The sequence below is a fragment of the Amborella trichopoda genome, chromosome 5 (genome assembly GCF_054954075.1).
Source record: "Amborella trichopoda isolate Santa Cruz 75 chromosome 5, AtrichopodaSantaCruz75HAP2 v2.0, whole genome shotgun sequence".
In the NCBI taxonomy this organism is placed as follows: domain Eukaryota; kingdom Viridiplantae; phylum Streptophyta; class Magnoliopsida; order Amborellales; family Amborellaceae; genus Amborella; species Amborella trichopoda.
Window position 1 is genome coordinate 8,017,625 of NC_142340.1, and position 72,089 is coordinate 8,089,713.

Sequence of the window (72,089 nt, forward strand, 5' to 3'; positions counted from 1 at the left end):
GATGACTATTATTCGTACTCTTCTTGTACTAACATCTATTCGTGAGTGATTCATATGGCAGATGGATGTAAGAAATGCTTTCGTTAACGGATAACTTCAAGAGGAAATTTACATGTGCAAGCCACCTGAGTTTGCTTTTCAAATTAAGTCATTGGCTTATCAACTTCGTAAGGCAATTTATTGTATCAAAGAAGCTCCCCATGCATAGTTTGAGCGTTTTTGGGCTGTCATTCTAGCAAATGGCTTCATTCAAAGTAAGTATAATCACTCTATGTTTATTTGTGGCACAAAGCATGCATTTACATTGTTTTAATATATGTTGATGATATTTTCATCTTTGGATATAATCTCACTTCTTCACATACGATTGCAAGAAAAATTTCAAATAAATGACCTCGGGAAGTATCTTATAACATTGGCCTTGAGATCACTTACTCTAAGTATGGTATTTAATGCACCAACAAAAATATGCACTTGATCTCATTTCCAGTGCTCGATTGAATGATGTGACGGTTATTGATATACCCATGGAGCTCAATGTTAAACTTTTTGCACATGTTGTAGATATTATTTCTGAGCCCACAATATATCACAAACTTGTAGGTTCCCTCATATATCTCACTATGACACACCCAAATATTACATATGTTGCCCGTGTTGTGAGCTAGTTTGTTTTATATCCTCGACGACCACATCTTTCATCAGTTCATCATAGTTTTGCGTTGTATTTGAGTTATTTCCAATTGTAGATTATTTTTTGACTCCACCTCCTCTTTAGACCCCATTGCATATGCAGATGCAAATTGGGCAGGTGATCCAGATACTTATCACTCTACTACAGGGTATTGTGTCTTTCTTGGATCGTCACAAATATCATGAAAGAGCAAGAGACAAGATATTATCTCTAAGTCAAGCACTGAAGCTAAATATCGAGCTATGTCCTCTATTGCTAGTGAGATTATTTGGGTTTGTGCTCTTCTCAATGAGTTTGATATCTCTATTTCAAATCCCACACCTTTACATGCAATAATCAAAGTGAGATTAACATTGCATCTAATACAATCTTTCATGAGCAAATAAAACATATTAATGGGGATTATCATTATGTTCGTGACCATTATCTTGATGGCACATTATCTCTCTCTTATGGTTCTTCGATTATACAAAAGGCTGATATTTTCACCAAATCAGTTACACAGAAACACAATGATGAATGCTTTATACATGTCCGCATCAGCTGGAGGGGGGCTAATAATGTATGTATAATAATTAAATGTATAATGTCATTTGTCATTTACTATCATTGCATATTTATATAAGGATAGTTTGGTCTAAACCAAATATGTATGTACTATTTATAAACCCATTTAGGGTTTCATTCATTCTAATGAGAATTGATAAAGATTGTTTCTCTCTTTAAACTGCTATTGGGCTTCTCACCTTCTCTAATCTAACACCCAACTGATTTTTCAAGCATATCACATCTTTGTTCAATTGGGATCAATAATCAAAAGTTCAACAAGACAAGGGTGAAATTTTCCAATTGGAACAAAGTGGAGAAGATAATAAAATAAAATTTTCGAATTCCATAAGCTTGAGGTCGAGCTTCTCCAACCCCGAGAGAATGATATAGATAGAGATTAAGAAAATTTTAGTGTTATTAGTTTTTTGTCTATTTTTCTTAAAAATGGGAGGATTTTGTGCCCGAGTTGTTTAAAGATTAGGGTGGTGTATGATTTGCTTTGATCAATAAGGTAGAGTTTTGTGTGTGAATTGGGAGTTGCATGATTTGTTTTGGTCAATTAAGTTGATTAGTTTTTTAAAAGAGATAAATATAAATATGATAAGGTTTATCAGGAGGGGATTTTTTTCTCAATTGTAAGCAACATTTTGCTTTTTAGGGGAAGCTTTTGATTAGGTAAAACGTGGGGCTATCATTTAGAAAGAACTCTCATTGGTTATAAGAACTAGTCTTTTAGTTAAAGATGGATATTTTCTAGAGGGAGATTTTAACATGAGTTAGCTTTTTGGAAGCCAAATCTTTGAGGACGTGAGGATGTAGAGTAGTTATAAAAGGAAGTTGTACAACTTAATAGAAAAGAAGAAAATTGGTGATTCAATAAATAATTAATATTGTGATAGATGTTTTAGGGTAGACTCCCTTACAAACCTAGAGATAGCGGATAATATTCTCACACCCTTTATTATTACTTTTATTTTAATTATTTATCCCTACATTAAATGATTAAAATATCATTACAACCAAAACGTGTCTCACACATGATACATTTTATGCTGCTTGTAGTATATGTTGTGTTGCACATAACACGTTATATTATATAGTACAACTTTATAGACAAGGCCTATGAGGCTTATTTGGAGATCCATAGGACAAGATTTCATTCATCGTAATCATCATCAACATAACTTTTTTTTCAATTAATTAGAGTCAGCTATACAAATCATGGTCTGTCATTATGCTCTATTAAAGGTCATGCCCTCAGTAAGGCCATAAGTCCCCATACTCCCAACCATGTCCTTTTGAGCTTACCCTTTTGTCATTTTTTAACCTTCCACTTGAACTAACTTGCACCTCCAAATAATTGTTGTTCTGGGTCTGCGCTACACATAGAAATCCATCAAGATAAATTCAAGCTTGATTCACTGTAGTTGATTCTTAAGAAGTCTATTACATGGAAATCCATCAAGATAAAGGGGATGAGACAACTCTACCCCAAAAGTTCCCTACCTTGCTCAAATTTTGGGCCAAGATTTTATTACAATATAAAATAATGAAATTCTAATATAATCCAAGTGAAATTTAGAAAATTAACAAATCATCTCCACTTGATTTTTCCCTTTGCATTTCATGGCAATCGAATCTTTTGCCTATTCAAAGATTGTTATGTGCAACCCCTTGGTCTTTTGAAATTTCCAGCAAAGTGCCTCTACTAGAGAATTTCTTCTAAAAAGGTACTTGGCACGTCATTGTTACATTCAGTCACCAGTTATTATTACATTCAGTCAATAGTGAAAATTACAACATCCCCCTATCATAGTTTATTTTTTTGCGTAATTCAAGGGGGAAAAAAGGCCCCTACTTATTTCTTCAAGTAGATTAGGAGTTAGCTTTTTTAAGGTATTAGTGGGGTAGTATTAGTAGTGGGAATGGAAACCATGTCGTGCTGACTAAGGTGTGGGGTGCTACTACCATGACCCAAGCCCTTTTCCCAATTGCCCATAGTTCTTACTTTGGTTATTCATAACCTCTAGGGTAACTATTTAATAACGTTACATGGACACAGACACAAGTGTCTTGTCTTGAGTATTTAGTATTTTGACATTAAAACCTAGTACAAACCTAATACATCCTCGATACATTCCTGTAAGTATATATATTATAAAATAATTCTAAATAGAATAGATGAAAATTAAAATACAGAAATATCAAACTTGAAAATATAAATGAATGTTTTTATTTTATGCGAGAAAAGATAACAAATATGCCTCTTCTATATTACATTTTAAAAAATGTTTAGTCCAAAGATTAAGGCATTTTTCATTAAGTAAGGCAATTTTTCTAATAAATAACTATAATTTAGTAGATAATTAACTATTTACTCACAATAACTATTTTCATGTTATATAATTAATTATTCACCAATAGTGTACATATGTTTGCATTGCTTAACCTTACCATCCACCTTCAATATGTTATAAGTTCCAAAGCACTAGAGTGGAGGTACTTGAGAGTTGTGTGAGCTTGGTGGACCTTTAGTTGGAGCTTAGTTCCGCATATTTAGTTGGAGTTGGATCATTTTTCTATAACTCTCGTTTTTTTAAGTACGAAAGTCAAAAATATGTCATATGGAACGAGTCAACTTGTTTTAATTTTGAGTTTCAACTTGTCTCAGGTCTGAGTTTGAACCCTTTGGGTTGGGATCCAGGTCAATTTGACCTAGACCTGTAGCTACTCGAATCTAGGTTTGAGACTAAATTGGAACAAGTCAAGTCTAAGTTTTGTTCAACTCGATCAAATAGGGTGGGGTTTGTACACAGTGTCAACGCTAAACAATCAAAGTAAAAAGTACATTTAAATAATGGTAAAAAGTGTAGTTATGGTGCTGGAAATCCTTACGATGAACTAAAAATATATTACACATAATTATAAAATTTAAAGTTTCAAAAAAATGGTGTAAATTGAGCAAGGCTATAAAAACTTAACATTTTGAAAATGGATAATCTTCATAATTTGTTACAATATATTGAAAATGCAATATTTTTAGAACTTGAAAACCTATTTTTTTTAATATCCATAATCTCAAGGTTGAGATGATCAATTGTAGTATTTTTTTACCTTCGAACAACAAATATGGCGGGGTTTATATAAGGTCACAACCTTACTTGTTGAAGTAAGGTTATGAAGTTTGTAGTACTGTTGAGTTTTATTAGATAATGTAAATTTGACATGTTTTACAAGATAGTATAAAAAAGTGGTATGTTTTTTAATATAGTGTGAAATCTATGCTGTCTAAATAAAATAACCCGTATATAGTATGCGGCCTCATTTTTCCAAGTAAAGTTGTAACCCTGTATTATAAAAGAAAGAAAGTATTGAATAAGACCATTTATCTTTTATACAAGGTGGTCACAATAATCTTGACCATTAGATGTAATTTTGGGTGCCTGTAATTATTCCTTTGATCAAGCTCAAACTTCAAAAGAAATTTTCTCGAACTTTGTGACACATCCAAGCTATCAAATTTCACATCAAATGGTTGTAAGGAATTGTGACCACCTTGTATAAACGGTAAATGGCCTCATTGTATAAAATCCCTTATAAAAAAGGGAAAATTATAAAAAAAAACCCCAGTATACACTATCTATGCAACTTACCCCCATCCAAACATTTGGTTTCACTTTTTTCCCCACAACAACCATTCTTCGCAAAAACCCCCATCGTAAAATGTTGTTATTTTTTGGACGGAAATGCCTTGCCCGTACAAAAAAATCAATTGGCGCTAACTATCGATCCTAAGTAGCGTATTGCCGGAGCGCGTTCATATACTGCCGGAGCATTGAATACACTGTCGGAGCGCACTATTACACTGTCAGAGCGCTGTGGCTCCAAAGCCTCTATGGCCGGAGTGCCTTTATAGACTGTTGGAGCAAAATATCTCCAGAAGGTGGACTGCCGGAATGCGTTCATATACTGCTGGAGCACTGAACACACTGCTGGAGAGCGTTCATATACTGTCGGAGCACTGAACACACTGCCGGAGTGCCCTATTACACTGCCAGAGTGTTGTGGCTCGAGAGCATATATTGTCAGAGCGTCCTTTGGGACTACCGGAGCGCGTCGTCTCTAGAAACTGTACTGCTGGAGCACATCTTTGTATTGCTGAAGCTCATTGGGTAAATTAAAAAATGGGAAACATGAGAGAGAAAGGCATGTAAAAAAAATGGCACTTTAGTCTCTTTTTTTAGGGAAAATATTTCCTTTTCCCCTATTTTTAATTTTCATATCTGATGAGACCCAATAATTGAAAATATTATTTGTAAGTAAAATGTTTCAATATTTTATATCTTACAACCCCCTGGACCTCTGTGACCATAAATTTTTGACCCAAACAAACACTAAAATGACACCCTATTCAAACTCCATCTCTCTGTCTCTAAAACTCCATCTCTCTCTCTTCGCTTCTCGGTGAGTTTATCAGCCAAGGGGTTTAGCTTGAGCTCGAACATGAGCACACCTTCTTATGTGTGAGAGAGATATGGAGTTTTAAAGAGAAAGATGGAGTTTGGGTTGTAGAGAGAGATGGAGTTTTAGAGAGAAAGATAAAGTTTGGGTTTTAGAGAGAGATGGAGTTTGAGTTTTAGGGAGAGAGATAGAGTTTTGAGAGAGAGAGACGATGATGTGAGAAAAAGAGATGGAGTTTGGGTTTTAGAGAGAGATGGAGTTTTGAGAGAGAGACGATGATGTGAGAGAGAGATGGAGTTTTAGAGAGCGGGAGAGAGTTATTTCATAAGTTGTTGAGGTCAATAATACATGGTCGAAAGGGTTTAGGGGGTTGGAAGATAGAAAAGATGGAGTCATTTTTCTTTTAAGTAATATTTTAAATTTTTGGGTCTGATGAGATATAGAAGTTAAAAATATGAGATAGTAGGATATTTCCCTTTTTTTTTATTTCTTTTGGGTTGGGGGGTTTTTTGTGAAACGAGATTATTGTGGGGAAAAAAGTGAGAAAAAAAAGTTGGATGGGATAAGTTGCATAGATAGCATATATTGGAGGATTTTTTATAATTTTCCCTATAAAAAATATACAACAAAAATTGTATCTTTTGTCAATGGGATGGGTGCATGACATAGTTGGATTAGAGCCCGAAATAGTTGGATCAGGGCCCGAAACAGACCACATCTAAGCTTTTTCACTTTGAAGGAAAAGTGTCATGCGCATCAAGGGCGCAATCCCACTTAAGCATCCCTTATACATCAAATATACATATTAAAGATGGATGCAGAAAAATGGTGGTTCTACTAAAATCAATGGCATCAAAGATACATCATAAATTTTTTTATTTTTTATATTCAAGTTCACCATGGTATTCTCAATCCCCAAAACTGTTGGATCTTAGTTAGGGGGCAAGAGTGAGAATTGGGCACCGGTCGACCCGAATGGGTTCAGATTTGGAGCCAGACAATAGATCATCTACTTGACCTTGACCCGACTAGAACCGGATCTGGGTCCAGCTTAAATCCTATCATTTGGGATCAAGTCTGATTCTGGGGCAACCCGACCCAAATATATAAGTATAGATTGGTTCAGATTTGGACCCAGACAATAGATCATCTACTTGACCTTGACCCGACTAGAACTGGATCTGGGTCCAACTTAAATCCTATCATCTGAGATCAGGTCTGATTCTGGGGCAACCCGACCCGACCCGATCCAAATTTATATGTATAGATTATATGATTATATATATATATATATATATATATATATATATATATATATAGGAAAAGTCTTTCCAACTTTTATAGGTGAAAATGAATAGTGATTTCGCTTACCTTCATCACTGTCCAAATTTCATCATGCGGTCACGATTGTCCGGTAGTATTTTATTTTTCATTTTTTTTCTATTAATCGGAATGACTTAAAATTTGGATGGCATATACATCTTACTGAGGCGCATCTAATAAAAATATAAAAAAAATTATCCGTGAAAATAAATTGATCAAAATACCCCCGAAACATTTTGAAGGTATTTTGATCAATTTTTTTCATGTAAAATATTTTTTTTATAATTTTTGAAGATTTCCCTATTTTTGATGAATATACAATCCAAATTTCAGGTCATTCCGATTTGTAAAAAGAAAAATGAAAAATGAAAAATGAAACACTACCGGATAATCGTGACCGCGAGATGAACTTTAAATGGTGATGGGGGTAGGCGAAATCACAGTTTATTTTTGCCTATAGGCGTTGTATAGTATTTTCCATATATATATATATATATATATATATATATATATATTTATTTATTTAAATACTCGGTCCCAACCAGAGCCAATTTGAGTCTAATTGACTTAGACCCGAACTGGGTCTGGGTCGGGTCCGAGTCTAACTTTAAACATAAAACCATTTCGATATAACACTCAAGAAATTCCAATATTGTCAAAAAAAACAAAAAAACAAAAAATATAACACTCCAGAAAAAAAATATAAAGAAAAAATTGTTATCCGATCCATTAACGGGGTGCAGTTTGTATAGAGCCTAGGCTCTAAACAATCAAATTAGAGCCTACCTTTAAATAATATTGAGAAAATAGTTTCAACACTGAAAATCTTTGTGATAGCCTTAAAATATATTTTTATCTTTATTTATAAAGTTTAAAGCTTAAAAAATGGTGTAGATTGACATAGCTCTGAAAATTTGAAAATATTGAAAATTGACGGTAAAAAGGTGTATTACAAAATATGTTATTTCAGATATTTAAAACTAAATTTTTTTTTATGTCTATGCATCTTGATGTCGAGATGATAAATTTGAAGATTTTTAAGTAGGAAAAGGATATCGTCTAGTGAAATTTTTGAGGTAGGTTCGAATGCGATTGTTTAGAACCTCGGCTCTATATAAACTTCTTCCTTTACTGAAATATCGAAAAAAATATGGACCAAAAATCGGTGTCACTTTAAAATGTATGAAAGGCGAACGTTCCCATTAATCACAAACCCAAAACAAGGGCGGTAGAGCAAAAGGCACAGGTCAAGCCTTTCCCTCTATTCTTCGTCACACTGGTTAAAGCGCTATTTAGGGTTTTCTCCGCATTGCATTAGAACCGGGGTTTCTAAGAACTTCTCGGGCTAGGTTTTCTGAAGCATATTTCTCCTGGCTTTAGGTTAGTGGGCTACGGCTTTTGAGCTAGGGTTTGGGAGCCATGGCGGAGGAGCTCCAGTTCTCTTCTCGAAGTGAGAACAAGCGAAAGTTTGAAGACCCTACAACTGCTGGTCCTCGAAGACCGACTGGTTTTTCTTCTCCTCCTCCTGATTCAGGAGAGAAGCCTGCCTATGATTTGAGTAATAGCAATGGAGGTGGAGTTGTGCCAGAGGAGATCGAGATAGCGAAGCAGAAAGCGCAGGAGATAGTGGCCAGGCTTGTGGGGAATGCAGATGCTAAGCGTGTTCGAGTTGATGATGGAACTGAGAAGGGTGCCGATGGATATCGGCCTTCGGTTGGTAAGTTCGCTTCACCATCTCTCGCTCTGTGTAACCCATTGCGCTATCTCTCCCTCTCTCTCTCTCTTCTCTGTCGGTGGCATTTCTCTTTCTCTATGCAGCATTGCGTCATTAGTTATTTGTTAACCTCTCTCTCTCTCTTCTGTGTGTTGCTTTTTCCTGAAGCACTCGGTCTTCATATATCATTAGTTCGGCCTTCATATATCATTAGTTCATTACTTGGCCCCCTTATCTCTCTCTCTCTGTAACGCCTCTCTCTCTCCGGTGTCAGTTCTCTTTTTGATCTCCATCTTACCCTTCGCTCTCTTTCCCCTCGTTTTGTTCTCTCTCTCTCTCTCTCTCCCCCTCTTTTCTGCATTTCTCTTTGCCTACATACCTAACCTGCAATCCTACACCTATTTGCTGAACTTAACCCCTGTCACTCTTTTCTCAATCTCTTATTCTCTGCATCTCATTCTTAGTATTCTCTCGCTCCCTTTCTCTCTCTGTTTCTATATCCTATCAATAGGATAAAGAGATACGACACAATGTAATGAAACTTCACTCTTTCATTTCAATACAAACTTCATGTAGGTCTTCAACACCTTCGGGTACATTTTGCTCCACTCCTTTTGTTCTTTGGCTACTAATACATAAATGGGGAGTACTCTTATGAACTACTCTACATTCCTCCATTCGTTTACACACACAACACAATCCTATTCAGGCTTGCATATAGGTATTATATGAGTGAGCGTCTTATATTTATTTTCCACAATAAGTTTCTCAGTGAAAGGCAGAACATTACTGTTTGTATATTGATATTTTGTTGTATTTGTATGCTTCTAGTTGTGGTTATGTGCTGGATTTTCTAAGAGTTTATCATTTATTTGTAACCAATTTATTGTCATTTATAGTTTTGAAGTTTAATTTTTTTTCTTATTTTTTATTTCTTTAGACCTTGGTCAAAAGCTTCCTGGTTCGCATATGATCAATTCACAGGGTAACGCGCTTCCACCTTCAACATACCCAGGTGCATATGGCTTTCAAGGAACAAGTAAAAAGATTGAAATACCAAATGGCAGGGTATTCACCTAGTACCTGTTTGTGCTGTGCAATTTGTGTTTCACATGTTGATGGAGTTATTGCTTCTACGATATGACTGTTGTTGTACAGGTTGGTGTTATCATTGGGAAGAGTGGCGATACAATCAAATATCTTCAACTCCAGTCTGGTGCCAAAATTCAAGTAACAAGAGACATGGATGCTGACCCAACATCTCAAACAAGGCCTGTAGAACTCTTGGGTACTCCTGAGCAAATCAGCAAGGCTGAACAGTTGATCAATGATGTCCTTGCTGAGGTATGTTTCTCCGCGTCCTATACTTGTTGGCACTTGCTTCCTAAAGTTCATTTCTTGTATGTGTTGACTTATTTGGTTACTTGGTATTTCACATACTTTTCTTTAAGTTCTGCATTTGACTTGTTATAATGTCATTATCGGGTGTATCACATAATTTAATTTAGGGGTTTTTTATTTGAACAACCATTGGCAGTTGCTTTTTTTAATAATATGCACTTATGACTTGTGTGTGGGTAGAGTTGTTTGTTTCTATGATGCACACTGATGACTTATCAGTATTGGACATTTAAGGAGCACTTTTCCATATTTTTCTCAAAATTGGCAAAGAGGGATGCTTTCTGAGATTGCCTCTCCGCTAGAAGATATGGACCTATTTAGTAATCCTTGTGTACAAGATGTCGATATTTGTAAAAACAATTTGATGTAACTACAAAAAATGAGAATTATCAATATATTTTTAAAATCAAACAACTCAAATGATGGTGTTGGTAACATCAATAGCTCATGAGTTCTTATAGCTTTGATTGTGCACTATAAAATATAAGTTCTTTAAATAGCCAATAGTTTCGAATGGTATGTGCTTTTTTATCTTTTTTTTTTAAGAGAACTTTTTGGGTGGATGGGTGAAATTAGAAAGTGCCCTTCCTACCATTTATGACATGTGCACAAAAATTAGAAGAGTGCAGTATTAAATCACCATTTGCAAGGGTTCTCTGATAAATAGCTTCCTATTTGTGATTACACAATTTTTATTTTTTCCCTCTCAAAACATGCTATTTTATTTCAGGCTGAAGCAGGGGGATCTGGCATACTTGCTCGAAGGTTTGGTACTGCTCATTCTGGAAGTGAGCAATTTGTACTGAAAGTTCCAAATAACAAGGCATGTATCATCATTTGTCAATTAAGCAATTCCTGGTTTGGTATGAATGAAGAGGTTCTGAATTATATGTTCTCATCTTCAGGTGGGTTTGATCATAGGCAAAGGTGGTGAGACAATTAAGAATATGCAAAGTCAGTCTGGAGCTCGTATTCAGGTTAACAGCCTTCTCCCATAATGTGTATTTTGGTGAATTTTTTAACCCTCTGCCTAATATGTTGACATTGTTTGAAAAAGCGTTAGGCCGGTATTGGGCAGCTTGGGGGGTCCAGGCCGCCCAGCGCCTAGGCAGGCACTCAGAACCTGGGCGGCCTAGTTGAATCCAAATAAGAATTCTGGCATTCTGCAATTCTGCATTAATTACATTTTGACGTAATTCAAATTATCTCACATATTATGTAGCATTTAGCACACTCCATAACCATAATCCATAAGTCGGTTCATGCTCCATATCCAATTAAAACTTAAAATTTTCCAACCAACCAAATTATCAAAGCAAGTTATCAAATAGTATCACACCAGCACTGCAATACACCACTTGACCACCATGAGGAAAAAAACAAAATTGAATTATGAAAATGAAACTATCAAACTATGAAAGTAATATTTTAAGACTCAAAGAATCTTCAATAGTTCAATAATCAATACACAATACTTCAATCAAAGTTCAAACTTCAAAGTTTAATAATTAGTCAACAATCAACATTCATCAATCATCATTCATTCACCATAAGAAAATCTTGGGTCAGCTGCATTGGCATCATATTCATCGGAGTTGACAACGTCGTCACTCTCCTCGACATATTGGTCGTCCCTGTCCTCCTCCGTCCCTTTTGAATCAGCCTCTTCTTCCTCCTCTTCCTCCATCCTTGTTCTCTGTGCAGAAGATCTAGTGGCCCTAGGAGGGTCAGCTGATGTCCCTTAAGAATCTATGACCATGTCCCATGTCAATCCTTCATGCCCTTCGACCTCATCATCATCAACTTACCACTCCATAGCATGGTCCATATTTTTTGATCTGATAGGGTCTATCTTATCTCGCTTAGCAAACCTGTCCTTCAAGAATCGATTGTACTTGACATAGGCTAGGTCATTGAGCCTCTTTGATTCAAGCTTGTTCCTTTTCTTTGTATGAAGCTAACAAAATCAAATGAAATTAATTAAAATCCAATATCTATGGTTCATGTATTATTTATAAAATTATACAAATTACCCTTACGGCCTTACCCCGTCAAAAGTATAATATCTCTTACCTTCTTCCCAACCTGATCCTTAGACCATTTGCATGCTCTCCACTCATCTGAGATAAACATTTGCCCAACTGTACTCTCTTCGAATGTATGCTATCAAGGCATAAGTACCTGGTCGCAAATCTCGTGACCCCAGGCCTCACAATCTCTTTCTTATTTGTAAAGGTACGCATCATGCTGAGGGTGAGATGGTGGCTATGAATGAAATTTGTGACATACTTGGCCTTCTTCACTGCACCTGATATCTCGGTTAAACTGCTAAGAGCCTCAAGCATGAGGTCTGTATAATGTGTTGCACATGGTGTCCAAAAGGTTCTAGGATATGCTATGCGCAACAAATTAGATGCAACAACATTAGGAGCAGCATTGTCTATGACAACTTGTACAACAAGCTGCTCCCTAACCTCCTTGATTCCCTTCTCTATCACTTGAGACATGTAATGGGCATCATGGATATGATCAGAGGCATCAATAGACCCAAAAAAAAACAGTTCCTGCAGGACAATTCACAAGCAAATTCATCTGACTTTTTCTCTTTCTATCACTTCAAGCATCAGTCATAATAGAAACCCCATATGGAGCCCATGCATCCTTCTTAAGTTTTACAGCTTCCTTCGTGGCATTCACTGCCTTTTTTTAAAAAGGCTCTGAAAGCTCATATGGGGTTGGCGGTTTTATCCCAGGGCCAAATTGGCCAACTGCCTCTATCGCAGCATAGAAGCCACTCAAGCTAGTGGTATTGAAAGGAATGCCCGCCTCATAAAACCATATAGCCAAATAATACACAACTCTATCTCTCTCTTCGTTCTTGATTCTATTTTCAATGGTGGTTTGTTTTTTTGTTTCTCTCTTGCAACCTTGGGGTCAGGCCGAGGTAAAAAATTATCCATAGGACCTCTAACCCGAGGCTTCTTAGCCCCATAACCAAAAGCAACTACAACTCCCTTCCCCTTTTCTCTAATAATGAATTGCTCAACCTCTTGACATCCCTTCCCAATCCTTTTTTCATCACTATCATCATCATCATAATTGACTCGAACGTCGGACCTAATATCTGCTATAGCGGCAATTCTCTCATCTATTTTCATTTTCACCATGTCCAAAAATTTCTTTATTTCCTCTTTAACAGCATCAGTAGTCTTTTTACATGGGGCAACATTGATATTGGCAAGATGTTTCTTGAACTGGTTTACGCCCCCTTTTGTATCCTTTTCACAAAACTTGCATCTTATGTAATTTTTATCGTTAGGATCTGGGTTATAGCCGTATTTCCAACCAGGATCACCACTCTTATGAGATCCCGAAAAAGACATCTCAAAAATAATGCAAATTACTAAAGCAATAAAAAAAAATCACTTACTTTGAGTTTGATTGCTCAATCTTCAAACTGCCACCTCAAAGTTGCTTCTAAATACTCAAAATTTTCTAAAACACCCACTAATAACTTTGCAAAACATCAAAAAGTAAATATAATACTGATGGGTGATGTTTTTATGAATTTTGCTTAACTTTGAATGATCCTTCGGTCTTAAAAAATTCACCACAATCTAGTTTTTTTGGTTTTTTTGATGGTTTTCTCTCTCTAAATTTGGCTCAAACAAGGTTTAGGTTTCAAATGTACCTAAAACCCTACTTTTTGGGGCTTAAAAACAAAAAAAAGGGACTCAAAATACCCTCACGGTTTTTTTTTCTGCCTCTGGGCTGGGCGCAGGCCTTGGGCCAGGGTTGGACGCTGGGCACTTGCCTCGGCGGCCACCCAGGGACAGACCGCTCAGTTTGGCCGCCTAGGCCTGGGCGATGCGCCCAAGCCTTCTGGACAGCCTAGGAGCTGGGAGGTCCGCTTTTTGAATCTATGTATGTTGACCATATTGTCTTCCCAAAATCTGAGGTGCCTTTCAACGTTGCTTAGCTAGTCTCCTGTCTACTTTTCTCTGATAAATCAGCTGTTTTCCAAGTTATATGAGAGTTTTCAGCCATTATCCTGGGTGTTTTTTATGGTGTTCCGCTAATATTTCAAGGATTACTAGGAAATTCAGAAACCATCTTGATATTAACCTTGTTGTCAGATGTAGCTCTGTGTTAATGTCCTAATTTTTCAAAAGAAATTGCTTGAACCTTGTTTCATAATCCTTTATTTTCTGCATCCACTTTCTATTTTTTTATTTCCTTTACTGTCATTGTCATTTTTGTTTGGTATTCGAAGCTTCATTATTCAGTGATAGTCACTGTGAACTTTGAGGATTGTTTGAACTGGAGCTGGTGCTCGTAGATTAAGTTGTATTGCATTACTATTTCCACTTAAACCTTTGGCTTTCCCCATGATATTTTGGTAGGTAGAAAGTAGTTCCTTGGTTGCCACATATGGCTTCCTCTTGGCATCCTGAAGGTGGATGGGTGAAGGACTTTTATACATTGGATATGTTTAAATTGCCTCTTGCCCTTCGTATGAAGTGTCACTGATGGTTGAGTTTTTCATAGACTTATTTTATTAAACTGTCTTGAAAATTTTCATGTGGTTGTTTTAACTTTCTATCTGATCTAACAGTCAAGCATAATTACTCAAAGTCGATTAGCAATTCCTAAAAGTTCACTGTTTTGATATTTCTTTTTTTTTTTCCAGCTTATACCTCTACATCTCCCTCCTGGCGATGCATCAACAGATAGGACAGTTCAGATTGATGGAACCAAGGAACAAATTGAAATGGCAAAGCAATTAGTGAATGACATAGTCAGTGAGGTGTGTGGAAAATAGTTTTTTCAAGTTTCTATTGCATTTATATCCATATTTCCTGCATATAGCTCTAGCATACTATAACTAGGATGTATGGGGCATTTTGGGTTCCTTCATGCAGTAGAACACTGCTTAGTTTCATGATGGATGTTAACTATACAACTCGGTGTGTATAATTGATGCAAAATGTGTGGTTGTGTATTTGTGTTGTTCATGTACATTTTCTCTGTTTTTTCTTTCTATTTATTAAAGGGTGATCAATATATTTAAAGGGTGCTACATGCGTGGATTTTTTTTTTTTGTGGAAGCTTGTCCACCTTCTGACCTTTATAGTGAGTGGATTGTCATAATCTGCCAATGCATGTGGCATGATCCTGCTGTTGTGCTGTATTTGCATCTTGATTATTTTATGTAGAATTGACAGAATAGATATGCTTTTCTGCCAAACTTTTTGGTACTCAAGGTCATAGGCATTGCCATAATCATGGAGGTCTTACGAAATCCTAAAGTGTATGTATAATAGTGCATTATAAGGATGTGGAATTATGGGCTCTTAAAACCTTGGTCATGGGATTTTTTTTTTTTATTTGGTTATGGAATTGCATTGTCCCTTTGATGTTGCGTGACTGGTTTGTTACTTAAAAGCTTCTGTCCCTTAGGGAACCCAAGGCACCCACCAAAATGATTCGGTTTCCTAGTTTTGTGCTTGAGAAGTAGCAAAAAGCAGCGTATAACAACTAGTTTGTGCTATCACTCGCAGCAAACCAAGTGCTCTGCTAGCGGATATAGCATGTAGGAGTTGATTTCCACTTTGTTAGAGTCAAGATGATTTGATTCATACTCATATAAAGATAAAAGCATCTGAAGACATGGTTCTAGTGGCCTTGGGCAATGAAAATTTACAAAGCATGGGCATGGGTTATTTCTGATAAGTGTGCATCAACATGAGGGGGAACGTTAGAAATTTTGTTTTTAGAATGTTCATCTTCTTTTTCTTATTATGCCCTTCTTTATGTTACAGTTTCTGGGCTTGAGATTTTAGTGTCCTTGCTTGAAAGTGTTTAGTTTGTATTTTTCATGATTTTTTTTAATTTCATTTTCACTGTATTTTAGTTTCTTTCTTCTTATATTTTGAGTTTGCGATTTCTTTCTTTTGTTTTCCTCATTGGATTTTTGTGCAAAGTACTTCCTGTGAAGAATTGATTATATTTGCTTGAAGTGATCTGTAACTGTATTATCTCAATTGACATGTTTAAAAATTGGGATGAGGAAGTTTTCCATTTTGTGTCACATGATTTGAGTACTTTCTATGCATTGTTTGATTGTATGTTACTTGTGATCAGTAATACATTACGGTCTCTTATCATCTTTTGATGATGTATCTTTGTGATTTTAAGTTACTAAGGCTTGTTGATTAGGTTTTTGTTTATGGTTTAGATTTCTTATGTTTGCGTTGTGGTATTGTTTGGTTTACTTGAAAGTTCTGAAATTTCAAACTAACTTTCAAAAATTGGCTCCAAATATATATATACATATATATTAATTTCTTTTAAGAAAAGACTGCCAAAAATACTTTTAGAATGGAGGACTGGTTCATGGAACCCCCATCCTCTTAAGAAGTTTAAGGTACTGATTTATTGGACTGTTTCTTCTTACTAACAACTTAGTGATGCATGCTGGACTCAAGAGAGGATGTTTTGTGGGATTAACAAGAATCTGTTTGGGCAAACATTTATAGAACACCTATCTGTGGTTTTTTTTTCCTCAATAGCATCGGGAAGGTTGTTATTCTTATTACTGGTTCTTCACTGGTCCTGCTTTGTACCATGGGGAAAATCAATGTCATGTCTAGTTTTTAGTTATTGTAGTTAAAGCTGTTGATTGCTATAGTCTTTTGTGGAGGCCTTATTTTGGGGTAACAGGTAGGCCATTGTTCAAACTAATGATATTTCCCTTCTTTGTCAATTTTTATATTGCTCTGTGAAAGAAGGAGCACTAACTTGTTTGTGCCACATAACTCCTAGAATAAGTTGCCTGTGTGAATTTTATGAGACCTTTGATTTTTTGACCCGTGTAACCATCTGCCAGAATCAATGCCTTACTACTATCTACCTGTTGTGTCATGGATGCGTTATTGCACAACATGTCTCCGTTGTAATATCTGGGTGAATGAGCCTGTAATCTTCTTAAACTGCTTATGTCAGTGGCTGTCATTGTTTATTCATGGTTTATGCTGTAATCTCTCTGGACTTGCACAAATGATGGATTAAGTGGTAGATATAGAGGTTGGTTCGGCATTATATATTGCTATATCTATTCCAAATAATGGAACCGAGTTACACTTTGTATTGATGTATATCATCCCATAACCCATTCTCTGATTCTTTGGCCTTGCTATAGTTGCATCTGAGCTTCTTGTAAGCAGGTTCTATTCTATTTGTGAAAATATTGAGGCTCTTGATGCACAAGATGATATTTTGATGTGAAGGACGTTTGTATTCCTGATCTCCTGTATTTGGATGAACTTTAGCTGCACCCTTAATTCGAGTGACTGAAGGATAAAACTTGTTGATAACTTGAGAGCTTTGAGAATTTGTATTTTTTTTTTTTTTTTTCGAGCATGGTGTTGCTCAAATATATCAACAGGTTGTAAGATCTTCGATACACACGGTTTAAACAAATTGGGCGGATCATGTTATTCTGAACCTTAAGAATTCCACATGGCATGACGCTGGTACGCTGCTCAACCTTGACTATTGGTTGCCTTGTAAGTCTTTTGAAGGAATATATGTGGGAATTAAGATGTGTATACTGGCAGGTTGAGTAGCTGGCTGACTTTTTTAGTTGGGAAAGGTTTCTGATGTTCCCTGTATTTTCAGAAATTGTCTGAAATTGCCTTTTGAACCGTTAATTGTATTGATGACTGGAGAATTTTTCTTAATGGAATTCTTGCTAGGCCTTTTATGGTCCACAGCTTGCTCTTGTTTCAAGATCAACAATATCAATTTACCTTGGGCATACTGTGCTGACATAGTTGTTGGGATCAACCTTCTGGTTTTCTTTTCATCGTTTTCTATTATGCTTTCATGAGAATGTAATTTGAATAATCTTTCTTTTCTGGCATCTAGAATTGAGCCATATGTTTGGAATCTAAATGGTATATTGTGGATTTCATTGATGTTTGCTATATAAGGAGTATGTAGAGAGATCATGTATGGTTTCTTGGAGGTGTATATTGAAACTTCCATCAATTCTGGCTTATCTTGTTGATTGAGACCTATAGGAATATAGTTATGAGTTATGCCCTGTACTGGGGTTTTTGATGGTCATGATGATACCTGGATGTTGAGGGAGGTCAGTCCTTTGAGAATGATATTATTTGTTTGTATTAACACAAATGGCCTTTTTATGACACATTAAAATTGAACTTTTTGTTCTTTTAGTTCTCTATCCATGTGATGCATGGGTCTGTGTATGTGTGTGTGGGGTTGTGTGTGTGTGTGTGAGAGAGAGAGAGAGGGAGAGAGACTTTAAGTAGTAAAGTCAAATCTCCAATAGATGTCCTGAATTTATTTTCTAATAGAAATCCTAATTTTATAACTATTGACATTTTTTAATATTTATAGGGACGTTTTGAGTTTTCTTGTACTTTCATAGAAAACCTTTTGCTTCTTAAGAGTTAGTACTCTACAAAGTTCAGTTAAGGTGTGATGAGCGTGACAGAACCATAGTCGTCAGGAGTGGGGGTAGGGACATATACCCTGCCTAATGTTTCCTACCTTGGGAGAACATTGGATCGCTTGTTGGGAGCGCTGTTGAAGCACCCTTAGAACATCGGTATTGTGTGTTATGTATGTTATATATGTACCTTGGAATCCATCTCCAAGGAGCATCCCTATTTAGTGTGTGTGTGTTGGGAGCGCTGTCGGAGCACCCTTAGAACATCGGTATTATGTACTATGTATATACCTACCTATCCATCTCAGTGGGAGCGCCCCTAGTTAGTGACCGAGTGCGTGCGGGTGCGTGCTTATGTTAGAATGTGTTCATGTTAAGGTGCGTTGTGATGGATGTATTTACCTAAAAGTCATTGCTCTTGGTAAAACGTTACGCTTTATAGGTAACTAAATGACATTTTCCCAAAAGTACAATGACATTTTATAAGTAAGTATTCCGATTCATTATTAGTACAAATACCCTTCTTTTTTAAAATGGTCAATTGTACCCTTATGAAGATGATAAAGTATACCTTATATTTTAATGATAATTCAATTGTGCCCATACTTAGTGACCAAGCTGCCTATAGAAAACGATTTTCTTGGTATGCAACAACATATTTAGTGAATCCACCTTTTACAACCCATAAAAATCTAATCTTAACCTTTGTATTTTGAAGGGTGGTTAAGTTTAGATTAGTACACACATGATACAAACATATAAAACAAGGGAAATTGTAAAAAATAAAAAATAAGTGAGTTATCTTTCAATATTATAGAAGCAAATAACACAGAAATTCCATATTGCGCATCCCATACCAAAAATAATTGAGATTGTAGGTCCATGACGAGAAAGTTATCTAAAATTACCCTTAAGCCAATGTAGTATTTCGATGATGTTCATGAAACCTTGAGATATATCTCTGATCTCCTATAAGAATAAGGCATATAATCAACATATATATTACAAATACAGAGGCACACATAACTATGTTATGGTGAGTTAGTTACTGTAGGCATCTTTATAATTAACATTTTATTTAATCATATATCAATTATACATAAGAAAAGAAGGATCTACTCATATATGTAATGACAAAGGATCATGATCGCATGCTAAATGGGATCAAGATCCCATATTATCAGAAGCGAGTTCCCAAGGAGGATCAGATCTAGGCAGTTTTACCTTGACACTTTATCTTCTTTGGTGTCGTCTGCTCGACACTTGTCCGTACGTGTTGGGTGGCATCACTTGCTTGTAGTGCCATGTTGACACTTCTTTCACGAGTGTCTTATACAATAACTTGTAATTTTCAATTATTAGTGCTTTAGGGGCTAGGATTTGAGCCTTAGATCACTTGAATATGGATGGCCACCACTACCACTCCACCTAAGTAGCTTTATGTTACCATGGGATACTATCTTATATTTACAGATACCATTATTTTCTTCAAAAGAAAATACTACTATAAGGCTTGAACTCAAAATTCCTTAGCTCCTAAAATGTGATGCCTACCTCTTAATGCTCCACCACTATAGGAAATTATAGTATATATTATCTTATTCTGTGGTATTTGTATGGACTTGTCGGGAAGTACTCGATTTTTGGTCCCACGTACTAGACACCTAGATATGTACTAAATTCTGACACCCCATGTAATACTGGCTTCAGAAGTGTGGGTTTCTATGTCTGGAGCTGGACCATCCCTTGTGGAAGGCACTTCCCATAACTAAGGGTAGAGAATGTAAATGTAGTATAGATAAAAGATATTATTGTTCAAATAGCGCGAGAATCAAGATTCAATGCGATTCCTTCCCTTTTTCTCTTCAGCTGAGCGCCATTTTTGCGAGGAACTGTCTTCATGCAAAGCTGAGCTGGGAAATTTGCTGAGTTTGTTGCTAAAAAAGATTCAGAAACAATTTGGTTGATTTGGTTCTTTTCTAACCAGACAATTTCATATTTGGTTACTTTGGTTCCTTTTTAAAGTGGATAATTTTAAGGTCGGTCTGGTAGTATAGGAATTGATTTGGAAATAGATTTGGTAATAAACAAATAAGAGATAATCATCCAGTGTTTTTGATACAGGGTTTGTTTATCTCTACCATTCCATCCCTAGATTGTAGGCTATGATTCATGGACCCCTCTGTGTGTCCAAGATACCAATGTAGTTACGGTTTAGTATTGTTGCTACTACACAATACTTTGGGGATGCAATTCCGCCGTATCCTGCTTGTTACTTTCTGAAGTTCATGAAGATTTGGGTCCCCACTTTGGTGTGAAACAAAATTATAATAGTTATTTTCTACAAAATGACCTAGCTAATATTAAGGATGAACGTGTACAATAATATTATGGTATACGTTTTTCATGATGAGGAAAACCTACTTCTTCATTCTTTTTCCTTATTAGCTGGGCCATATTTTTTGTAGAATTATCATGATGTGATTTATCCAATTTGTAGCTTTAAAATTTTTATATGAAATTTGGAATATTGACAATCCCACCCATCCCTTTGAGTGACACAATGTCTTAACCTTTGAATGTATTGGTATCATTTTCAAAGGAAAACATTGATGCTTTTCTAAGTTAGATTCTGATATGTTTTCGTTTCCTTTGGTTTTGTATCCCTATGGTTTCAACATGCCAGACAGGATACCCATGCCCTTATCCATGTCCTGGGTTTAGGAAAGCCAAGTTGTATCTGTGCTTCCCATGTCCATGTCTCTATTCTTATCTGTGCATCATAGGTTGCCAGGAGCTTTAGGATTAGAATCTCAAAATTTTTTACTTTCCTCTTCATCATGTTATCCCAATAAACTTTTAAGAGCCTTTGCTTTATACTCTTTAGACTGATTTTTACTTATGTTCAAAGTAAAAACATGTCTTGTCCTCTATCTCATTAACATTTGAACCTTTTAAATTGGTTTTTATTTTTGTAGACTTTGATTTCAAATTGAGTTTAGATGATTTTAGGCTCTCAGTGTCTAGAACGATGATTTGGTTCATGACAACTCACATTATAGTATCTAAATAGGTTCATGGTTTCAAGCCCTCGTCGCTCATGCCCAAAAATATTTGTCAATTTTAAAACTTTAAATAGAAATTCATTTACTAAAGTTAAAGAGTTTTTGTTTTATTTTATTATGCTTTCATCATTATCATCCGAGCCTTGTTCCAAATATTTGGGGTCAGCTTTTAAGATGCTTTGTTATTGTAAAAAGGGATAAAATTAATCAAAGATGCAATAAATTGGAGTGGAATAATGAGGTATCAGTTTCGAGTGGCTGAGGGGTACTCATGGAATGACGATGGTGTAGTCATTGACTTCCTGAGTATTGACCGTGGTAATGCCGATTACTCTCTGAGTAGTCAAGGGAGCAAGCTCCTCAGGAAGAGCCAAGGAAGTGGATGACTACTATGATGTAGATATAATAGACGATACTTTATTTTGATAAGATTTTGGTGTGATTTACCTCTATCTTAGAGTTTTTTTAAAAATTCGTAATGCATTAAATTCAAATTATGAGAGAGTAAAAATAGGGAAGATATCATAGAATGTATTCGTTTTAGCATGGCATAGCATGGTGTGTCTCGCATATATATGAACCATGCGTAGAATAATAGCATAGATTGTATATGAAGCAGTGTTTTTGGACTGAATTCCAATAATGGAAAAGAATTCCTTGCTTGAGTCTTCTGTAATTTTTCAAAAATTTTATCTGTTATTTTTAATTGGTTTTATAGAAAATGGAGATTTTTTTTCTTTATTCGATAACTTATTTAAATCATATTTGTGAGATGATCATTTTGTCTATTTTTTTGGGTAATCTGTATTATATGCTTCAGTTAAGCCTTTGAGTTCTTTGTCATTTTAAGTACATGCGTTCACTTTTAAAAAAAGAGAAGAAGTGCTACTTCTTTTGAGGACTTGTTTTGGTCTTTCTTGAAAATTAATGGATTTTTGTATGCATCTACCCATTCACATCTTGTCTAGTTTCCAACAGGCTAATACTTTACAGAAGCTGATGAGTGAATACCGCCTTCATCTTGTTTCTCATTTTGATGGTTTGCTTTCGCTTCTCACCATCATCTGTTTGATGATTGTTTTCTTGGTGATTAATCTGTAAGGAAAACAAATTTGTAAAGCAAGTGATAGCCTTCTCATAATACATTTTCCTTGCTTGGTATCAAGGCTCAAGTAATAGGCACTCCTTTGCTTCTATATAGTACCTAGTATGTCGTTTTGAATTACTGAATCCTAAACATCCGTAGGATGCTTCCATGCATGTTCAACTAATAGATGCTCATTTGCTTCTCTATTTTACCTAGGCTGTTTAAGTCATTGAATTCTGTACATCTGTAGAATGCTACTATGTATGAGTTGAATGGAAACTGATACACGTTATATTACCTCTATCACGACACTTTCTGCTTCATGACTTTGTAACATGATTTTCTTTAGTAATAGCCATCACGTATGTGTGAAATATAGATCTAGTTGGGTTTGGAGTGAAAACATGCTATTTCCTGTTTGTTGGTTTGTCTTTTCCAAATCAATGCTTCCAAAACCCCAGTTGGAGGATGGGGGACCTGCTGGCTCACATGTATGACATACAATTCAAACCTTCCACGTTATGGTAAGTTGGTCTCCTATTATTGGGTGATAAACTGACCAGCATTGGTGTATACTCTATTGTTACCATGGTGAACATAACCTTTATGAATTTGATTGTCTACTGTCTAGCTCCTTAGCTTGTCTGATAATTCATATGTGATTTACATCAAATAATTCATGTTGGTATTTCTTCCGTTGTATCTTTTTTTAGTTATTGAAGCTTGTATTTTGGCTGAATATTGTTTATTGGGTTTCTAACGAGACTTTTTGTTCACAGAACCGCCTCAGAAACCCACCAATGAGCGGAGGGTATATTCAACAAGGGTACCGTCCCCCACGCCCTCCAGCAAACTGGGGCCCACCTGGCCCACCTCCAACACAACAACCTGGATATGGCTATCCACAAACAGGGGCTTATCCTACACCGCCACCTGCACCACAGTTTAATAGCACCCTTCCTCAACCCCCTTACTCAGGTTATCCTCAACAAGCGTCTTCTGGTTGGGATCAACCTCCCCCTGCTCCTTCTCAGCCAACACCACAGGGCACCAGTTATGATTACTATGGCCAACAGCAACAGGCACCTCCACCTCAAGGAACCCAACAAAGCTCGATGGATAATACAAACAGTACTAGCACTACCACTTATGGTTATAATCAGCAACCTCCTCCTGCTAACTATACACAGCAAGGATCATATGGAGAACCCAGTTACCCCAACCAACCTGTTGCTCAAGGTTATGGCCAGCAAAGCTATGGTGGTAGCTATCAAGCGCCGAGTACCACTACTCAACCGAGCTATGGTCAGCAACCAACTAATCCTCAACAAGGGTACACACAAAGCTATAGTGCTCCTCCACCCTATGAAGCTGGCCCCACACCTCCTTCCTCGTATGGGCCTCAGAACCCTTCCTCTCAGCAAGCTTCAGGACCAGTGGGTTATAACCAAGCAGGTCCTACTGGCTATGGTGCACCGCCTTCTTCTCAGCCTTATGTGAACCCTCCTCCCCAAGCTGGCTATGGGCAAGCCGGCCCTACATCAGTTCCTCCTACAAACTATGGGCAGAAGCCCCCTGTGCAGCCTCTTTATACTGGCCAGCCTGCCTCTACCACCCAAACAGGCTCTATTCAGCCTGGTTATAATCCTCAAGTAGGCTCTACTCAGCCCGGTTATGGTGGCCCACCGCCATCAGCTCCTAGCTATGGGCAGCAATCCTATGGCGCTCCTGTGGCTTCTCAGCCTGCACCTTATGGTGCCCCGCCAACCTATAATGATCAGTATGGTGCCTATTCGCAGCCTCCAGTGTATGGTTCTGATGCCGCTCCTGCAGCGCAGGCCCCCCCGGTGCAAGCTGGAGTTGTCCCCAAGGCGTCACCTCAGAGCTGATCAAAGGTATGTAATCACGTTTTATTTTTTTATTTTTCATTTTTTAGTGAGAGAAAGAGTTGTACTTTTTCATTTCCTTCAGTAAAATTTTGGTGTGGGTTGTTGTTAGCTGATCTGATGATAAAATACATATTGGAATTCGCTGTTAACGGTTATTGTCATTGTATGGATTTTGAGACAAGTGGTTGGTTGATGGTCTTTCCACAGTTGTTTTGGGGTAGCAGGGCTGTGCAGCACAGCCTGTGCTATTGAAGTTGGATAATTGATTATGGTATGAATGGTTATGGGATTTACATGAGTTGCTTTCTGAGGCTTTGAAATGCTTTTGGGCCTTTGTGGATGCCTTAGAGGTTTTGTTAAACACCTTGCAAGTGACAGTCTTTCCTTTTTTCTTTAAAAAATTTATGTGCAACTGGAAAACATTTATGGATTACTGTGTTGTCCATGTTTTTTCCAATTTAATGCTGGGGTATTATTTTTTGGTTTCTCTTTATTCGAGCTTCATCCCTGGTTCAGTGTTAGTAACATCAAACATTTTTGTTTTTTTCATTTTTTTGAATTTTGGTAATGTCCAGGGTGGTTTTATATTAGGAAATCAAACTGCTCCATACTTGGAAATTCTTTATGTATGGAGCGGTCTAATATTAACAACTTTGAACCGCTTTGTACTAACAAAAAAAAAGTTAAGTGTAGAGCGGTTTGATGTTGCTAATTTTGAATTGTTCCATACTTAAACATTTAGAAGTTTGGAGCTGTTCGACATTGGCATCACTAAACTGCTGCTCACTTTTGTCCTTTTTCTTTTTAATTTTTAAATTGCTGGATTGAAACCAAACATGTTGTTTTCTTTTTTTTGGAGAAAGGTTAACTTACCGGTCATGGTGTTTTCACAGTAGATTGAGAAAGACAATTAAAAAATTTGTTTTTTGCTATAATTGCATTTAAACCAAAAAAAGAAAGAAGTAATAAGTGGTTGATTTTGCTAATATCGAACTGCTCCATACTTGGAAAATTACAATAATGAAGGGGTTTGATATATTATTTAACTAGTCCATGCTAAGTTTTTATTTTTTATTTTCTTTTGAAGTACGTAGGTTTGAAGTTGCTAATACAACCACTCCATACATCAAAAAAAGAAATTCTAAATATGTAGCATTTTGATAAAAGTAAAACAATCTTGGAGATAACCCAAAAAAAAAAAGCGGTTCAATGGTATTAACATAAAATTCGGGGCAAAACTAGAATGAAAAATAAAAAAGTAGGCCCCAGCATAAAGTTGGAGAAAATATGGACTATGCGGTAATACCTCAAAAGTTTTCGGATTCAAAGTTTCCTTTTCTTTACTATAATCAATTGCAATTAAATACATAAAGAGATCATTTTTCCACTTCTGCATGATATCATGGTAATTGCGAATGTCCCCTATATTTACTACCATGTGTTTTACGTAGTGTGAAATCTTATATAGGAAATGTTTGAGCCTGTTGTTTTCTATTATTCTATGTTTACTTCATTTGTTGACATTGGATTTGCATGTTCCATAGCAATTACTGGCACTTACTTTTTGGTCTTGTGTAATGTATGATCATTCATTTTTGCTATTAGTAGGTCATAATCATTGTTATCATGGGGTGTGAAATCCAGCAGCTGATCATTCATTTTTGCTACTAGTAGGTCATGATCATTGTTATCATGGGGTGTGAAATCCAGCGGCTGATCATTCATTTTTGGTACTAGTAGGTCATAATCATTGTTATCATGGGGTGTGAAATCCAGCAGCTTTAAATATGTCACGTAGTTGAAAGAATTTTATTTTGGATTTTGTGCTTAGTCAATGATATTGCAGCCAACTGATTTCACATCTAATGGTTGATAATGACGGTGACTTATGTAAATGGCTGTATTGTATGCATTTCTTTTTTTATTCCAAAAAGTGGGCCTCTTTGAGGGTCCATGATGGAAGACTAGCTTTTTAGGATTGTCACCACAAAAGGCGAGATCATGGCTTTGATATGGCTGTTAAGTGTTTCCAAACACTCCCACAATTCCCTTTTTTGTTTGTTCGCCTATAGGCTTTAGATTGGGGTGGTAACAGTCTTGCTACCCCCGACACTAATCCCTACAGGGCAGCCCTAGCCTAGCTCCGCCATGATGAGGCCAAAGGCCAGATCTGGGACTTTCCTTGGGCCATAGTGGCCTGGCCTTGGGGCCACATTTTGCGGCCTTGGCCTTTGTTTTTTAGGAGAGCCAGGCAGCCCATTACCAACACGAGCTTTAGAGGAAGACTTATCCTTAGACCTTTGAATTGTTTTGCAGTATTGTCTTCGAGAGAGAGAGAGAGAGAGAGAGAGAGAGAGAGAGAGAGAGATGTGCTTTGATGTTCGATGCTTGTCTGTAACTACCAGTGTTACCTTATTGATACGAGTATTTGTGAAGCATGGAATACTACTTGTCAACCTTTTGTGGCCAATAATTGAGGGTCCTTCAGCTGCTCTGTGTTTTGCTTTGATACGAGTGTGAATCCTGTCTCGTCTTATCGTTAAGCAGGTTTGGGTATTCTAACATGTTTTTGGGAGCTAGGAGTCTTTTTTTACCAAGATTCAAGATAAGATAAATTTTTTAATCAAGTCATTAGCGTGATGGGGTAAATGAATCTCTTTTTGCTGCCCCACGAGTATAGTAGGCATGCCCAAATAATTGAAAGATTTTAGGCTTGGGTGTGGTAAAATGTTCACAGGAGGAACGTGAACTACTCAACCTAGAATCGAACTCAAAAAGAAAAGTACAATTGTTTCAGGAGGGCTGGACTGTATTTCTACAATATGCGGTCGAGAGGTATAACGCATCCATATAAAAAAAAACAAGGAAAAAGTTTATATAGGGATGCTACTTTATAATGTAGAACTACGGATACCTCTCAAAAATCCTTTGGAAAAGGTAGTTTTAATGTTGAAAAACTCTTTGATTGATCATCTAGACATCAAGATGTATGATTATGAAAAATATAAAGATTTTAGGTCTCAGAAATAGTGCATTTTACAACATATTATATACACCATTCGTTTTCAAGATTTTCATATGTTTAAAGATCTATTTGATTTTAACCATTTTTTAAATTTAAAATTTTATAGTAAGATATAAAAATAGATTTTGAGATAATCCTAACAACATTTTACATCAAATTTATATACCATGATGAAATTTGAAGGTATATACCTTACCTCTGCACCCAAAAAACAATTATAATTAATGGTCAAAATATAGTTTTAATATAATTATATTTTTAGTTTTCAATTTTTTTTTTTTTTTTCATATTCATGATCTCCATGTTAAAGATTATATATTCTCTGGATGAAAATATATTTATTGTCAAGCGCGCATTTCTACAATATGCAGCTGGCTGCTTGGTAACCGCGTCCAAAAAGAAAATGCGAATAACATCTTGAATGTGCTTGGAAAAAAATGGATAAGATTTTGCGCACAAAGTGTTGAATTCCTGGACTGCTAGACCTAGGTGCTTCTTTTTTGTTTCGTTTTTTTTTTTCTTTCAAGTACTCAATTGGTGATTATGCTGTCATGGAGAATAGTTCGTATCTGCATAATTAATTGATGAGTGGAGTGAGTGCATGATACGATCCAAATGTGAGGTCCACTATAGTGATGTCGATCATAACAATGCTTTCCCTCCCTTGATGCAAAAGTTATTTATCTGTACAAGGTGGTAGTGAATAGCCAAATTATAACTGCCGATGGCAAGATCCACACACCACGACGGCATGATTGAGTGGTTTCTATTCGATGTTGTTTCATTAATTTTTAAAAAAAGAAAATTTTTCAAACTTTATTATAGATCTCAAGCCATCTAAATTGACATTTTATGAGTGATTGTGACTATTTTGTAATAATGGTAAATCGTTCCATATGTAATTCAAATTATCCAGGGGTAATGGGGACTAAAATTAGGATATATGAAACATTTGGTGGTTCTAGGTCCTTTCCATGTCGCGAATAGGGACAAAAATGAAAATTATTCCATTCTTTTGTTTTTCATTTGTAAATGATGAGGCCATGTGGTTGAATGAAATTATGAATTCGTGGTTGAATAATTTGATGGACTATTTGATATTATTGCGATGCCGTATATTATCAAAGTCGTTGACGTTACATTTTTCTTGAAACAATGCAGAAAAACGAATCAGCTTTGTACGAGGGTGATTCTAGGACTCCCAATGACTTGATTGCCCACTCGTAACTTCTGACTTGGATCAACCAATTCTGATCCAAATCAATATTTTTAAAAGAAAAAATGTTTCGATAAGCTCGCAAACCTATCAAAATAAGTAAGGCCTTGTCTCAAAATTCATTGAAGATTGTAGTTCTAGCATTGGAAGACCTTCAAATCGATAATCTCAACCTTGACCATTATTGTTGTAAAAAAACAAAAGAAAGGATTTCAAACCCGTAAAATGATATATATTGTAACAGATTATGTAGATAGTTTATTTCATATAAAAAATAAGTGTTTAGAAATTCACAAGATTTGTACCATGTTTTTAGCTTCAAATTTCATAGTTGGTGTTGACAATTGATTTTAGAGCCATCATAGAGATTTAAGTTGCCCAAAATGCTTTCATGACAGGGATTCAATGTGAGACTTTACTTTGTTTTCGTAAAGCTTGACCTTTAAAGAAACTGCACCCCTTTTTTAAAGGGAAAAGATTTTTATACCTCCCCTACTGCATAGAAGTAATATACTTTCCTTCCATCATATACTTTCCTCCCATCTAGCCGTCTAATTTAAATCAAGTGAGCCACGAACCATTGTGATCTTGATCCGATGACTCAGAGTATTTTTTTTTCAAATCAAATGAATGTGACATTTGGTATGTGTCATCATCTCAATGGAGCGCACGTAAAGCAATTATTAAATAAATATTTCTGATAAAACAAAATAACCAAAATACCTCTAAAATTCTTACACATGTTTTTGGTCATTTCATTTTATCAATAACAATTTTTTTATATATTATGTAGGTGCGAGTTTAAGAGATGAGTGGGTACATCTCAAAATGGTGTATAAAAAAAATGTAATTTGGTGTCAAACCATTTTTGTAGAAAATAATTAGAAATAAAATAATGTAGACACGTGATGATTGGGTATATTTCAACCGTCAATTTAGATCTCGATAGGGAGAAATATATGACTTCTATAGTGGAATTAGTTGGATAGGGAGAAATGTACTTCTGTAGTGGAATTATAGAAAGTTTTTCCTTTTTAAAACCATGGTACGTACGCTGTATATATATTTTCTAAGGGATTTAGTATATGCACCATCATCAACTATTGGATAACTTCAAATGTTTCCCATTTACCCCATTAAAAAATAAAACTTATAATGTTTCCGTACTGTCGATTAGGCATATGTATCCCATCTCCACCATGCAATTAAAAGACTAGAGTTTGCCATAGCGGTTGATGCTTTGCTTGTGTATTTGGTACATGACGGTGTATGTTAAACTTTACCCTTAAATTAAGACATTATATACCATTTGGTTGCAATCATCATTTACTATTAGATTTAAAATCGAGTAGTTGAAGTTGTGGCATTATTTGGACACAAAGTCCAAAATAAAATATCTCAAATATTATGACATAATTTCAGCCTTTGGATTTTATATTTAAAGGTTAAAATGATTGTGACCTCCCTGTACCAAAAATAAAAAGTCTAATAATATACAATCCCTTAAATTAAAAGGTCAATACCTAGATTTGGAATTTAATTTTTGTTTTGAACAACAATGTTATAATACGGGGGCCCGCTCATTGTAACAATCCGTAATTGGGAGCATATAATGATGTTTGAATGGTAGCAATTGAAGTTTTGGGTTGGGAGCTAAGAACCATGATCCTACTAAGGATCTTCGTTGTCCATCCGGTTTGAAAGAGTTGACCACTTAAGCAAATAAGCTATCATGACCAAAACGAGTGCAATGTGAAATGGTTCATTTTTTGTATAAAGAAGTGACAAATTATTATCGACAATTTTTTAAATCAGGTAGCTGGGGGCGTGTCATTGATTGGCACAAAGTTCAAAATATAGGTTTTTGAATTATTTTACGCAAACTGTAGGATTTTATATCCAATAGCTAAAAGTGATTGTTATTTTTTTATGCCAAAACAAACTCCTTCTATTAAATAAAATTTAAAATTTAATCTTATATTTAAAATGTATCGGAGTTAAGATATTCTACATGTCTTGCGTTTTGCATATATACAAACCACATTCATGCATGTGTTTGCGTGTGTGGCTTTTTAAAGTTTTTATTCTAATTGACACGTGTCTCTTAATCAAGCACAAATTATGCAAATTGATGTAATGAATTTGAAGTATGCACTATCACCAATAAGCCTAATAACCGATACATCGTGCACCTAATAAATTTATTAGGATTTCCTCGTGACAAGGGTATTAGAATACAATCAATGAATTATTGCCCTTCAATCTTCTTTGAATAAAGGAGAAGCATCCATTAAGTATATTTATGGGAATGAAGTTAGATATTCAAAATATTTTGAATTTCTTAAGTTCACTTAAAAAGTAATATTGTGTGACATGTATATGTTTGTATTTGGGGTGTGGTTTGTATAAAGCTGAAGATCTAAGCAATCAAAGTAAAATGCATCTTTAAATAGTGTCAAGAAATGTGGTTTCAATATTGAAAATATTTGTGATAGCCTTAAAATATATTTTTATATCTAATTATGAACTTTAAAGCTTAAAAAATAGTGTAGATATAGCATATCGATGAAAACTTGAAAATCTTGAAAATTGATGGTAAAAACTGCATAACAAGATGCACTATTTCTAAAGCTTGAATCCATTTTTTTCTCATGCTCATGTATCTTGATGAATTTTGGGCATCAAAACAACATCTCTCTAATGAAAATTTTGAGGTGCGCTCTAATTTGATTGTTTAGAGCCTCGTACTTATATAAACTTTTTCCATTGTTTAAAAGAAAATGGTTTGATAGGGTTGAAACCCTATCAAAATAAGTAAATCCACACCTCATAAATTATAAAAAATTGTAATTCAAGCATTGAAAAACCTTTACATAGTTCATCTCGACTTGAACACTATAGTTGTGAAAAAAAAAAAAGGATTTGAAGCTCTAAAAATAGCATATAGTGTAATAAATCTTCTAGATCATTCAATTTGCCCTAAAAATAAGTGTTTATAAATTTGCAGGATCTATGCAGTTTTTGAGTTTCAAGTATTGTTGTCGGTGTTGGAAATTGATTTTAGAGCTACCATGGATATTTTTGTTGCAGAAAGTGCTTTCCAGACGAGGATTTGAGATGATGATTTATTTTGTTTTCGTAATTCTTAGGTTTTATAGAAACTTCAAACAATACCCTCAATATTTTATATCTTACACTCATGTCCCGCTATTTAAGTACTCATTTAGTATTTCGATATTTTTTCATGCATCACATCAAGCTCAAAATTTTGTCTCCATGTAAAAAAAAGACAAAATAAATAAAAATAAATTAACCACAAAATATTTATAAATTTCAAAGGTATTCTAGCCATTTTATTTATTTAAAATTATTAATTTTGGATTTTTAATAGGTGCATAATATTGAGAAGTATAAACCACCAAAATTTAAGCTTAATCTAATATATGCAAAATATAAAAAATTAAAATACAAATATTCTCAAAAATTTGGGACATAAGGGCCGAGTCCGGGCCCACTCTGGTGGCCCATGCCGGGCTCCAACTCGTGGATCAGACCGGGCCCCTGTTCGGGCCCAAGCCCGGGTTAGTAAGAGCCGGGCCGCGAAGGCAGGCGCAGACCGCCCTTTACCACCCATGAATCACGTTAGGGGTTGGGGCGATTTCGTCATTGTTGAGAGTATAAAGTCGAAGCACCATTTTGCCAAACCCTTCTGGTCGCGTTTTAGAGCTTTTTCTTCCTCACCGAACAAGGTAAGCCCTAATTTTTTGACCTGAAAATGATACCGATTCTCCTGATTGTGATCTGGGATTATTTGAATTCTGTGGATCTTCCGATCCCTCCATTAAAATTTGGGTTTAAATGAGGTTGAATCTAGGGTTTAAGCGAGTTTCCTGAGTTGAATATTGGGGTTTTATACATTTTCTTGGAATCAGACGACATTATTTCTAAGATCAAATGATACATTCTTCTGATTCAGAATTTGCTTTCGTATGTTCTAGTTTTGGGAATTGTAAGCCTGGGCCTCCTTTTTTTCGTCTTTTTTGTTGGGAAAACATTAACCTGGAATTATTTGAGTTTCTCTTTGAGATCTGGACTAGTAAAGAAGATGAATTTTGGTGAAATCTGAAGGAGTAGGTGTTATTTGTGGTTTGAATGGTTTTGTATTTCACAATACCAGAACAAATGATGAACAATTTACTTGCTTCCAATCAATTGTGAATGATTTTGTATTCCTTTGAGATTTCTTGTGCTTGAATATTTTCATAATTGGATATTTGCATTGTGCATTTTTGGAATTTTGGAACCTAATTTAGGGAGCCCATGGCATCAAAACTTCATCAACTACAATCAAAGGCTGTTGCGGCCTCACAGTTTGTTGCAAAGCACGGGTGTGTTTATTATAAGCAGTTGTTGGAGCAGAACAAGCAGTACATTCAGAATCCCCCCACTGTGGAGAAATGTAGCGAATTATCCAAGCAGTTATTCTACACTCGCCTTGCAAGGTGGGTATATTGATCTTCAGCTTGATGCTTCGGTTTTTTGGTTCTATGCATGCTATATTGTATTCCCCCTGCATTATTCTTATTTTGTATGTTCTATTTGTTCCATTTTTCCACCTTTTTTTTTTTCATTTGTTAATCTTGTTTTTGTTTGATCTTTGTGTAATTCAAAGGTTATTTTCTTTGATAACTTATCAGAATGGAAATAACAATATGTGCGAGTGTTCTTTTATTGTTATTATAAAATTGGAAATCTAAATTGTAGAATTAGTGAAAAATATTATAATCTTTTTATCATTTGAATTATAAGTTCCAGTTGGGGATCTCTAGCTATCTCTAGAATTAGGGTGAAATTTTTTGTTTGGATGTGCCATTTGATGGCAGTGCTGTCTCATCTGGATCGAAATCACCTCATTGGTCATTTCTTACTGTATGAGAAATCAAGTCTTGAGGGTGCTACCTTTTCTACTCATGGGACTCATTTTCTACTCATGGTTGGATTCTACATTGGTTTGATTGAGATGGATGACGCAAAACTCAAATAAAATGAGGTTGAATAAGTTGCTATCATATCTGCAGATGGGTGGACTTTTATTTTGATTTTAAGTTATGGCTTTTATTTTGTGGTTGACTTGACAACACTGTGATGCACAAGTTACAAAGAATAGTGTGACTCATTCTGGGAAGGTACTATTCTAACTATGGGTTAAGGATGACATTAGATTTGTCTAATGACATTTCATGGAGGGGTATGGGAATGTTGAAAAGTGGAGATGTATTAAGTGGAGCTAATTACTTTGCTCTAATTAAAATTTAGGAGTCTAGCGTCAGATGTTAGCGACCCCAATTAATTGGGAAAAGGCTATGATGATGATGATGTCTAGCATTATATGTCTCTTTCATTTGTTGTTTGTTGAGTGCTTTCTTGAGGGATTCCCAATCAGTGCTTTCTTGAGATGTTTCTAATTAGTAAGGTGAACAACACTAAGGTGGACGTTTATAGTGTTACTGGGTTTACTTTTGGCTGCAAAATAAATACATCACAGTTTTAAACTTTGTCTGTGAGTGTGCAAGTCCATGCGAAATAGGTCCATCACAGGACATCTTTTCTAGGTCTTTGGAGACTAATTCTTTCATAGGTATATTTAGAGACTGACTTATTGCCATTTAACTGAGTCTGACTTCAATTGCTAGGTTCTTTGTGAGCTAGTTATATTTGTACAGCTCCCAAAAACAAAGCTTATTCCTTTGAGGGGGTGCGCATAAGAGAGTCTTGACGTGGAAACTCTAGTGGTACACATTCATGGGAACATACCCAGGAATATGACCCCGCCGCCCCCCAAAAAAAAAAAAAAATGAAAGAAAATGACAATTTAATTGGTCATTTGTGGTGTAAATGAATATTCTTGGGCTGTTCATAAAATACCAATTCTTGTTACTTGTAGCTGTTATTCGCCTGTTGTAATTAGGGACAGTTGTTACTGATATGATCATATTTATTAATTTTTGAAATATTATTTACCAGTGAAGCGTAAATATGAAGTGTACGTCATGTTATACAGTAGTAGTACATGGAAGGTGGGTGAAAAGAATTTTTAGATCATAAGGATCCTCCCTTACTAAAATACCCTCTTCTTCCTTGGCGAGCCATTGTCTTGATTATTGGAGAGATCACTCTGGATACATGGATGTGCATGTTTTCTCTAAGCATTGCGTATGGTGATGTACAAGAAAATATTTTTTATGAGTTCTATTCATGATGTGCATCGGTATGCTAATGAAGTAATGAAACTGTTGGATTGAGATGGAAATAGCTTTGCAGTCTGATTTGTTTCTTTCGTTGTAATTTTACATCTGCTCTAACCATTGTACGAGTATTACTCAGCAAAAAAATTAAATAATACATATGAAATAAAATTTAAGTTTTCTTAGCCAGTACCGAAACCTTGGGGTGAAAAATGCCTTCTTGATTCTCATTACACCTTTATTTAAATGCACATGGGTGACGCGTGTCGATGGGTAGGGCATACACACTTGTGGCACAATTTGAAATGCTTTGATTATTGTGAATTTATGAGCCTTTAGCGAAGGTATTTTTGTCGTTTATGAGTTGCATTTGCTCCCCTTTACTCTTGTCGGTGGCCATCTCATTTTGTATGTTAGTAATCTATTTTCATTTCTCCTCTTCCTTATAATACTTGAAAAGAAATAGAAAATCTTGCTTTTTTATGTACTGTGTTCCATCTTCTACAAGGGAAATAGCTCGAAAGATTTGAAAAGAAAATTAAAGCTAGGATTCTATCAAATAGCTAACATCTTTTTCCAATTATCTTACTTCTTTGGAAGAATGAGATTGCATTCTTTTTTATGTTGTTGGTCGACTTTATTCTGCTAGAGACTTTTCTTGTCAGTCACTTGGTCTTTAAGAAATATATTTATGGAAATGCTCAAATGCCACATTGTTTAAACTGGTCTAAGAATATTTGTTACATCATGGCTATGTATATGCAAAATCTTTTCCACAGGATATTTCCATAGCAGTTGACTTTAAGCTGCAATGTCCTCTCTTTGACGAATATGTTTATTAAATGCCTCATTGTTTGAACTGGTCTAAGAATAGTGATTTGTTGTATCATGGCTACTCTGTGTGTAAAATATGTTCTCCTTGAGCACCTTCATGAATGATGAGAGTCAATTCACATGATATCTATATTGTCACGTAGAATGGCCTCTCTGTGCTCTAGCCACAGTGGTTTGATTGGCATCGTTGGAATGGTCAACTTATTATCAGTACTTGCCAAGACAATTTTGTTACAGTTTTTCCTAGTTGCATGCATTATTGTGGGAAAATGGCAGGAGTATGCTAACCTTGTTCCCCTCTACCGATGGGTGTCTGTTACAATCTTATGGTGAGAGTCTAAGATTCAAAATTTGTCGTCTTTGTAAAATAGATAAAATTTCAGCAAGTTTTGTTCGCCTTCTGTTATAATTCATGCAAATCAAGCGACTATAGGACCTTGAAATCTACATTTATGAAAAACAAGTACTGCTGGCTGAGCAAATAATCAAATACCAAAGGACATGCAGGTATCAATTCCACAAGTGTATATGGAGAACCCATAAGGGCTTGGTGATGTAAGTTCAATTCATTGACCATATGATAACCGGTATACTGCCTTCCATGAAGCCATGTGAACTACTAAGATGCAGGTCCATTTAAGTTCCTAGGTGAGTGCGTGATTTAGGAGCTAAAGAAGTTGATGAGTTTATGTTTCGTAGGCTCAATGAGAACTGAGGTAGTTAGATAATCATGGGAGCCAACTATTCTGTTGTGTCTGTGGAAGGCCATTGTCGTTTCTTGTTTTCAGGGAGCTTCTGGGACTTAGGATATGATGATCATAAGGGACACGTGGCATATTCAAGATTTTGAAGATGCAAAGGTAAGTCAAACTTTACTTTGTGAGAAGTAAAGTGAGTTACTCATTAGCGAGGTTGTGTGGAGTTAAAAAGCAGCAGGAAAGGACAGACATTGTGAAGATTTCTTAGACATGTGAATGAGATGCAAGCAACAAATAAATCAAAGAAAGCTTTTTCTTAGACAATTACCATGCAAAGAGCTTGAGTTTAGGAGCACATAAGTGGCTACCCTGTTCAAGAGAAAATAGAATTACTGCTGTTAAATAATACCTAGAGCGAGTAATTCCTGTATATGTGTGGAATGTTGAAAGTGCGATTAAAGCGTGTGGTGTTTTGTGGAAATAAATTGCTAATAACCGATAAGGCTTGAAATGGTCATAGTGGAAGTGTGGAACTTTAAGTTTTGATCTTTTGAACTCAAACCAACATAAGCTTTCAGATTATTGGAAGCTGTTTGTAGCATACATTCCTTGAGGCTGTTGGTTTAAATATTTAGGTTTGGCTATACCAGTTATGAAGCAAAAATAATTTTTGGTGTTTGTTTGTTTGTTTGTTTGTTTTTTTTGAGGTAATTCAATGGGGAAGACAGGCCCCTACCCGTTTTTCAAATAGTTTAGGAGTTAGTTGTTTTGAACGTATCAGTGGGGTGGTGTCAGTAGGAATGAAAACCCCCATGTGATGAGCAGGGTGTGAGGATGCTACCACCACGACCCCAGCCCCTTGCCCAGATGCAAAAATAATTAGATTTGGCTACATGCTACCTTTCTAGTTTAGTAGAGATGAGATATTCTAATATTCATAGGCACTAACAAAATATCTTCGGACTTTGGATGACTTGGTTTCTTGTGCAAAACTTTCTTTTATTGGAAGAGTTCTCTATTTTCCTAGCTCTTCTTTTGCTTGGGATGTGATATGTTGGAAATGAATCTACATTTCTTATGTTGATTGTTGGGAGTGAGTTTGTGTTACATCCTCCAGGGATGTCTACTACTTTATGGTTCAAGGACATTTCTGCATAGTTAATGTGCCAGTGTCATATTGTGTTGACCCTGATACTGATACTAGCTATTACTAAGGTACTTAAAAATTTATAACATGACATGACCATAAAAAATATAATATAAATAAAATACAATGTTATGCATTATGTTTCCTACCTATATATATCAATGTGTTGTATGCATATATTTTTGTTTTTATAAAGATGTAATATGTACACAAGATGTGTTAGATGGGATATTCGTATTCTCACCTTGGATTTTGAGAAATGCAGATGTATTCCCTCACTCCATATCCGTGTTTGTATATGTATCGATATTATCATGACATCTTAAGCAATGCCACTTACCAGAAAAAGGGTATGCCTTCCTATTCCTAACTGTGATGGTTCTCTGATGATTCTTGGTAATCTATGTTGGAAACGTTTCCACTTTGTGTTGTGTCAGAGTACTTAATACTTACCCTGTTATACGGGTTCGTAATGGAGACAATGCTGGATTGGCTTGGCTGGTAGCAAAAAGATGCATGATTATCAAATGGAAAAAGTGTTAAACCAGGAAATGAGATAGATTTTTTCTTGAGTGCTGCTTCAACTAGTTATTTACTGCTATACAAGTTCTTTTCTGGATGCTAATGAATTGTAGAAGACAGGGAAACCTTGCAGTTATCCCAAAATATTACAAATGCATATACTACATTGATTTGTTTAAATGACCTAAATCTCATTGTTTGAGCGTATTTCTGATGCACTAACCCCCTGGGTTGAATAATAGACGAGGCAATTATGACCTAGGCCCATAGGTACCAGTCACACCTAGGGACTACGGAAGCCAGCATCAATAGGCCTAACTTTTGAGCAATTTTGAAAAGGTGTCCCCTTAGCCTTGAAAAGCATGAAAAGGGTGGCATTTGGTGTTTTAACAGTGCCCGTCAAGTTTCGTTCCAATCTGATAAAGATAAAGCAGATCAGCACGAGATTTATATTTTGCAGCACCACGCTCTATTATGCTGAAAGTTACCTCATAACTAGAGCTATATTGCCAAGGTCTCAAATGAGTACCAGACCACTGCCCACTGGATTCGGAAGGCCCAAAAATATCCGAATACCAATTTTCAGCTCATTTGGGCGCTTTTATACCATTCAAGGGCCAATTTACCCAAAATGGGTAGGTTTCACACTATTCCTATGCTGCCTCAATGAACCAGTTTCCATTTTTGGAAATTGTCATTTTATTTCAGAATTTCCTTCTTATGGTTGTAACTCTCATCTTCAGGCCAAACAAGCCCAAATTTTGGTATGTGATAGGTCTCATCAAGCCACACGTTTTGATATGAAGCAGACTCGAGACGATACCCGGAATGAGAAATCATAGAGAGAAGATGGACTCAAAAACTCTTGCATTGTAGAATTTTTAAAGAATATCCATCCATTCCAATGGCCATATCTCGAAGCCCCGACATAGAATAACTTCAAATACGGGTCCATTTAAAACGGGCTTCGATTTGAGGTAAGATTTGCACGGGATTGAGGTCAAGGAGACACCTTATTTTGGCTCGCAAGAAGGCACTTTTTTTGGTCGCCGGATTCCCATCTTTCGACAACCTCCAAAATTACAAAAGTGATTCAATGAGCACCAAATTGAGCGCTTTTCGTTGCAAAACGATCACAACGACCTCCCCTTCAATTTGTGATGAAGAAAGTGATCGAAAACAACGTGAAACAACCTAGATCGAAGAAGAAAAATTCAAGAACATGAGTTTGGCCGGATTTGAGATCAATCTCAAAAGTTTGATTCAAGCTCATTAATGGAGTCTTGATGCAACTATCATTTTCAAGGTATTGGATCGTACGAAAGCTCGTTGAAAAGTGCCAAAAAGAGCCTCGAACCATAAGGGAAGCCTTGAACCATAAGGGAAGCAAGAGGCCCCCCTTTTGAGGGATGGTCTTGTCATCTACATGAAAGTTGGGAGGTGCAAAATGGTCATTTTGCTCCAAAACCGAAATTCAGTTTTTAATTTAGAAAAATGTATTTTTTAACAATTTAGCATTGTTGTGATCATCCACCCATGTTTGGGGGAGAGTTCTTGTTACCATTTGTAACCCTAAGTTGAAGATAATTTGAACCCATGTTTGGGGGAGAGTTTTTTTTACCACTTGTAACCCTAAGTTGAAGATAATTTGAAAGCAAAGGTGTAATAGCTTGAGTTTTCTTGTGTTGTGCTTTCATTCTTCACTTCAAGAGATAGGCGAGAATATTTTTGCATTGAGAGCAATACTCCTTGGATCCCTACTCCCATACTCCCCACACGACCTCATACTATACACCCTAGACTACCTACCCTAATCCACTCAACCCTACACCACACCATACCCTACTCCCACCACCACACCCCATCCTACACCTTGTGGCCTGCCCATACTTAACGTATCAATCATACTCCACAATCTACATGAAAACACCTAAGCTAGCCTTCACCCTAGCTATAAACCACATGACCTAACCCATCTCAAGAGAACTAAAAGGATCGAAGGAGCGCACTTAGCCGGCAGGTTCGAGCCTTTACCTCACCCACCTAGGTACTTGATCTACCTCTTTCCTCTCTCTTCTTCTTCTTCTTCTTCTTCTTCTTCTTCTTCTTTCTTCTTCTCTCTTTTTTCTTCTTCTTTCTTCTTCTTTCCACTTTTTTCTTCTTCTTTCTCTCTTCTTCACTTTCCTCTCTTTCTCTCTCTTTCTCAAAGGGGGACGGCCAAGCCGCCCCATTCTCTCTCTCTTTCTCTCAGAGGGGGACGGCCAAGCCGCCCCCATTCTCTCTCTCTCTCTCAAAGGGGGACGGCCAAGCCGCCCCCATTTTATCTCTCCCTTTCTCTGTCTCTCTCTCTCTCCACCCCTCAAAGGGGGCAGCTGGGCTGCTCTCCTTTTCTCCCTTTCTCTCTCTCTCTCTCTCGCTCTCTTTCTCTCCCCTTCTCCTCCTCAAGGGAGGCGGCTAAGCCGCTCCCACTCGTCCTCTCTTTTCTCCCTTTCTCTCTCGTCTCCCCCTTTTCATCCTCTCTCTCCTCTCCTCAAGGGAGGCGGCTTAGCCGCCCCCACGCTTCCTTTCTCTCTCTTTTCTCCCTTTCTCCCTTTCTCTCTCCCCTCCTCAAGGGAGGCGGTAAAGCCGCCCCCACTCTTCTTCTCTCTCTCTTCTCCCTTTCTCTCCGTCTCCTTCTCTCTCCCCCCCTTTCCCTCAAAAGGGATGGCTGGATCGTCCCCTCGCTTTTCCCTCTCTCTCTTCTCTTCCCCATCTCTCTCTCTCTCTCTCTACTTGACAAAGGGGACAAAGGCTAGGGCCTCACGGCTAGGGCCTCACGGCTAGGGCACCCTCGAGGCCCTCGTGTCTTAAGCGGTGCGCATGGCCCTCGTGTCTAACGCGGTGCGCATGGGCCTCCTGGCTTGTGGAACATGCATGGCCCTCCTGGCTTGCATCGCGCACACAAGCCTCTATGGCCCTCTTGGCCACCTTCATGGGTCTCATATCCTCTTGGCCTTCATAAATTCTCATGCGCCTCATGCCACCATGACTCTCACATACCCTTCACTGCATTTACGCAGAAAGCCTCATAAACCTCATGTGCTCCCATGGTCTTCATGACCCTTAGTTGCACTCCTTCACACTCATAACCATAGACTGCATGTTCTCATGAGCTCTCTTTAGCTCCCATGCGTTCTCCATCTCTCACACCTTACCATTTCACACCCCTTTCAAACACCCATATGAATAGACCTGCACACTCCATACCTTGTGACCAGTCGAGCCAACCCTCGGCGTGCATGCATACCACTATTGAGCCACCCCTAGTCACTCACCTCAAGGTCATAAATGGTCATCTCAAGTTGACGATCCCAGTCCCTAGTTGAGTCCACCCTACTCCTCACCTACCATTTCAACCCCTATCATCTTGATGACTCACCCTTGCGAGGCTCTCTAACCAAGAGAGCTTCATTACGCTCTCGCTCCCCAAGTGAGTTGTGACTCTCTCCTCAATCCCCAGGGAAACACTTGACTCCCCAGTTGAGTCCTGACCCCATTCTCATAACCATGAACTTCACTATCTCAGTAGTTCCACTCCTCATTCATCTCATAAAGCAAACCCCCACACACACCCCAGTTGAATCACACTTCCATTCACCTCAAATGTCATTCAAATCCCTTGGTAGTCATCCTCACTCGACCACCTCACCTCAATTGGTTCGACACAGTTTTGTCTTCTACTGAGTATCATTCAACACCACGAACTTCCCCTTAAAACCAATCCCATCACCAGTAGGCCCCCATCATGTGCACCATCTAAACCCTTGAATGGTCACCTAGTTGGAGTACCCTACTATGGATCAATCCATCACCCCCACCTCCAGGGAGCATCATTTAAGATCGTGAATGAGCACTCCCACCTCAAAACACTTTTTTAAAATGCGGGATGTGGCCAAAAGCGTTGGGGGGCTGATGCGGTGATGTGGCTCAATGCGGTTCGGATGCGGGTGCATCGTGGCGATGCGGTTAATAAATATTAAAAATTCTAAAAAATCTAAAAAAATTGGTTAATGCATGGAAAAAAATATGGATGTGATATATATGATAGTAGGTATTTAGATTATTATTAACTCCGAAAGTATTTAGCTGTCGGAAATTCTGTATCCACTATCCCCTGATATAAACTAGAAACTTGAAACTAGCTTCATAAAACATTCAACAATCACCAACCATAAGCACAAATCTTCAACCAAAAACTTGAAAGTTATAATTTTTATAAACTCTTTAATCTTGAACAGAGTCCATGAAATTCTTCGACTTGATTTGTATACTTTTTATAAACTTTATAAATTTATAAAATGTTCTAACTTCACGATATAGAGCATTTATGAAGATCAATAAATTTTATAAACTCATTAATTTGTAACCTTAATGTGTTTGTCCTTGAAAGTCTTTAAAGTTAGAAATTTTATTTGAAAAGTATTGGGAAAAGTTTCTTCGATTTTTAACTTTTAATCTTCATGGACTTTTAGTTTGTAGTATCTTGTACTACAAATCGAAGAACTTCAACAAATAAAATTTCCGGCCAAATTTTTTTTTTGATTCAATCGATCCAATGAAAGCCACGGATGTGGATGAAAAATGTTATTTGGGTGGTTTAATACCCCCCCAAACTATTCCCCCCATTTTCAAAGGTCAAAATGACCTTATTGCCCCTGCTCGAGGGGTACAATCTTGAAAAAAGTGGCGGACAGATTATGCAGCCTGATGCGGTTGATGTGGGATGCAGCTCTGATGCGGAGGGTTGCGGCTCTGATGTGAGCACATCTTTCCAAACTGCATATGCGGGAAAGTGCGATGCGCTGGGTGGCGCATAGCTCCTGATGCGGCCGCATTTTAAAACATTGCCTCAAAAACATTTCCACTCCCATGGAGTCTCACCAAGTAGCCTCCCATAGCTTCAAATGAGCCTCACCCACTTACCTCTATACCCAATTAGCGGCACACAAAATACCTACCATCCGCGATGAGTCTCATCCATCTACAAACTCCCCATCAATTTACTCTTCCATCCCTACCACCAATAAGGGGACCTTCCCATTTCCCATCATATATCTCATCATTGATACAAAAAAATATAGGCAGACATGGCCATGAAGCCATAGGTAAAATAGCCAAAATAATGAAAATCGAGCATGGTGAAAACCTGAAAGGGTGCCATGAGTAAAAATGGAAATAAAAGCAGATGTGACCTTGAAGTCATGGGTAAAAGAGCATAATAAAAGGAAGTTGGAGAAAACCGTTTTGCGGTGCCACTTCCACCCAGTCCAGGTGAAAACCCGAAAGGGCTTTTGGACCAATAAGCAGGTTGATGTAGCACTTGCCCCCCAAGGTGGCTTCAACCAACCCCCTATGCAAAGTTTGGTAGTTTTGAAGACTATACCACCTCAAAAAGGTAGCTTACTGCCTAAACCAAAAACATCGCAAGCAAAAATTCAGTGGTATGGGAGTCAATGCCCCTCAAATGGTACCCTGCTACGGAAACCAAAAAGAGCTTAAGAAAATCTTCAACAACACAGGTCAACCCCTTGAAAGGCTCCCATCTATCAAAAAAATCTTGAAGATGGCAAGTTGGATCGGCCACTTGCCCAAAGGATTTCATCTTCAAGAAGTCAACACAAGCACAATCACTCGGACTGATCTAGATCAGTGGTCCCAAACGGCCATTGACTGCTTAGCTTGGATCAATGACTTGATAGTATGGGTTATTGTCTTATTAAGGTTCCCGGCTGTTGAAGGGTTTAGACTTTTGGGGTTGTAGCTAACTAGAAGGCTGGCTGAATAAAAGGTCCCTCGACTAAGCATGGTAGATTGGGACTTGAAACCCCAAAGAGAACCTGCCAATTGGCTCGATCCCGGTGTAGTAGCTCACATGCCCCTTTAAGGGCCCTCGACTGTCTCAAACCATATCTGCTGAAAGTGGGACTAAAGCCCCAAAGAAGGCCCCCACCAGTAGGTCAAAATTTGAAGACTTGGTGTAATTGGGAAGAAAGCCCTTAAACAAGTCCCCAAGCCACCAACTCCCTTGAAATCTTGACGGATTGGGAATGAAGCCCTTAAGCAAGGGCCTCGACTGCCAGACACATCTAAATTCTGATAGACTAGGAATCAAGCCCCACAGAAGGCCCCCAATTGTTGGAATAAAAAAATACCACAAGCTACCCTTCCGTGAAAGGCTAGTTGTGACCCTCCCTCTTCCAAGGGGCACGAGTATGTTGGTAGCTATGCGGATTAAAACAATTTTGAGAGAAAAAGAATGACTCGGTAATGATTTGAAAGATGAACTCGGGCGATTTTGTCGACATTCGGCGGGGGCAAGCTGTTTGAGCGTATTTTTGACACACTAACTTCTCGAGTCGAATAATAGAGGAGGTGGTTACGACCCAGGCCCATAGGTACCTGACACACTTGTGGACATCAATAAGCCTAACTTTTAAGAGTGCCCGCCAAGTTTCGTCCCAATTTGATAAGGATAAAGCAGATCATGACGAGATTTATATTTCACAGCACCACGCTCTATCATGCTGAAAGCTACCTCATAATTAGAGCTATATTGCCAAGGTCTCAAATGAGTACCTGACCACCGCCATTGGATTCGTAAGGCCCCAAAACCCCGAATACCAATTTTCAGCTCATTTGAACGCTTCTGGATCATTCTAGGGCCAGCTTACCCAGAATGGTTGAGTTTCATACTATTCCTATGTTGCCTCAAGGAACCAGTTTCCATTTGGAAATTGTCATTTGATTTCGGGATTTCCTTGTGAAGGTCATAATTCTTTCATCTCAAGGCCAATCAAGCCCAAATTTCGATATGTGGTAGGTCTCATTAAGCTGCATGTTTTGATGTAAAGCACAGCCCAAGACGATACTCGGAATGAGAGAAATCGTAGAGAGAAGATGGACCCAAAAACTCATGCATTGCAGAATTTTTAAAGAAGAACATCCTTCCATTCTAATGGCCATATCTCGAAGTCCCCGCATAGAATTACTCCAAATACGGGTCCGTTGTGACCGTGATTCAAAAAGGGCTTCGATTTGATTTAAGATTTGGCTCACAAGAAGGCACGTTTTTTGGCCGTCAGAAACTCATCTTTCGGCGACCTCGAAAATTACAAAAGTGATCAAGTGAGCACCAAATCGAGGGGTTTTCGTTGCAAAACAATCACAACGACCTCCCTTTCAATTTGTGACGAAAAAAGTGATCGAAAAACAACGTGAAACAAGCTAAATCGAAGAAGAAAAGTTTAAGAAAATGAGTTTGGCTGGATTTTGAGATCAATGTCAAAATTTTGATTCAAGCTCAATAATGGATATAAAATCGATCGTCTTGACACAACGATCATTTTCACGGTATTGGATTGTCCGAAAGCTCATTGAAAAGTGCCAAAAAGAGCCCCGAACCATAAGGGAACCAAGAGGCCCCTTTTGAGGGATGGTCTTGCCATTTCCATAAAAGTTGGGAGGGGAGGAATGGTCATTTTGCTCCAAAAACGAAATTCACTTTTTAATTTAGAAAATGTATTTTTTTTATCATTAGCATTGTTTTGATCATCCACCCATGTTTGGGGGAGAGTTCTTTTTACCATTTGTAACACTAAGTTGAAGATAATTTGAAAGCTAAGGTGTAATTGCTTTCGTTTTCTTGTGTTGTGCTCTCATTCTGCACTTCAAGAGAGAGGAGAGAAAATATTTTAACATTGAGAGCAATACCCCTTGGATCCCTACTCCCATACTCCCCGACCTCATACCATACACCGTAGACTACCCACCCTAGTCCACTCAACCACCATACCCTACTCCTTGCACCACACCCCATCTTACGTCTTGGCCTACCCTTACTTAACCCCTCAACGATACTCCACAATCTACTTGAACCCACATAATCTAGCCTTCACCTTAGCCATAAGCCAAAAGACCTAACCCCTCTCAAGAGCACTCAAAGAACTTAAGGAAGGAAATCACCTAGCCGGTGGGTTTGTTCGAGCCTTTATCTCACCCACCTAAGTACCCGGTGTACCTCTTTCCTCTCTCTTTTTCTTCTTCTTTCTTCCTCTCTTTCTCTCCTTCTTTCTTCTTCTCTCTCTCCTTTCTTCTTCTTCCCTCTTGTCTTGTTGTTCTCGTTTCTTCTTCCCCCCTTTCTTCCTCGTCTTTCTTCTTCATTCTCTCCTCTTCTTATCTTTCCTCTTTCTCAAAGGGGGACAACTAAGCCGCCCCCATTCTCTCTCTCTCTCTCTCTCTTGGCCCCCTAAAGGGGGTGTCTGGGCCGCTCCCCTTTTCTCTTTTTCTTTCTCTCTTCTCCTCCTCAAGGGAGACGGCGAATCCGCTCCCACCTTCCTCTCCCTCTCTCTCTCTTTTCTTTCTTTCTCTCTCTTCTCCCCTTCTCTCCCTCTCTCTCCCCTCAAGGGAGGTGGTTAAGCTGCCTTCATTCTTCCTCTCTCTCTTTTCTCCCTTTCTTTCTCTGCTCCCTCTCTCTCTCTCTCTCTCTCTCTCTCTCTCTCTCTCCCCTCCTCAAGGGAGGCGATTAAGCTGCCCCCACCCTTCCTCTCTTTTCTCCCCTTCTCTCCCTCTCCCTCTCTCCTCTCCTTTGAAGGGGATGGCTTGGGCACCCCTTTCTCTCTTCACTCTCCCTCTCTCTCTCTCTTTCTTTCTTCTCTTCCCCATTTCTCTCTCTCTCTCTCCCCACCTCACAAAGGGGACAGCTAGGTCGGTCTCATTTTCTCCCTCTCTTTTCCCCCACTTCTCCCTTGTCCCTTTTCTCCTGTCCTCTCCTCTCCCCGCTCTTCTCTCTTTCTTCTCTATTCTCCCTTCCCCTATCTCTTCTTCCCTATTCTCTCTTCTCCTTTTCCTCTTCTCTCCCATCCCCCCCGTCTTTTCTCTTCTTCTCTTTCCCCCTTCACTTCTTTTTCTCATCTCTCTCTTTATCTTCTTGACCTTCTATCTGATTACTCATCACCGAGTCTCTTCGAGAGTGAGGTCTTCTGATGGGACTTGACATAGTCTTACCCACGCCCTCATTCTTTTGATTCCTCGAAGTTGCAGAGGCCTTCTAGGCTAGGACCTTTTGGATAGGCTCGAGTGAGACGTCCTACGAGAAGTCGATCATAGATGCTATCTAATTGGTTGTTGATCCCTTTTGCTCATCTTCTTCCACTTCAGACTTCTTTCTTATTCATTCTCTTTATATTCATTCATCTTGACCTCTCATTAGGGAGCTCTTTTGCAATGACTCATTGTCGGGCTTGACACACAGACGTCACTTTCTTGAATCCTTCAGGGTATTTAGGCCTCGTGCCTAATACCTTTTCGTGCACCTAGTAATACCTCTTAGGGGAGGTCACTTTGAAAGGCTGCTCGATTCTAGGGAGGTCACCCTTCCTTCTTCTTCCTTATCTTCTCATTTCACCCCTTCATTAGCCCAACACTCTAACCATCCGTTCTAAACCTCTATTAAATCACTTTCCTTCTCTAACCCATAACCTCGACCACCCTTGGACGATCCAAGGGCAATTCGATCCTAGACACCATCAAAGAAAGAGTGCGAACATCCGAGAGCAGTAGTGAACTAGAAAGGGAACAAGCTCCAAACCATGTCGAGAAGGTTGGGGAGCTTTCGTGCGACTGATCTAAGAGGGCCCACATGGGTCCGGCGTTTCCACGAACCCAACCTGCAATGAGGTAGGCCCATGATCCGCCCTTTGCTGCGTAAAATCCTCCCACTCACTGGTACACCTATCCGCACCCACATGGGCGTGCACGCGCTGCACACGCGTCGTGCTTTTCGATAGGGCGATCTTGAGTCGGGTCCCAAACCGGGTCTCTGGTCGTGACGAGGTCGAGGCCCAACCACTCATGCTATGCCGACTTGTAATATAATGGCGGTAAGATTCTCAAATCAGTTTTTGATGAGATTTATATGTGAGACATCTTTCAACCATGTAGTTTCCCTTCCCATGCATTTGTCCATTGTGATTTTGAATGATTTATGATGAAGTGAGGTCATCAGTAATCAATGAACGAAAATTCGGCCAACTTGAGGTCTAGGCGGAGGCGTTATCTTCCGAGGGGGTGCATCTAGGCACCTTCCTAGGTGCATCGACCAATTGAGACTGAGGGCGGAAAATACCCCTCGTCCATGTGGTAAAGTTGTCATTTCCCCCCCAAAAAGGGGTAAAAAGGTTTCGGGGGCCATTCTTTCCCCTAAAAAACTAGAGTGAGAAAAACCTTGAAAAAAGTAAGATTTGAAGGTTTATAGCGAGATCGAAATTTTTGTTCAACCTCCTCGAATGCTCACAAAATTAAATGATATTCATCCCCAATCTTTTTGAGCCTTGTAGTGGTTATAAAAGACGAGATTTGGGAAACAAAACTTTATGTTTTGGGACGATTTCTATTCCATTTCAAGAAGGTTGATATATTTCAATATTTTTTATTAGGTTATATATATATTTTTTCACAATGTCTTAGGATGTTATGCTTTGCTTTTTGTATTTTATTTTTGATACTTTATGATATATATTTGATATGCTATCGACAATTTTGATCATGATGCACCCCAAAAAAACTATTTGGATAATTTTCCAATTTTGATATTTAGTTTGGGTCTTTGGGAAAACAATTCAATGGACATTTTCCATTGTCCCCAAAGTGAATGAATATATATATTTTTTAATTTTATGCATGAGTTTACATGTATGATTCATAAACCATAACTTCTATCCCCATAGTTTTTTTATGAGTTAGTTTAACAATTGCTTATTGAATAATAATTTTATGTTTTATATCATTGCAATTTTGATGTGTAGGTTTTACCTTTATTTTTCTTTGCTTTGATCATGCTTGCTTTACTTCATCTCGGATTGTTAAGAACTCAAGATATTAAAGGGTAAGAATTCTTTCTATTTCATTTCCTATTTTTTAGATGGCCATTTTCCTTGGCACCGGAGACCATAACCCCCACATGCCCAGACCCAATCGGCCCAACATGGTCAGATGTACTTGGGCGGGCACCCAGCACTCAGTTCCGTGCGGGCGCCAAGGGCCATGGACGCTTTTTCATTTTTTTAGGTCTCCCAAAAGGGCAAAGGGGATCATTTTGACCCCCAAGATAGTACTAATATATTATGGGGTTTATTTTTGACCCCGAAAATTAAAAAAAACACCCTCAATCTCTATGCTAAACATATTTATGTGAGTCTAAAGTAATTTTTGAGAATCGAAAGTATTTTTTGTGGATTAAAAGAGTTTCCTTTTCTCATTAAAAATATTTTTAGGTTGCTATTGGAGGTATTAGAAGACTGTTGGGTTGATTAGTAGCTCGATTGAAGTAACCAACATCGAAGATCAGAGATTGGGCAAAATTTTTACAATAGGGCTCCCGCTTGGGCACTTGGTGCCACGTTGGCCACCTAGCGTTTTTTGAAACCTTGCTATTTTCTAATATTTTTTGGATGACTAATTTGAAATTTCAAATATTTAGACTAGTAGTTGTAAATTAATCTTGCTTTTGTGTATGTATTTGCAATTTTCACTTGTAAATGTTTTCAAGTTTGACTTTCTTGTTGTAACTATTTCATTTACAGTTTACGATCTAAAGTCATGTAGATTCATGTTTGATTTGTACTTCTGACCTCTGAACAATAAAACTGTTGAACAATATATTATATACGAAACTTATTTATTAAAAAAAAATGCCAATTCTATATACAATAAAAGGGAAGGGGGGGGGGGAGGTGTGGGGGTCCAACAATCCACAAGGATCTGCCCCTCCTCTCAATGCAGGCCGTCTTTTTGTCTAGGCGCCCGCCTTGGAGGCTGCATCCGCCTTCTTGAAAGCTTATGAGCCCCACCCATTAAACAAAAAACAAAAAAGAAAACACTCACACATACATATAGTGATAATTTAGAATTCAAAGCCTTTCAAACTACAAACGTTAATGTGTAGAATGAGTTGTTTAAGGGTGGATTTAGTACCCTATACGGTTTCCTTTACCAAAAACGTCACTGGGTGTGTTTGTATATGTGAGAGTGAGAGAAAGAGAGGGAGAGCCCATTGACAAGTTGTTGACGTGGATTTGTTGTGTGCTATGTTGCATGCTGCAGCATTCCAGGGCGTTACGAGTCATTTTGGAAGGAGATGGATGCTGTTAAGCAGTTGTGGAAGCGGAAGGATGAGCTGAGAGTCGAGGATGCCGGCATCGCTGCCTTATTTGGGTTGGAGTTATACGCATGGTTTTGTGTTGGAGAGATTGTTGGTAGAGGCTTCACTTTCACTGGCTACTATGTCTGAGGTTTGCACCAGGGTTTGCTCCCTTTCTGCAATTTATTTACACTTCTGAAATTTTGTACTTTCTATTTCTTCTTGTTAAGAAAAATAGGAGGAAAAAGATTGGGACCTGCCATCAGGATTAGACGAGTGTCAAAGCCTCAATAATTCCTCAGATTTGTTTTTTTGATGTCCTTTTTCCTCTTGAGTTTTACATGGGTTTTTCTGTTTTCATTTTGTCTTGAGCTCTTGCTCGTGGAAGGTTGCGGAACTAAATACAGAAACCCTGCTTCTCCTTATTTACTGAAATAACAAATTTTATCTCATTGTTTAGGTTTGTGTGTTCTAATGGCTTATACACTTGTATTGTTACTGACCCTTGATTATATGCCTTTGTTTAGAATGGTACCGAATAGTAAGCGTAAACTTTACGAATCATCATCATTTGAGCCTTATCCCGACTATTTGGGGTTTGGCTACTGAATAGTTTACAAGTGCAATATTATAAAAAATGAAAGTTGTTATATATTGTTGATAGAATCATTTATTTATGTGAATTGTCTGAATGATTTGAATCCACATATGTTGCATGTAATCTCCACCATTGCACTCAACGATAAATTGTAAGTTCTGAAGTGTTCTTTGCACACAACTCAGCCATTGGTCACCCGAGTATAACTGTTCATATAGGCCGTCGATCAAAAATTGCAGATTGTGGGGAGTGCATGCAGATTATGAGCATATGATAGAGTCCTTGAGTTGAAGAGGAAAAACGCAAAGAGTGCCCCATGACGAGAAGTAATAATTTTCAATGAAATATCTTGCAAGTACTCGTAAAATATTGATTATGAGCATATGACAAGGTTGGCTAGCAGAATATTGACATAGCTCTTTCTTCATTGTTAGAAATATATCCCTTGGGATTCACTTGCATTTTAAACCCAGCAATTTGGATTGCCCATCCGGATAGGAATTAGTAGGAACCAAACCAATTAGGGGATGGTATGGGTGCCATCCATATTCCCCATGGTGAAGCGTTTAAACCTGGTGATTTTTGTTCTAGATTGTCAATCTGGATAGGAATTGGTCGGGACCGAACCAGTTATGGGATGGTAGGGGTTCCATCTCTATTCCCCTTAAAATCCTCGTATATGGTTTTTTTATTTTATTTTTCTTGTCAAGATTAATTAATGTTTTTTTAGCTCCCTCTAAATCTCATATTGTAAACCTCTATTTTAATTTAAAATTTATTCATTTATTTTTTTAATATTTTTTGGATCGTCGATTTGGATTGATCTAGACCCTATCCAGATGATCAATCCGGTGATTGGACATGCATTTCTGGGTGAACGATCCGCCCTCCAATCTAGGCTTTGAAATATTGGTTTCATTGCAGCATGACCCCAACCCAACTTGGGCAAGGCTTGTGACAAGGTTTGTGACATTAAGTAAGATTCTTTTTAAAAATGGGTTGTTAAGGTGTTCACATTATGGAGTAATTTAACATTGTACTTAACAAAATTTGGATATTATGTATTTTTATTTTGTATATGGAGGTTTTTTAGTAAGGTTATTTTTGGTCATGAGGAGATGTATGATATCATGTGGGATGTGACATCACTCATATGAAACATAGTGGAGGACATTGTACCGTTCTTAATGATGTCACATCTCATGTGGATGACATCACATCTCTTTAATGATTAAAACTACTCTTATTGAAAAAACTATGTACAAACAGGGTTATATAAGTGTTCAAATTTTATTGAGTACAATGTTAAATTACTCCATAATGTGAGCACCCTAACATAGACTTGAAGCAAGTATGGAGTCTTGAGTATTTTATTTTTATTTTTTAAAAAAATTCTTAAAAATACCCATATGAAAAGAATTGTTGTTCCTTTTACGTGTTTGCAAATATTTTACTTCAATACCATGTGTTTTATTATGTGGTATCTTGATATTAAATAATAAGATATAGGTAGAGTGCTAAATTGTTCATCTCTTTTGAGTAATTTGATATGTATATATATATATTTTTATTACTAGAAAAAGTTTATATTATGTTGATACATTCAAATGTGGAATTAAGGTGCACTTCCAAAGCTTCGAACAAGTTTGTTTAATGTTGGAAAAAATATCTAATCAATCATCTCGACATCAAGATGTATATATATGAAGAAAATAATGAGATTTCAAGTTCTAAAAATAATACAACGGTTCATTTTAATGATTTTCATGCTTTTTAAGATTTGCTTGATTTGGACCATTTTCAGAGTTTAAAAATTTGATAGTTAACGATAAAAATAGGTTCTTGTAGCATCCTGAGTATCAAACATCTCATGACAAAGTTTGTTGGTGCGCATTAATTTAATTATTGAGGTTGCATCCTTATAGAAACCACCCTTTGCATTGGATCGTACAAATGAAATTTCCCCTCTAGTGTGGAACTTTGGGCGTCATGGAAACAAGCCGTCTAACTCAAATTTCATCACACCAAAATATTTGTTAAATGGATGATTTTATATCTTTTCGTACCTTGTTTTTGAACGGAAAATGTATACAATGAGACCATTTATTTTTGCGGTGTAGTTGGCATTCGGATGGATCCGTAGTTGTAAAGGTAAGGTGCACCTTCAAATTTTATCATGGTGTATAATTTTGATGTAAAATGTTCTTAGGATCATCTCAAAATCTATTGTTATATCTAATTATAAAATTTTAAATTTGAAAAATGGTTAAAATCAACAAGATTTATAAATATATAAAAATCTTGAAAATGGACGATGTAGATAATATGTTGTAAAATGCACTATTTTTGAGACTTAAAATCTTTTTATTTTTCATGTTCATACATCTCGATGTCGAGATGATCAATCAAAGGGTTTTTCAACATTAAGACTACCTTTTCTGATGGGTTTTTGAGGTGCATCCGTAGTTCTACATTATAAGGTTGCATCCTTATATAAACTTTTTCCTTATTTTTGATATAGGGAAGTCTTCATTATCATTGACTATCAGATTTTGAAATTGGGTGGTTGAGGATATGTCATTGTTCAGGTTCCAAAATAAAAATTTTAGAATGTTGAGATGCACTTTCATGTATTGAATTTCACTTCGAATGGGAAATTTTAGAATGTTGAGATGCACTTTCATGTATTGAATTTCACTGCGAATGGTTAAAAAAATGTTGAGATGCACTTTCATGTATTGCATTTCACTTTCTATGGTTAAAAATTGTTGACTTTCTTGTACAAAAAATAAATGATCTCTAGTATTCAATCTCTTTTAAACTTTCCCTCTAAAATGGAAAATTTGGCACGGACAGCGGACTCTTGTGGTCAAATTTTATGCAATTTGGAGAATTAATCCCCTTGAGAATTAGTAGGGGAAATTATATACGACACCCAAACTATGACCCCCACCATTAGGTCAAATTCCATGAAGCTTGTGAAATCCCAAAAATAAGAGATGGAGTTATGGCTGTTTACTTAGCATGATAGTTTTTTTTTTTTTTTGAGACACTATTACGAAATTTTATTACTCAAAGAATATTATAAACAGATTATACACAAATAAGCTAATCTACTACAGTTGTCTCATCCAAGGAGACCCCGAACTTTGCCAAACCATCCGCTATGTTGATGACATGTTTAAAAGAGATGGTTATTCCTCAACACAAGTCCACAACCTTAGCGCAAAGAGAGTAAAACCTTCAGGGTGGTTTTGCAACTTTGTTGCACCATTTGATAACATTATGCAAATCACCATCTACAAAAACTGAAAACCCTATTAGTTTCTCCCTAATACATTTCAAGCCATGTAAGATACTACGAAACTTAGCCTCATTTCATTTTACCATACCTCAAGGCCTTGTATAACAGAGAAGAACAACCCCATTTGAATTTCTCAAGAATCCTCCAAAACTAGCTGGTCCTGGATTTTCAAAACGGCTACCATCAAAATTTAGCTTTATACAACCTTATGTTGGAGGGTGCCACCTACCTTTAAGCTTAAGGGTAGATGGTAGGTGATCAACCAGAACATTTAAACCAGGTTTTTCAATTCAATAATGTGTTCATGAATCAAGATCATCTTTTAGGATATTTTATGTGTTGTCCAAAATCTGTAATAAAAAAATACATTTTGTTTCTTGGGAAATTTACCAAACGAATAAACATTAGATTTAAAACAAGGGTGCAGTTTGCATAAGGTGCACCTTAAATAATCAAATTAAGGCATACTCTCAAATCTCATCAGATGATGTTATTTTGGTGCGGAAACTTTTACTATTACCTGAAAATTTTTTCACTCAAATTGATGTATGTCGAGTATATTTATTATCATTTGAGAATCTTGAAAATAGACAGGATATTGTGTTACGACATGCATAAGACTTAAAATCCTTTTTTATTTTTTATTTTTTTTCATTTCCAACATTGGAGGTTGTGACAATTAATTAGAAACTTTTTCAACATTTAGAACAACTATATTCAAGAGTTTCTTGAGGTGCGCCTCACTTCTGTAGTATAAGTGCACTTTCTATAAAGGGATTATATACTACGAGACAATTTATTTTTAGTTCAAGGACGTCATAATTATTTTTAGTTCAAGAAGGTCATAAATATTTTTAGCCAATAGATGAATTTGTGTCACTAAATTCGAAAAAATTTGTTTTGGACTTTGTGTATATATAATGACCCATCCTCAACCATCCAATTTTAAATCTAAAAGTCAATAATGATTGTGACCTTTATGTATAAAAATTAATGGCATCATTATATATTTCCTTGAGAAAAACCAAACACGTTCGTATCACATTTCATATATTTTCTCATTCGTGATTTCATGCTCTCTCTCTCTCACGCACATACATTAATCTCTCTCTCTTACACACATTAAGGTTACATCAAGCTATTCAGGTATAAAACCGTTAGCAAATGAGCAAACCACCAACAATAAAAAGAGTTAGTAAACCTAGAGAAAATTAGTATCTTGAAAATTGATGAGAAGACAATTTAATATATCTGATGCCCCAACCTCATTTCCCTGAATTTTTTTCCCTTTCTCAAATTATATCTAGGTTACCATGATTATCTCTGTCATTGGAAAAGGATTTGTATGGTTTGAGGAAACATGGAGGCATGCATCTGTTATGATAGTGGGCTCTTTTTTTCCCCCTTCAAATGGTACCATTGGTCCGGGAGAGTGGGCTAGAAGGGCATGGAGGTTACCCTATGTACCATAGTCAAAGGTTTAGGGAAAAACTGGGTTGTTTTCTTGTTTGATTCAGAAAAAGATATTCGTAGGGTGCTCATCCAAAACATTGGAGGGTTAGAGGAAAACTTCTCACAATTGATCGATGGAGACCAAGTGTGCAAGCCTTTTATTCCTAAGATCAGGTGCTGGATAGGATTATAGGGTATACCATTTCATGCCTGGAATCTAGGGATCTTTCAAAGATTGGCGAGTTATTCTGGTGAATAGAAAGATGTTGACTAGAATTCGATAGGGCTCCTTCATCTATCCTTTGCTCTAGTTCAGGTGAAGAGGTTTTAACTTTTCTCCTATTCCAGAAAAGGTCAGGTCGGGAATGATGGATTCTCTATTGATGTTACAATAGAAGGATATCCTACAAATGTTTTTGATATGAATAAGTTGCTGAATAGTCTATTAGTCCGCCTTGACCTCGAATGTAAATGGAGTCACTCAGAGATAGATATGGGGTCCGTCGAATTGTGACCCACAAGAGAAGTGAGCCGTAGGGTTGTTCCCTTATGGATCATCAGTAGTGCTGGCTTGTGATAGTGATAACGTTGAAAATCTGCTAAAGAAGAGGAGGGTTTGAAAATTTTAGAGCAAAGAGGGGATTAGATTTAGAAAATGGCTTTGGAAAACAAGAACCATAGATAAATTAAACAAAGCATGCAAATGGCAAAATTAAGAGAGAAGATGTAAACTTACTTAGAAGCCTGGCCCACATGTCCAGCACCTAAAGCTGGTGGCCCAGCTCAGATATGAAGTTGCTGCAGTGACTTCTCTCGCTTCTAGAAGTTCTCTGGAGGAGATTAGACAGTTGAGACCAAGTTTGTCAAGGGAATTCAGTGTATGTGAGGGTCAAGTATGGGGTTCGGATTTCTAGGGTTTGGGGTTCAAGTGTTTAATTCGACGGGACTTTGCCTATTTTCTCTAAGTTTGGGTCCCCAAAACTGTAGGTAAAGGGGTCTCTATTTATAGGCAAGAAACCTAGATAATGGCTCCATCAAGTGGCGGCTCACTCACTTTGGGCCGTCGATCACTACGAATAACACTTAGTCCATGGTGCAAGAGGTTTTGTTGAGGATTGATGTCTTGTATTATGAGGAAATAGATCTGCCAAGGTGGAGTAAAAAAGATGACTCCGGAGGGCCGAAGGCCCGTAGGGCTTGAGACCCGAAGGAGTTGTCCTAACAGGTTGACTCGACGGACATGGCCCATGCGGGGGATAGGGGGCACTAGCCCCCGAAAAAAAATTCGGATATATCCGTACATGGGATTCGATATATCTGGGACTTAATATATATCTATACAAGGGTATTTCGATAATTTGTATCATCTATCTGAAGCTCGATATATATTGTTGCGATTGGGGGATTATCTATGGTTAATGGAAAATGCAGATTGCTATGTAATCAGAGAGATGTGAGGAAGAGAGCCTTTTGAAACCTTATTCTACATTGTCAGTAAAAAAGTTCTCACCTCCCGTGGACGTAGGAACTTTGCCAAACTACGTATATCATTGCGTTGTGGTTGATTGTCTCTTTCTTTTGTGTTTGTTTCTTCTTTCTAGTTTTCGTGGATTGCTTTTCATTTCTACAGGTTTAACCTCTAGTGTCAAAGGGTATTACGTAGAAGCTGGTGGACCCCACAATTGACAGTTTCACGCCACCTGTGTCCCCTGGTGTACGTTGGTGCGTTTTAGCACATTGAGGTAGCCATTGTGGGTGAGTTTTAGTGGTGGTAATGGGTTTAAAGTTGGTTTAAGAGGATCAAAATTAGGTCAAAGTTAGGGCAATTGGCGTATTAAAGTAGGTTTAGGGTTTGACTGTGATTAACATTGTTAAGGTAGGGTTAGGCTAAATTAGACAGGTTTTAGGTGGGTTCAAGGCCTGATTAGGTAAGTTTGTACTTATTTTAGAAGGTTTTAAAGGGGCTTAAGCCTAAATTAGAAAGTTTGAGGGCTTAGGTCATTTTAAGAAAGTTGTAAGTGAACTAGGGTTGAGTTCAATTCTAAATATAGTAGTTTGGGTTTAAGTAATGGCTCAGGTGCATGGGAAATAGATTGTGGAGCATGGTTGTGGGGTGTACTAAGGTAAATAGGTGTAGTATGGTCGTCAGTGGGGTTTTAGGTTGGGAAATAGGTTTCTGGTGAGGCGATTTCTAAGATTTAAGTTCAGGGTAAGTCTAGGCATGGTTTAGGCCTATATTCTAAGTTTTGCAAGGTTTTGGCTTCCTAGAATTCCCTCGGCCAGGAAATGGGTTTGTCAATGAGTAGGGGTAAGAAGAAAGCTTGGAAGGATGTCGATAGTGCTTATTCTCGGAAGATTGGGAAGACTTCCAAAACCATGACCATGGCAACCTCTACTCGTACTGCAATGCAATAGGTGACACATGGACCAATGATAGAGGCTACAAGTCCAATTTAGTACTTTCTATTTCAAAATTGAAACTAAAGAAAAAAAGATGGGCTTCTATTGATGGTGAGCATGGCATGCAATGGAGATATATTAAATTCATTGGCGTCCTCCTTTGGATGTAACATAGAGAAGTTTCCTATTAAGTATCTAGGTATTCCTATTTCAAATTCAAGATTACCTCGAGCTGTTAGAGATTATGTTATTCAGAGATTTCAAGTAAAGTTGGACCTTTGGAAATCGAAATATTTGTTTTTAGGAGGACGTATTACCCTGCTTAAAGCATCACGGGCAAATTTACTAATTTATGAAATGGCACTAACCCATATGCCAAGCCCTGTAACCAATCTCATTGAAAGAATGATGATAAATTTCTTTGGGGCTCTTTCAATGAAGTGAGAAGTGACATCTTATAAGTTGAGAGAAAGTATATACTCTAAAGAGGGATAGGGTGTTGTGCTCTGATACCACTTGTTATGGGCGGAAGCTCTATACTCGACAAGTTGATTTTTTGGCAAATAAAATATGAAAAATAAAGCATGAAACACATAACAAGAACACAAAGATTTACGTGGTTTACCTTAAAAGAGCTACATCTACAGGCACGACAAACTGAAATCCACTATACGAATGAAAGTTACATCATAGATTTTGGAACAAACCTCATCAAAAATACAGTCGAGTAAACCCTTAAACCCACTCTCCTAAACGGTACCATGCCGATCTCTCATCCCTATTATATTACTAGACCATTGTCTAAGAAGAGAACAACTTTGAGAGTAGACGAGACTTTATCTCACTAAAAAAGAAACAACCAAAAATCTCCATGGGAACCGATTCTCTACAAGAAACTAACCTCTCACTCTGCAGAAGTCTTTAGGAGGCATCATCAATGTTTCTCTTCATAAGAAGCTCTCTTTTCTCTAAGAAAAAATTGCATCTTATGCACAAGAGACTCTATCTCCCTCTCCCTGTAGAGGAACTACCATTCCCATATGGTGACCCAATTAGGGCACACAAATTCTCTGTACTTCTATCACATATATATAATATTAGGAATCCATATTAAATAGGAAACTTCCTATAGATCTTGCATACATCTCAAAAAGACCAAGAGATCAATCCAAGAGTCTTAATCTTTTTGGATTTCTATTTTCTTTAAAAAACTTATCAATATAAATCTCAATCTTACAAAATATGAGAATATCTCAAACCCACAAAATATGAGATTATCAATATAAATCTCAATCCTACAAGATATGAGAATATCTCAATTCCACAAAATATGAGATTTCTTTATGTTGGTGATTTTGGATAGCACTAAAACCAACAATCTTCACCTTGATATCAAAATCACCTACTCACCATACCAATATCCATTAGATAGCTTCATAAATTCTTCATCTTTTACCAAATAAATTTCTTCATCATTCTTGCTAAAAAATATTATTTTCCATCAAATTTTTCTACCTTGAACTTTGCATTCGAAACCTTAATTACCTAACCGAAACACTAAACCTGAGCTCTGATACCACTTGTAGTGCTCTGATACCACTGGTCTTGCTCTGATACCACTTGTTGTGCGAGGAAGCTCTAAACCTGACACGTTGATTTTTTGACAAATAAAGTATTAGAAATAAAGTATGAAACACATACACAAGAACACAAAGATTTACGTGGTTCATCTTAAAAAAGGCTACATCCTCGGGCACGGCAAATTGAAATCCACTATACCAATGAAAGTTACATTAAAGATTTTGGAACATACCTCGATAAAAATACAGATCAAAAAATTGAAATTGGTAACTAAGGCTTTATTAGCGAAGTGGTGGTGGAGATTAGTTCAATGTGAAAATCAACTATTGCGGCAGTTGGTAGAAGCAAAATATGGTGTAGATAAGCAGACACAATTTTTAAGAAGAGGAGTAGGGGTGAGTATCAATCGGGTATAAAGAGAGGTATCTCTTGTTGTAGATCTATGGTTGAGAAATATTAGGTAGTTGGTGGGACAAAACTTCCTTCTAGTTTCATAAGTGCCTAAGGGAAATGCCATTAGCAATTTGTTACCCTGGGTTGTTGGTTAGAATCTCAATTCCATAGATGAAGTGGATGAGAGTGGTGAACCAGGTGGATATAGAATGTTCAATGCCCTTATAGTAAGTTCCCAGACATGGTTTTCTCTCAACTCACTAGTTTATTAAAGGAGTTAGATATCTAACTACTGTGAAGGATGAGATCGTTTGGGAGGTAGAAAGCAATGGTGTTTTTAAAATCAAATCTATATAGCGGCTTTTATTCAATAATCAAATGTGGTGGAGTCTACCAGGATTAAAGGAGGTATGGAAGTAGCCAATTCCATAAAAAATTCAAGCATTCTTATGGATTGGAGTGCAAGGTAAAGTCCTTCTGTCGACAACATGAACAAGAGAGGTAAAATTGTGGTGACCGTTTGCTTGTTGTGGAAGGAAGAGGAAAAAGGTAATCACTTATTTATGAATTCTCCTTTTGCATCTCATATTTGGGAATGGGCTTTTTAAAAGATAGATGCTCGGGAGTCATATTAATATAATACATTTTTGATTGCTAGGTTTGCTTAAGAAAAGTACCATTATTTGGAAGATTTTTTGAGCTGCCATTATTTGGGAACAATGGATAGAGAGGAATAGAAAAATATTTGATGGGCTTCTGGATGAAGAGAGAGTTAAATGCAAAGTTATATATTCATGATGGAGATTTGTTAGAAAGGATGGTTGAGGGGTTTTCAAGCAGATGTCCCTAAATTTACAGTCAGTGATCAACCAACAAATCCACAAAAAGTTGGCTGGTAGGTAGATTGATTCCACTTTATGAAGGGCGTTTTAAATTAAATTTTGACGGAAGTTCTTAACATCATGAGTAGGTGGTGTCCTTAGGAATGAGGGAGGGCTTGTTGTTTTTAGCTATGCCGGCCTTGCGGAACAACAATAGCAAATTAGATGAGCGAAAATCTCTCTTGCAAGGATTAATAATTTTTTTTAAAAAAGGGATTTACGAAACATTATTTGTGGAAGGGGACTCCATTAATGTCATTAAATGGTGCAAGAAGGATGAAGCTTTGGCATGGACTTTGGGATCTTGAGTGCGAACTACATGAATATATGTTTTTCCTTTGTAGTATCTTTCAGATATGTATATACAGAAGCAAATAAAACACCAAAACTACAACAAATTGACAGAAATTTACAAGTAAAAGCAATACAAGTTAGTCAAAAACTATAATAAGTAGCAATTTTTATGCAAAAACTTTAAAGATGTGGAGGGTTTGTCAGAAAAAAAGTGCAATAAAAAGGTCAAATATTAAGTTTTTTTTTGTGAGAAGGCAGGAGACTGAGATTTTATCAATCGAGCATGGCGCTTGAAAACTCCAGTCCCTTGTGGCCTCGAGGGAAACGAGGACGGTTTAATCATTTTTTAGGCTAAAAGATTATTTGTTCCCGCGGGACCCCATTTTTGGACCTCCAAAACGAGCCTCAAAATAGAAAAAAGCTGCTTACACAGTCAATGCGTAAAAAATATTGTCCTGAGAATTTTACTTGAACGGTCCAAATTTTTACTTTGGAAAAAATAAAAGAAAAGAAGAGATCGTTCGATTTCAATAAAGCAGTCTACTTTTTTTGGAACACAAAAAGGGTGTTTATTTAAAATATTCCCTCTATTTTTTAAGAATAATGATACTACGACACCCTCCCACATCCATGTGACTAGGATTTCAAAGGAACTCTATTAAATTTTGATACATATCTTTAGAAAAGTTATCAATAAACTCATTCATCCAAATCCCACACCTATGTGATAACTTTTCTAGATATCTATGTCAAAATTTAACGGTCATTATTTGAAGTCTTACTCATATGGGTGTTGGAGGGTCTCATAGAATCATTACTCATTTTTTAAATTTGCAAAATTATTCCATTATTTTACATTTTATTTTTAAAAGTACATCTAGCATTTCAAATTTTTTTTTTTAAAAAAAGGATTGAGCTCAAATTTTGGTGTCCATACTCTCTCCCATAATGCACCTACAAAAATATAAGAAATATAAAATTTAGGTAAGTAAAAGAACTGAAATACACCTAAAGCTTGTACATATATTTTAATAGTTATATATATATATATTATTTTTTATATTTTATACAGATTTCCAATGGTGAGAAATATATACACAAAAAATTCAAACTCAATCCAATACTAAGCAAAAAAAAAAAGATAAAATTGAAATACTAGGTCCTTAAAAAAAGAACATCACCAAACATGCACGAATGTAAAGTATAAAATATTGGAAATATTTTTTACATTTTCCAAAATGTAAGATATATTTTTGTTGATTTTAGAAGGGATCCCAAAATTTTCGATAGAAAAAATCCTACTAAGTGCCTGAGCAAGCACTTGAAGCGTATGGTCCCGCGGGAGGACCTCATAATTCGTCTTTGTTCTTGTGGTAGATCAAAAGTGTGTTGCCGGTGCAACAAAGATCATGGCTGGACCCTTTGACCACGTGAGAGAAACGACGAATTGTCACCCTCCTAAATTCGTCAAAGAAGGATAAGAGAGAGAGTGTATTATCCAACCACCAACGCTTAATAGAATCAATTTAAGAGAGAGAAAGAGAGAAGACCCAACAGCTTGGTGGGTAGAGAGAGGACCACTACTATTTTTTTTTTTTTTGAACTTTAAGAGGATCACTACCAACCGATGCTTGCCGCATCACCCTCCATATCTCTAACTTTCTCTCTCTAACTCTCTCCCTCTCTCTAACTTTCTCTCTCTTCTCACATGGAAGTTTGAGGAAGTTTTACTTCCTCGTTTGATCCTAATAAATTCTTGAGAGAAAAAAAAGGAAAGCTGAAGGCATCATTGACCTTTGTTTGCTCCTATCGAAGACGATTAAAATGCATATCAAATTTAGAAAAAAATGAAAAGTGATTTATCAAACTAAAATGAGGGGTGACCGTATGTTTGGTATCAAGATCGAACTTATCGATTAATCATTGAACTTATCGATTAATCATTTGACTTGGTTAGTTTGGTCCAAAATAAAAACATGATTTGGTCGACAACTACTTAAAATCAATATTGGATTAGTTTTAACAAAATTAGTGAGATTAGTTGGATCGATTAAATAAAGTTGAATTTTTTTGGCAATATATTTTATATTTTAAATTTCTTTTTATTTTTTATTTTTAAAAATTTAATCCAATCAATTTGATTAGTAATCGGATAATTTTGACTGGACGAAACCCTAACCGGCTTAATTGTATGTATGTAGTAATCTGATTACATTAGTGTGGTGAGCATAGAAAGGGTCATCCCTTGTCCATATTAACAACTAAAAATGGAGATCAACATCTACTAAACAATGTGGACATTGGGCAGGAGAAATGGCTTGTCATCACCATTCATTCTGAAACCAACCGTGGAGATATACGATACAATTCTATTGAGCGTAAGCACTAATCACAGTGCATGGAAACTTCAAAGTTTAGTACAGTCTACTATGTGCTGTACTTTCCCTTTTTGAGTTGGGGTTTCATGTTTTATCAAGAAAACTAGCTTCAGAGGCGGCGATCGAGTTAAAAGGGCTTGAGAAGTGAAATTTCTTATAAATGAATTCAGACACAAATTTATTCTGTTCATTCCATCTTCGGATGTGTTGAATTAGTAACATGGGGAAGACTTCAGTTTGTGCTTATCTTTTTCTCTCATTTGCACCTGTTCTTTCCCTTTGAATAGAACGACTTCACTGCTCTCTCTCTCTCTCTCTCTCTACACAAAGGATTTCCTTCTTGAAGCTAGGAACCACGTGTTATTACTGCCATCAATCAAGCAAAAGAAAAACCAGAAGCCGTTTCTTGCCGCCTTCACATAGAGAAAAGGTGAAAAACTCATTTCAAAAGGTTCACATGTAGCTTGCGATCCCAAACTACCTCAAAATTACAATCTCTCCTCTCTCTCTCTCTTCCCCAAAAATGCAGTCTCTCTCGACCAAAAATGCTTTCTCTCTCTACTGGTTGTTATTAAAGTGAGCGCCTCTCAAAAAATGTCTCTCTCTCTACTGGTTGTCACTAAAGTGAGCACCCCTTAAAAAATCTCTCTCCCTAAAAAATTCACTCTCTCTCTACCGAAAATGCTCTCTTTCTCTCTCTACTGGTTGTCACTAAAATGAGCACCCCTCCAAGAATGACACATGTTGCTCCTTCAAATCCCCCCAACGTTCAGTTCACCAAAGTGTGACATTTGTCCTTCTACATTTAGTAAACAAAATGAAATTGAACACTTCAACTTTCTAAATATTTCATTAATATTGAAATATGTGGTTTCGTGACAAATGCCAATTCCCAATCGTTTTCCATGCACCAAACCATTTGGTTTTTCTTTGCCAATTGTCTGTCACCTCTTCGACATGTTATCAACAATATTCCAACAGAATCATCTATTTTTCAACCATCATAATTGCTAGATTCAGGAAATCACAAAGAAAGTCAGTTCTTCATTTTTGTTTTTTTGTTTTTCAAGCATCATCATTGCTGGATTCAGGAAATTGCAAAGAAATTCACTTACTTCATTTTGTTTTTCTGTTTAGGTTTTTGATATTTCAAGAAATTTCTCAGGGAAATGTTTATATAAGGCTGCAACCATAATTTTTTAAAAGAAGTTTCTCAAAAGGGAAAGGTTTATATAAGGTTGCAAGTAAAAAGGCTAACGTTAAAAATCTACTAATTTTTTTTTTTTTTGAAGTTGAAAAAGAATTATTTGGACTTTAAGATGTATGGATATAAAGAAAATGACAAGCTTTCTATGCTTCCCTTGCAACATAAAACTTATATACTTCTCCGTATCCAACCATCCAATCTGAATGGAGGGCTAAGATTTTCCTTTTCTACACTATTTTATTTTAAATTTTTTTCTATAAACTATTTTGACACCAAATTTTGTACGTCCAATCCTCTATTAAATTCGTGCTAGCGAAAATATAAAAACAATATTTCAATAAAATAAAATGACCAAAATACACCTAAAAGTTTCAAGGGGTATTTGGTCATTATATTTTATCAAAAAATTAGTTTTAATACTTTTTATAGATGCGACCCAATGAGAATATGACATGTACCAACTTTCATATTCATAAAATTTTTTATAAAAAAAACTAAAAATAAAATACTTTGAGACATCGGATCTAAGATAAAATGGTGAGTGGCTCTCTTGATCGAAATAAGACGGCTGGATGGTAGGGGAAACATAGAAGTTATATGTTGTAGGGGAAGCAAGGAAACCTTTCCCTAAAGAAAGAGAAATTTTCAAATAAAAAAAAGAGTATATCTTATAACAAGTTATTTGAACCATCTATTTTTTTTTTTCAAAATTTTCAAGTGTTTATAAATCTACTTGGTATTATGTTTGAAAATTTCAATTTTATACTGAGGGTTGGATGCAAATTTTCAAGCCATAATAAAGTTTTTGACACTGAAACTACATTTACAAGCAAAATTTAAAAGCTCACATTATTTCTATGGTATAAGGAGGCAACCTTGTGTAAACCTTATTCCTTTTGTACTACCCTTACTTAAAATTATGTTTGAAGATCTATAATTGAAGGAAAAGGTTTTTACGAGGTTCCAACCTTAATATGTAGAAATACACATGCGCCTCAAAAATCCATCGGAAAATGGTGTTTTAATGTTGAAAAGCTCTCTAATTGATCATCTCTACGTCACGATGTTTGAATTTGAAAAGAAACCAATGATTTGGAGTTCCAAAAATAATGCTTCTTGCAACACATTATCTAGACTGTCCATTTTCAAGATTTTCATATGTTTACAAATCTACTTGATTTTAACAATTTTTAATTTTAAAATTTTATAGTTAGATATGAAAATATATTTTAAGATAATCTTAATACTTTTTTACACCAACAATACATATTATGATAAAATTTGGAGGTGCGCCTTAATTCGATTGTTTAAGGTCATAACCTTATAGAAACCACACCCATAATTAAATCCAAATATATAGATAAAGGATGTAGTTTCTATAAGGCCTAGGCTATATGTAAACAAAGTGAAGCCTTACTTCAAATACTCGTACAGGAAACACTTTGGGCATCAAAATCTCCTTGACGACTCTAAAATCAATATTCAATACCGACTATAAAATTTGAAGTTCAAAAAATGGTACAGATCTTACAGATCCATGAACACTGATTTTTAGGGAGAAATAAATAGTTTAGATAATGTGCTATAATATACAATATTTTTAAGGCTTGAAATCTTATGGTCAAAGCCGAGACAATCGATTTGGAGGTTTTTCAATGCCAAAACTACAATTTTCGGTGAGTTTTGCAGTGAGGCTTTCCTTTTTTTTCTTAGGACTGTAACCTATGAAAATATTTTCTTTAGGTACAAGGTCGAATAATTAGTATCATAGGAATTATTTTTTATTTTTTATTTTTTGTGCTTGGTTACACCTAGTTCTATTATAGTTCTAGGATTCAAATTTGAGATGTAGTGTTCTAAATTCTCTCTTATGTGTGTGTGCGCTCGTGTGTATAGACACACGTATGTGCGTGGAAACCGTGTTTCTACCCTCTGTTGTCCATTGGGAAATGGCCATCTTCACTACTTTGGAGACGCATTCCTACAGCTGTCAAAGCACTTACACGAAACTGATTTAATTGATCAAAGAATAGGTGAACTAACTATGTTCCTGGGGGAGAATACTATACACGTGTTACCTTGGACAACATGCGAAGATTGTTTTGCTCCAAAATTTTGGGAACCGCGTAAAAATGAATAGATGATTGTATTTAAAAGAAAATTTTGAATTTGATATTTCTAACACAATTAGTTCTCACCCTTCAAAAATTGAACGGTTTCTATTCTACCTTGAGGAATTTTTCTCCAAGCTCCCAAGAATGCAATTTAGAAATTTGTTTTTTTAATTGAGTATGGTATAGTAGATTGAAGAGGTTACATCTCTAAAATTCGGATTCCTAAAAATTCTCCTTGATTGGGATTTGCCTGAGGGAGTAAATGGACAATATGGCCCCTTGGAGTATGAAGCCTTTTGACAAACAAAAAGATGGGGTTTCAATAAGGCTTAGGCTTTATGAAAACAAAAATAAAGCCTCAACTTAAATCGTGTCGACAATAAAAATGCACGTGATGGCTCTAAAATTAATTTTTAATATATAATGATATTCAAAACTAAAAAAATAGTACAGATCTTGCGGATCAATGAATTTAGGATGAAATGGATGGTCTAGATACTTTATTACAATAACATTATTTTTAGAGTTTGAAATCCTATTTTTGTTTCATAACCATAATATTCAAATCAAGACGAACAATGTAAAGGTTTTCTAATGCTTAAATAGTATTCAAGTCAAGGAGATCGATGTAAAGGTTTTCTAATACTTAAATTGCTGTTTTTGATGAGTTATAATGTGTGGCTTTATTTATTTAGATAGTGCTACAGTCCTCTACAACCATTTTCCAAAATAAAAAGAAAAGGTGACACCAAAGGTTAAAAAGAATAAGTTCTGATTTGTATTGCATGGGGATTGGTATCGTACACATTACACTACGCAGTTAATAATTCCCCCAAAAGAAGTTCTTTACAAAACGGAGTCACCACTCTTTCATCCTTCAAGTGGGGGAAAAAGAAGTTCAAGCAAAAACAAATAAAAACAATAGTGGGGTAATAGTGGGGTGTGCTACAGTAATCTTTCTAGGGTTTCTGATTCTCTCTGTCTATGTCTGTCCATGAAATCATGTATTCTTCTAAGGGCCACTTGCAATGTCTCCAATGTCATATTTGCAAAGCAAACCCTAAACCATCCTGGCTCAGAACAGTGGCATGAAGAACCAGGTGAAATATTGAGCTTCACTTCATGGAGCATCAAATTCCAAAGCTCTAACTCTCCCTCTCTTGTTGGGTTCTTCAATAATGAGCTCAAATTCATCCAGCAAAAGAGCCCCGCATTCCCTTTTAAGCACTTAATACCAGCTTTTCTCAAACCTTGGACAATGAACTCATACCTAGTCTTCAATCTCTCTCTATTTGTTTCAATGTATCTCCTACTAAACTTGGTATCAGATAGCATTAAGGCCAGTAAATGTTGGGTTTGTGAAGAAACCAAACTGAAGCTTGACATTCTCCTTGCAGGGGTTACCACCCTATCATTGTAAGAGTAAATGGCTCCAATCCTAAAACCAGGAAGACCCAAATCCTTTGAGAGGCTGTAAACTATGTGAATTCTCTCTGCATTTCTGTAGTTCTTTGAAGCGAAGATCTCGGCCATGCTTACGAATTCGGGGGGAGAGAAGACTGAACCTGAGTAGATTTCGTCGGAGATTAAATGGATGTCTTTCTCAGTGACAAAGTCAAGAAGGTCTTCGAGGACTGAGCGTCGGATCGTAGCGCCAAGAGGGTTTGAAGGGTTTGTGATTAATACTCCTCTCACAGTGATTTTCTCTCTCCTCGCTTCTTCGTATGCGTCTTCTAGAGCTTGTCTTGTGATCTGAAAGTTGTTCGAGCTGTTACAGTGGATTGGTATAATCTTTACACCAGTTCTCCACCTTAAGTCTCGGTCGAATCTGCAAGAGAGAAAAAGGCCTAGTTAGACTCTAGTTTACTTCATGAAGACCATATTTAGTGTTAGAGAGAGAGAGAGAGAGAGAGAGAGAGAGAGAGAGAGAGAGAGCGATAGAGAGAGATTGTTGATTCAACTCACCCTGGATAGTATGGAGTTGGAACAAGTAGAGCTTCTCCAGAGTCAACCAAACAGAAGGTTAAAAGTTCATTTGCTGCAGTTGCACCAGCTGTGAGGACAAGCCTGTCTGCATCAAACTTGACTGCACCACCTCTTACTTCTTCCATGAAACTTGTCATTGCCTGTGCAAATTGGATCACAATAAATCAATCCAACAATTCAATCAACCAGATTATATTCCATTTGAGGCTCTTTGAGATTTAAAGTAGCTACAAACTTGCTTTGTTCCCTCAGATGTGCGCTATTCTTAATATGACAAGATCAAACTCCTCAAACAAGATCATGTTCTTAGAACTCTTCCAAGAGAAATACCTTTCTGAAAGCCTTTAATCCATGGTAGTCTTGAAACAATGCATTTTCCCGAAAGTTTGAGAACCCGTTACCCCAATTCGATGCCTCAGGATGTTGTGCCAACCATTCCTCCAATAAATCAAACGAAACCTGCTCAACACAAAAAAAAAACTACGAATAATCAATGAAAAGAAAACAAAACAACAGAAAACATCTTGTTGCAACACAGTGTGCCAGCTAGCAAGAGGGAACTGAATTCCCTGACCAACTTGGTAAAAATATTCATTTGCAAGCTTGGAAACTTACTTGATTCTCTGCCAATCCCATCTGTATCACACCTGAAGGGTTCATCACAGGGTCATAAGGGTCCTCATCATAAGCTTTCCACCCTGCAAAGTAAGGTGAATCCTCACCATGGGTCTCAGCCAGGGCCATTTTAGATAGCCTCACTGCACCTCCACTGGTTTTAGATGGTGAAGACTGATCTTTTCTCTCTCTAACAGGCCACAAATCCATCTTCATTTCTTGACCCATATTCGTCTGATGAAACTGAGAGAAAATCCCTTCTCCTTTTCGACAATTTGTTGAATGAATATAGAGTGAGACACACTCAAGAAAAGGAGGAAAGAGAAAATAGAGTGAGAAACTGGTCTTTGTTGGAGAACTCCCTTGGGAGAAGCCACATATATATAGTGCTACTGATTCCCCCATTTCTTTAGACCAAGGAAGATATAAATTTTCCCACCCTCTTTCCCCAACAGAACCAATGATTGGTTCTCTAGTGTAAATTGTGAAGACTCTCTCCTCACCAAGAGTGTCTTACTCTAGACAGCTGTACCCAATCTTTGCCTGGACAGCTCCCTTGCATTAAAAAACACATACAAAATTTGGTGGTTGATGAGATCAGTTAATATTATAAATTATCATAGTTAATATCAGGGGACTTGGGCCTTTCAGTATATAATAAATTATATAAATTATCACTGTTACTATGTGGGGACAAGGGTATTTTTAGGGTTTGTTTCTCTTGTATGTGTTTTACTTTGATTGCACCAATCATGTGTTGCTCTCATTCATTTTTATACTATAAATGTTCTCTTATTTTCTAAGGTCCCCACTTCTGAACCTATGACTGATCAAATCTATGAATAATCAAGTTCTTGAAGTGATTTTGAATACCATATCAAGATAAGTGATTTTGATATAGAATATTAATTTGCTGAGAGAAGGACCTCAAGTGGTGGACAATAATTCCAAGCTCAAACTCTAAGTGCTTTGCTTCCCATAAAGTGGTAAAGTCAAAAGAGAAGGCCTATTGTGTTGAAGGTGTGAGTGCTTCAAACCCTAGACCCTACAGGTAAAGTCCATTTTTTCCTTGGCATGAGTAAATGAAAAAAAGAAACTTCTGCCTGGGATGGTTGCCTTGAGATATTTTGTACATGCAGCCATACTACCCATGAGAACTCCACAAATGACAAAGTATGACAATGGTCCCATCCAAATTTGGAAACTATCCTCACAATTTTGAAATGATGAGATCACACTTATTACTTTGTGATAGGTAAGGGTTTAAAAATTGGTAATATGGATAGGAATCGCCTAATTCGAATCTGGAATACGTGGGGCTGGTCCGTTTCCCATCAGAAACTAGTTGGTTCTTTTTAGGAAACGATCATTCTTTGACAAAACAAGGCAGTTCAGTTAGAGATCCAGTTGAGCCGGCCCACCTTTATTTTTTAGTAGTTTCTTTAATTTTTGTTTTTTTCTCAACTGTTGTTTTTGCACGTTTTTCTTAGCCAGATCGCCGATCCGCTAGTCCATATTAGTTTTTGGGATTGGCGATCTGGGTCACCCAACCATGTTTTTAAACATTGGAGATAGGTATCCTTTGTTTATGTCCTCTAATGTTAGTGGTTTTTATATAAATGGTGGAAAATGAAAGCGTTATAGACTTTCTCATATAATTAATTCAGTCACATTATTTTGATGTACACAAGAAGATGTGGGGCTTTTTTAATAATTACAATCATAGGGTAGGATGTTTAGGTCAAAATTGAAATATGATGGTTCATTCCTTATTCATGGGGAAGTAACAAGAAGACTATTCACGCAATGATATTTGCTTTCTTTGGGAAAGCTGACTATTTCTCGTCTCATTCCAAAATTATTAAGGATTCCAATGTCATTTTCTAAACTGATGTGGACTTTTTATTTAACTGTCCTTATTTATGTTGTGCTCATCCTATAGTTTCTCTTCTAGGAAAGGTTCCACTTGACTCACCATAAGAAAGAAAAACAAAAAACAAGTAAATAATAGAAGATTGAATGTAGAATAAAGGCTTTGGTGAATTTTTGGTTCAAGTTGTTGAGGACCCATGTGAAGGGGTCCAAGAATAAGACGAACCATTAGCAAGATGGGTATTTATATTCAGTTGTTGATTTATTTTTCGCAAATTTCATTAAATAATCCATGCATGCATGGAATAAATTATTGGTACCTTTGTTAAATTGTTCTTGAATTGACAATAAGTACTATTCTATAGAATAAAGACTAAGATTGTGCATCGACGGTTCACAATTCAACTAGTAATACTTCATGCCGACAAAAACTAAATTGGAAAAAAAAGGAAAATTTTTTGATAGGGTAGTTCTAGAATCAAAAAACCTA

At 36.8% G+C, this 72,089-nt stretch overlaps 3 protein-coding genes and 1 long non-coding RNA gene across 5 annotated transcripts; 3 read left to right on the top strand and 1 right to left on the bottom strand.

Moving 5' to 3' along the window:
- The first annotated feature begins 8,240 nt into the window (after positions 1 to 8,240).
- Positions 8,241 to 24,969, top strand: LOC18443754 (uncharacterized). Of its 2 annotated transcripts, XM_006853936.4 has the most exons (7): positions 8,241 to 8,744; positions 9,682 to 9,809; positions 9,900 to 10,085; positions 10,873 to 10,965; positions 11,048 to 11,119; positions 14,833 to 14,949; positions 23,553 to 24,969. In XM_006853936.4, the coding sequence occupies exons 1-7, from the start codon at positions 8,447 to 8,449 to the stop codon at positions 24,660 to 24,662; spliced, it is 2,004 nt and encodes a 667-aa protein (XP_006853998.1). In that variant the 5' UTR covers positions 8,241 to 8,446; the 3' UTR covers positions 24,663 to 24,969. The 2 variants fall into 2 exon arrangements, with proteins under 2 accessions (XP_006853998.1, XP_088723434.1); XM_088867308.1 differs by lacking the exons at positions 8,241 to 8,744; positions 9,682 to 9,809; positions 9,900 to 10,085; positions 10,873 to 10,965 and having other exon boundaries at positions 11,046 to 11,119; positions 14,833 to 17,677.
- Positions 24,970 to 32,428: 7,459 nt separating this feature from the next.
- On the top strand, positions 32,429 to 50,983 carry LOC18443753 (Mitochondrial ATP synthase subunit G protein). Its single transcript, XM_006853935.4, has 3 exons — positions 32,429 to 32,652; positions 33,217 to 33,405; positions 50,488 to 50,983. The coding sequence occupies exons 2-3, from the start codon at positions 33,224 to 33,226 to the stop codon at positions 50,672 to 50,674; spliced, it is 369 nt and encodes a 122-aa protein (XP_006853997.1). The 5' UTR covers positions 32,429 to 32,652; positions 33,217 to 33,223; the 3' UTR covers positions 50,675 to 50,983.
- A 1,049-nt stretch (positions 50,984 to 52,032) lies between these two features.
- Positions 52,033 to 53,725, top strand: LOC148781919 (uncharacterized). Its single transcript, XR_016055844.1, has 2 exons — positions 52,033 to 52,084; positions 53,644 to 53,725. It is a non-coding gene; the product is annotated as an uncharacterized LOC148781919 (long non-coding RNA).
- A 14,156-nt stretch (positions 53,726 to 67,881) lies between these two features.
- LOC18443752 (1-aminocyclopropane-1-carboxylate synthase 7-like) lies at positions 67,882 to 70,125 on the bottom strand. Its single transcript, XM_006853934.4, has 4 exons — positions 69,728 to 70,125; positions 69,443 to 69,571; positions 69,092 to 69,252; positions 67,882 to 68,954 (listed from the first exon to the last, which is right to left on the bottom strand). The coding sequence occupies exons 1-4, from the start codon at positions 69,953 to 69,955 to the stop codon at positions 68,072 to 68,074; spliced, it is 1,401 nt and encodes a 466-aa protein (XP_006853996.3). The 5' UTR covers positions 69,956 to 70,125; the 3' UTR covers positions 67,882 to 68,071.
- Positions 70,126 to 72,089: the final 1,964 nt, after the last annotated feature.

Coding starts and splice junctions, on each gene's coding strand:
- LOC18443753 (XM_006853935.4), top strand. CDS start 33,224: ATGGCATCAAAACTTCATCAACTACAATCAAAGGCTGTTGCGGCCTCA. Junction 33,406..50,487: donor TTCTACACTCGCCTTGCAAG/GTGGGTATATTG, acceptor TGCATGCTGCAG/CATTCCAGGGCGTTACGAGT.
- LOC18443752 (XM_006853934.4), bottom strand. CDS start 69,955: ATGGGTCAAGAAATGAAGATGGATTTGTGGCCTGTTAGAGAGAGAAAA. Junction 69,572..69,727: donor TGGGATTGGCAGAGAATCAA/GTAAGTTTCCAA, acceptor TGTGTTGAGCAG/GTTTCGTTTGATTTATTGGA. Junction 68,955..69,091: donor CCAACTCCATACTATCCAGG/GTGAGTTGAATC, acceptor TCTCTCTTGCAG/ATTCGACCGAGACTTAAGGT.
- LOC18443754 (XM_006853936.4), top strand. CDS start 8,447: ATGGCGGAGGAGCTCCAGTTCTCTTCTCGAAGTGAGAACAAGCGAAAG. Junction 10,086..10,872: donor TCAATGATGTCCTTGCTGAG/GTATGTTTCTCC, acceptor ATTTTATTTCAG/GCTGAAGCAGGGGGATCTGG. Junction 14,950..23,552: donor TGAATGACATAGTCAGTGAG/GTGTGTGGAAAA, acceptor TTTTGTTCACAG/AACCGCCTCAGAAACCCACC.